The sequence below is a fragment of the Protomyctophum parallelum genome (genome assembly GCF_964188405.1).
Source record: "Protomyctophum parallelum genome assembly, chromosome: 20".
NCBI lineage: Eukaryota > Metazoa > Chordata > Actinopteri > Myctophiformes > Myctophidae > Protomyctophum > Protomyctophum parallelum.
The window spans coordinates 21,089,456-21,150,403 of NC_139718.1; the positions used below are offsets into that span (position 1 = coordinate 21,089,456).

General features: G+C 40.2%; 1 protein-coding gene across 2 annotated transcripts; it reads right to left on the minus strand.

Annotated features, from left to right (window-relative positions):
• Positions 1-31,601: 31,601 nt before the first annotated feature.
• kdm1a (lysine (K)-specific demethylase 1a) lies at positions 31,602-60,387 on the minus strand. Of its 2 annotated transcripts, none has more exons than XM_083791359.1 (22): positions 60,310-60,387; positions 58,792-58,828; positions 57,894-58,190; positions 56,515-56,680; positions 56,266-56,399; positions 47,754-47,832; positions 47,376-47,468; positions 47,158-47,264; positions 45,266-45,347; positions 45,004-45,098; positions 43,030-43,047; positions 42,350-42,492; positions 41,561-41,651; positions 41,261-41,395; positions 39,374-39,447; positions 38,774-38,885; positions 38,535-38,667; positions 37,745-37,932; positions 35,950-36,064; positions 35,475-35,602; positions 33,215-33,361; positions 31,602-32,605 (listed from the first exon to the last, which is right to left on the minus strand). In XM_083791359.1, exons 2-22 carry the CDS (start codon positions 58,819-58,821, stop codon positions 32,399-32,401), a joined length of 2,574 nt encoding a protein of 857 aa, XP_083647485.1. In that variant the 5' UTR covers positions 58,822-58,828; positions 60,310-60,387; the 3' UTR covers positions 31,602-32,398. The 2 variants fall into 2 exon arrangements, with proteins under 2 accessions (XP_083647485.1, XP_083647484.1); XM_083791358.1 differs by having other exon boundaries at positions 56,515-56,683.
• Between the last annotated feature and the right edge of the window lie 561 nt (positions 60,388-60,948).

The window sequence follows — 60,948 nt, forward strand, 5'->3', positions numbered from 1 at the left end:
AAACTATGAAACATTTCAAAGATTCCTTTTCAGGCAAACATGTCCACCGTAAGATGAACCTAAGTAGGCTAGAATGGGGTTGGTAGGTTTAAGTATGTAGGACTAGTAGCATGCCAAAGTTTGTGCTATTGCCATAGAGAATGCATTGGGCGTTTAAGTTAAATAACTCATAAACTACAAAACATAAAAATAAAAAAAAGTTCCAGCATGTGTCTCCACAGTAAGCTGAATAATAAAAAGTGTGAAGGGAGTTCCTAGGTGAAAGTGACTTTTGACGTGCCTATAGAGCTGCCATTGAGCCCTATGTTAAATGTCTCAAATTTGAAAGCACTATATTTCTAAAACTATGAAACATTTCAAAGATTCCTTTTCAGGCAAACATGTCCACCGTAAGATTAACCTAAGTAGGCTAGAATGGGGTTGCTAGGTGTAAGTATGTAGGACTAGTAGCATGCCATATTTTGTGCTATTGCCATAGAGAATGCATTGGGCGTTTAAGTTAAATAACTCATAAACTACAAAACATAAAAATAAAAAAAAGTTCCAGCATGTGTCTCCACAGTAAGCTGAATAATAAAAAGTGTGAATGGAGTTTCTAGGTGAAAGTGACTTTTGACGTGCCTATAGAGCTGCCATTGAGCCCCATGTTAAATGTCTCAAATTTGAAAGCACTATATTTCTAAAACTATGAAACATTTCAAAGATTCCTTTTCAGGCAAACATGTCCACCGTAAGATGAACCTAAGTAGGCTAGAATGGGGTTGCTAGGTGTAAGTATGTAGGACTAGTAGCATGCCAAATTCTGTGCTATTGCCATAGAGAATGCATTGGGCGTTTAAGTTAAATAACTCATAAACTACAAAACATAAAAATAAAAAAAAGTTCCAGCATGTGTCTCCACAGTAAGCTGAATAATAAAAAGTGTGAATGGAGTTCCTAGGTGAAAGTGACTTTTGACGTGCCTATAGAGCTGCCATTGAGCCCTATGTTAAATGTCTCAAATTTGAAAGCACTATATTTCTAAAACTATGAAACATTTCAAAGATTCCTTTTCAGGCAAACATGTCCACCGTAAGATGAACCTAAGTAGGCTAGAATGGGGTTGCTAGGTGTAAGTATGTAGGACTAGTAGCATGCCATATTTTGTGCTATTGCCATAGAGAATGCATTGGGCGTTTAAGTTAAATAACTCATAAACTACAAAACATAAAAATAAAAAAAAGTTCCAGCATGTGTCTCCACAGTAAGCTGAATAATAAAAAGTGTGAATGGAGTTTCTAGGTGAAAGTGACTTTTGACGTGCCTATAGAGCTGCCATTGAGCCCCATGTTAAATGTCTCAAATTTGAAAGCACTATATTTCTAAAACTATGAAACATTTCAAAGATTCCTTTTCAGGCAAACATGTCCACCGTAAGATGAACCTAAGTAGGCTAGAATGGGGTTGCTAGGTGTAAGTATGTAGGACTAGTAGCATGCCAAATTTTGTGCTATTGCCATAGAGAATGCATTGTGTTGCGGAGGATGAGAGGAATGCTCTCATCCTCCGCAACACCCATTCTCATACACAGCTATACACCGCGAGGATATGGGCTATAGCCCATATCGTACGGCATACTATACTGTAGCACGCCGTTTTTCATCATTTTTGAGGATTTGGAAAAAATTAAAAAATTAAAAAAACGATGGGTTATATAGCCCATTGTTTTTTTCAATTTTTGAAAAAAATAATATCCTCGTTTTTCATCATTTTGGACCATGGGCTATAGCCCATATCGTACGGCATACTATAGCACGCCGTTTTTCATCATTTTTGAGGATTTCAAAAAATGAAAAAATGAACAAAAATGATGGGTTATAGCCCATCGTTTTTTGAATTTTGATTATTATTTTTTACCTCGTTTTTCATCATTTTGGACCATATCGTACGGCATACTATAGCACGCCGTTTTTCATCATTTTTGAGGATTTGAAAAAAACATTGGGCGTTTAAGTTAAATAACTCATAAACTACAAAACATAAAAATAAAAAAAAGTTCCAGCATGTGTCTCCACAGTAAGCTGAATAATAAAAAGTGTGAATGGAGTTTCTAGGTGAAAGTGACTTTTGACGTGCCTATAGAGCTGCCATTGAGCCCCATGTTAAATGTATCAAATTTGAAAGCACTATATTTCTAAAACTATGAAACATTTCAAAGATTCCTTTTCAGGCAAACATGTCCACCGTAAGATGAACCTAAGTAGGCTAGAATGGGGTTGCTAGGTGTAAGTATGTAGGACTAGTAGCATGCCAAATTTTGTGCTATTGCCATAGAGAATGCATTGGGCGTTTAAGTTAAATAACTCATAAACTACAAAACATAAAAATAAAAAAAAGTTCCAGCATGTGTCTCCACAGTAAGCTGAATAATAAAAAGTGTGAATGGAGTTTCTAGGTGAAAGTGACTTTTGACGTGCCTATAGAGCTGCCATTGAGCCCCATGTTAAATGTCTCAAATTTGAAAGCACTATATTTCTAAAACTATGAAACATTTCAAAGATTCCTTTTCAGGCAAACATGTCCACCGTAAGATGAACCTAAGTAGGCTAGAATGGGGTTGCTAGGTGTAAGTATGTAGGACTAGTAGCATGCCATATTTTGTGCTATTGCCATAGAGAATGCATTGGGCGTTTAAGTTAAATAACTCATAAACTACAAAACATAAAAATAAAAAAAAGTTCCAGCATGTGTCTCCACAGTAAGCTGAATAATAAAAAGTGTGAATGGAGTTTCTAGGTGAAAGTGACTTTTGACATGCCTATAGAGCTGCCATTGAGCCCCATGTTAAATGTCTCAAATTTGAAAGCACTATATTTCTAAAACTATGAAACATTTCAAAGATTCCTTTTCAGGCAAACATGTCCACCGTAAGATGAACCTAAGTAGGCTAGAATGGGGTTGCTAGGTGTAAGTATGTAGGACTAGTAGCATGCCATATTTTGTGCTATTGCCATAGAGAATGCATTGGGCGTTTAAGTTAAATAACTCATAAACTACAAAACATAAAAATAAAAAAAAGTTCCAGCATGTGTCTCCACAGTAAGCTGAATAATAAAAAGTGTGAATGGAGTTTCTAGGTGAAAGTGACTTTTGACGTGCCTATAGAGCTGCCATTGAGCCCCATGTTAAATGTCTCAAATTTGAAAGCACTATATTTCTAAAACTATGAAACATTTCAAAGATTCCTTTTCAGGCAAACATGTCCACCGTAAGATGAACCTAAGTAGGCTAGAATGGGGTTGCTAGGTGTAAGTATGTAGGACTAGTAGCATGCCAAATTCTGTGCTATTGCCATAGAGAATGCATTGGGCGTTTAAGTTAAATAACTCATAAACTACAAAACATAAAAATAAAAAAAAGTTCCAGCATGTGTCTCCACAGTAAGCTGAATAATAAAAAGTGTGAATGGAGTTCCTAGGTGAAAGTGACTTTTGACGTGCCTATAGAGCTGCAATTGAGCCCTATGTTAAATGTCTCAAATTTGAAAGCACTATATTTCTAAAACTATGAAACATTTCAAAGATTCCTTTTCAGGCAAACATGTCCACCGTAAGATGAACCTAAGTAGGCTAGAATGGGGTTGCTAGGTGTAAGTATGTAGGACTAGTAGCATGCCATATTTTGTGCTATTGCCATAGAGAATGCATTGGGCGTTTAAGTTAAATAACTCATAAACTACAAAACATAAAAATAAAAAAAAGTTCCAGCATGTGTCTCCACAGTAAGCTGAATAATAAAAAGTGTGAAGGGAGTTCCTAGGTGAAAGTGACTTTTGACGTGCCTATAGAGCTGCCATTGAGCCCTATGTTAAATGTCTCAAATTTGAAAGCACTATATTTCTAAAACTATGAAACATTTCAAAGATTCCTTTTCAGGCAAACATGTCCACCGTAAGATGAACCTAAGTAGGCTAGAATGGGGTTGCTAGGTGTAAGTATGTAGGACTAGTAGCATGCCATATTTTGTGCTATTGCCATAGAGAATGCATTGGGCGTTTAAGTTAAATAACTCATAAACTACAAAACATAAAAAAAAGTTCCAGCATGTGTCTCCACAGTAAGCTGAATAATAAAAAGTGTGAATGGAGTTTCTAGGTGAAAGTGACTTTTGACGTGCCTATAGAGCTGCCATTGAGCCCCATGTTAAATGTCTCAAATTTGAAAGCACTATATTTCTAAAACTATGAAACATTTCAAAGATTCCTTTTCAGGCAAACATGTCCACCGTAAGATGAACCTAAGTAGGCTAGAATGGGGTTGCTAGGTGTAAGTATGTAGGACTAGTAGCATGCCAAATTTTGTGCTATTGCCATAGAGAATGCATTGGGCGTTTAAGTTAAATAACTCATAAACTACAAAACATAAAAATAAAAAAAAGTTCCAGCATGTGTCTCCACAGTAAGCTGGATAATAAAAAGTGTGAATGGAGTTTCTAGGTGAAAGTGACTTTTGACGTGCCTATAGAGCTGCCATTGAGCCCAATGTTAAATGTCTCAAATTTGAAAGCACTATATTTCTAAAACTATGAAACATTTCAAAGATTCCTTTTCAGGCAAACATGTCCACCGTAAGATGAACCTAAGTAGGCTAGAATGGGGTTGCTAGGTGTAAGTATGTAGGACTAGTAGCATGCCATATTTTGTGCTATTGCCATAGAGAATGCATTGGGCGTTTAAGTTAAATAACTCATAAACTACAAAACATAAAAATAAAAAAAAGTTCCAGCATGTGCCTCCACAGTAAGCTGAATAATAAAAAGTGTGAATGGAGTTTCTAGGTGAAAGTGACTTTTGACGTACCTATAGAGCTGCCATTGAGCCCCATGTTAAATGTCTCAAATTTGAAAGCACTATATTTCTAAAACTATGAAACATTTCAAAGATTCCTTTTCAGGCAAACATGTCCACCGTAAGATGAACCTAAGTAGGCTAGAATGGGGTTGCTAGGTGTAAGTATGTAGGACTAGTAGCATGCCATATTTTGTGCTATTGCCATAGAGAATGCATTGGGCGTTTAAGTTAAATAACTCATAAACTACAAAACATAAAAATAAAAAAAAGTTCCAGCATGTGCCTCCACAGTAAGCTGAATAATAAAAAGTGTGAATGGAGTTTCTAGGTGAAAGTGACTTTTGACGTGCCTATAGAGCTGCCATTGAGCCCCATGTTAAATGTCTCAAATTTGAAAGCACTATATTTCTAAAACTATGAAACATTTCAAAGATTCCTTTTCAGGCAAACATGTCCACCGTAAGATGAACCTAAGTAGGCTAGAATGGGGTTGCTAGGTGTAAGTATGTAGGACTAGTAGCATGCCATATTTTGTGCTATTGCCATAGAGAATGCATTGGGCGTTTAAGTTAAATAACTCATAAACTACAAAACATAAAAATAAAAAAAAGTTCCAGCATGTGTCTCCACAGTAAGCTGAATAATAAAAAGTGTGAATGGAGTTTCTAGGTGAAAGTGACTTTTGACGTGCCTATAGAGCTGCCATTGAGCCCCATGTTAAATGTCTCAAATTTGAAAGCACTATATTTCTAAAACTATGAAACATTTCAAAGATTCCTTTTCAGGCAAACATGTCCACCGTAAGATGAACCTAAGTAGGCTAGAATGGGGTTGCTAGGTGTAAGTATGTAGGACTAGTAGCATGCCAAATTTTGTGCTATTGCCATAGAGAATGCATTGGGCGTTTAAGTTAAATAACTCATAAACTACAAAACATAAAAATAAAAAAAAGTTCCAGCATGTGTCTCCACAGTAAGCTGAATAATAAAAAGTGTGAATGGAGTTTCTAGGTGAAAGTGACTTTTGACGTGCCTATAGAGCTGCCATTGAGCCCCATGTTAAATGTCTCAAATTTGAAAGCACTATATTTCTAAAACTATGAAACATTTCAAAGATTCCTTTTCAGGCAAACATGTCCACCGTAAGATGAACCTAAGTAGGCTAGAATGGGGTTGCTAGGTGTAAGTATGTAGGACTAGTAGCATGCCAAATTCTGTGCTATTGCCATAGAGAATGCATTGGGCGTTTAAGTTAAATAACTCATAAACTACAAAACATAAAAATAAAAAAAAGTTCCAGCATGTGTCTCCACAGTAAGCTGAATAATAAAAAGTGTGAATGGAGTTCCTAGGTGAAAGTGACTTTTGACGTGCCTATAGAGCTGCAATTGAGCCCTATGTTAAATGTCTCAAATTTGAAAGCACTATATTTCTAAAACTATGAAACATTTCAAAGATTCCTTTTCAGGCAAACATGTCCACCGTAAGATGAACCTAAGTAGGCTAGAATGGGGTTGCTAGGTGTAAGTATGTAGGACTAGTAGCATGCCATATTTTGTGCTATTGCCATAGAGAATGCATTGGGCGTTTAAGTTAAATAACTCATAAACTACAAAACATAAAAATAAAAAAAAGTTCCAGCATGTGTCTCCACAGTAAGCTGAATAATAAAAAGTGTGAAGGGAGTTCCTAGGTGAAAGTGACTTTTGACGTGCCTATAGAGCTGCCATTGAGCCCTATGTTAAATGTCTCAAATTTGAAAGCACTATATTTCTAAAACTATGAAACATTTCAAAGATTCCTTTTCAGGCAAACATGTCCACCGTAAGATGAACCTAAGTAGGCTAGAATGGGGTTGCTAGGTGTAAGTATGTAGGACTAGTAGCATGCCATATTTTGTGCTATTGCCATAGAGAATGCATTGGGCGTTTAAGTTAAATAACTCATAAACTACAAAACATAAAAATAAAAAAAAGTTCCAGCATGTGTCTCCACAGTAAGCTGAATAATAAAAAGTGTGAATGGAGTTTCTAGGTGAAAGTGACTTTTGACGTGCCTATTGAGCTGCCATTGAGCCCCATGTTAAATGTCTCAAATTTGAAAGCACTATATTTCTAAAACTATGAAACATTTCAAAGATTCCTTTTCAGGCAAACATGTCCACCGTAAGATGAACCTAAGTAGGCTAGAATGGGGTTGCTAGGTGTAAGTATGTAGGACTAGTAGCATGCCAAATTTTGTGCTATTGCCATAGAGAATGCATTGTGTTGCGGAGGATGAGAGGAATGCTCTCATCCTCCGCCACACCCATTCTCATACACAGCTATACACCGCAAGGATATGGGCTATAGCCCATATCGTACGGCATACTATACTGTAGCACGCCGTTTTTCATCATTTTTGAGGATTTGGAAAAAATTAAAAAATTAAAAAAACGATGGGTTATAGCCCATTGTTTTTTTCAATTTTTGAAAAAAATAATATCCTCGTTTTTCATCATTTTGGACCATGGGCTATAGCCCATATCGTACGGCATACTATAGCACGCCGTTTTTCATCATTTTTGAGGATTTCAAAAAATGAAAAAATGAACAAAAATGATGGGTTATAGCCCATCGTTTTTTGAATTTTGATTATTATTTTTTACCTCGTTTTTCATCATTTTGGACCATATCGTACGGCATACTATAGCACGCCGTTTTTCATCATTTTTGAGGATTTGAAAAAAATAATTAAATTTAAAAAACGATGGGTTATAGCCCATCGTTTTTTGAATTTTTGATTTTTTTTTTTATCCTCGTTTTTCATCATATTGGACCATGGGCTATAGCCCATATCGTACGGCATACTATAGCACGCCGTTTTTCATCATTTTTGCCATTGAGCCCCATTGTAAATTTGAAAGCACTATATTTCTAAAACTATGAAACATTTCAAAGATTCCTTTTCAGGCAAACATGTCCACCGTAAGATGAACCTAAGTAGGCTAGAATGGGGTTGCTAGGTGTAAGTATGTAGGACTAGTAGCATGCCAAATTTTGTGCTATTGCCATAGAGAATGCATTGGGCGTTTAAGTTAAATAACTCATAAACTACAAAACATGAAAATAAAAAAAAGTTCCAGCATGTGTCTCCACAGTAAGCTGAATAATAAAAAGTGTGAATGGAGTTTCTTGGTGAAAGTGACTTTTGACGTGCCTATAGAGCTGCCATTGAGCCCCATGTTAAATGTCTCAAATTTGAAAGCACTATATTTCTAAAACTATGAAACATTTCAAAGATTCCTTTTCAGGCAAACATGTCCACCGTAAGATGAACCTAAGTAGGCTAGAATGGGGTTGCTAGGTGTAAGTATGTAGGACTAGTAGCATGCCAAATTTTGTGCTATTGCCATAGAGAATGCATTGGGCGTTTAAGTTAAATAACTCATAAACTACAAAACATAAAAATAAAAAAAAGTTCCAGCATGTGTCTCCACAGTAAGCTGGATAATAAAAAGTGTGAATGGAGTTTCTAGGTGAAAGTGACTTTTGACGTGCCTATAGAGCTGCCATTGAGCCCAATGTTAAATGTCTCAAATTTGAAAGCACTATATTTCTAAAACTATGAAACATTTCAAAGATTCCTTTTCAGGCAAACATGTCCACCGTAAGATGAACCTAAGTAGGCTAGAATGGGGTTGCTAGGTGTAAGTATGTAGGACTAGTAGCATGCCATATTTTGTGCTATTGCCATAGAGAATGCATTGGGCGTTTAAGTTAAATAACTCATAAACTACAAAACATAAAAATAAAAAAAAGTTCCAGCATGTGCCTCCACAGTAAGCTGAATAATAAAAAGTGTGAATGGAGTTTCTAGGTGAAAGTGACTTTTGACGTACCTATAGAGCTGCCATTGAGCCCCATGTTAAATGTCTCAAATTTGAAAGCACTATATTTCTAAAACTATGAAACATTTCAAAGATTCCTTTTCAGGCAAACATGTCCACCGTAAGATGAACCTAAGTAGGCTAGAATGGGGTTGCTAGGTGTAAGTATGTAGGACTAGTAGCATGCCATATTTTGTGCTATTGCCATAGAGAATGCATTGGGCGTTTAAGTTAAATAACTCATAAACTACAAAACATAAAAATAAAAAAAAGTTCCAGCATGTGCCTCCACAGTAAGCTGAATAATAAAAAGTGTGAATGGAGTTTCTAGGTGAAAGTGACTTTTGACGTGCCTATAGAGCTGCCATTGAGCCCCATGTTAAATGTCTCAAATTTGAAAGCACTATATTTCTAAAACTATGAAACATTTCAAAGATTCCTTTTCAGGCAAACATGTCCACCGTAAGATGAACCTAAGTAGGCTAGAATGGGGTTGCTAGGTGTAAGTATGTAGGACTAGTAGCATGCCATATTTTGTGCTATTGCCATAGAGAATGCATTGGGCGTTTAAGTTAAATAACTCATAAACTACAAAACATAAAAATAAAAAAAAGTTCCAGCATGTGTCTCCACAGTAAGCTGAATAATAAAAAGTGTGAATGGAGTTTCTAGGTGAAAGTGACTTTTGACGTGCCTATAGAGCTGCCATTGAGCCCCATGTTAAATGTCTCAAATTTGAAAGCACTATATTTCTAAAACTATGAAACATTTCAAAGATTCCTTTTCAGGCAAACATGTCCACCGTAAGATGAACCTAAGTAGGCTAGAATGGGGTTGCTAGGTGTAAGTATGTAGGACTAATAGCATGCCAAATTTTGTGCTATTGCCATAGAGAATGCATTGGGCGTTTAAGTTAAATAACTCATAAACTACAAAACATAAAAATAAAAAAAAGTTCCAGCATGTGTCTCCACAGTAAGCTGAATAATAAAAAGTGTGAATGGAGTTTCTAGGTGAAAGTGACTTTTGACGTGCCTATAGAGCTGCCATTGAGCCCCATGTTAAATGTCTCAAATTTGAAAGCACTATATTTCTAAAACTATGAAACATTTCAAAGATTCCTTTTCAGGCAAACATGTCCACCGTAAGATGAACCTAAGTAGGCTAGAATGGGGTTGCTAGGTGTAAGTATGTAGGACTAGTAGCATGCCATATTTTGTGCTATTGCCATAGAGAATGCATTGGGCGTTTAAGTTAAATAACTCATAAACTACAAAACATAAAAATAAAAAAAAGTTCCAGCATGTGCCTCCACAGTAAGCTGAATAATAAAAAGTGTGAATGGAGTTTCTAGGTGAAAGTGACTTTTGACGTGCCTATAGAGCTGCCATTGAGCCCCATGTTAAATGTCTCAAATTTGAAAGCACTATATTTCTAAAACTATGAAACATTTCAAAGATTCCTTTTCAGGCAAACATGTCCACCGTAAGATGAACCTAAGTAGGCTAGAATGGGGTTGCTAGGTGTAAGTATGTAGGACTAGTAGCATGCCATATTTTGTGCTATTGCCATAGAGAATGCATTGGGCGTTTAAGTTAAATAACTCATAAACTACAAAACATAAAAATAAAAAAAAGTTCCAGCATGTGTCTCCACAGTAAGCTGAATAATAAAAAGTGTGAATGGAGTTTCTAGGTGAAAGTGACTTTTGACGTGCCTATAGAGCTGCCATTGAGCCCCATGTTAAATGTCTCAAATTTGAAAGCACTATATTTCTAAAACTATGAAACATTTCAAAGATTCCTTTTCAGGCAAACATGTCCACCGTAAGATGAACCTAAGTAGGCTAGAATGGGGTTGCTAGGTGTAAGTATGTAGGACTAGTAGCATGCCAAATTTTGTGCTATTGCCATAGAGAATGCATTGGGCGTTTAAGTTAAATAACTCATAAACTACAAAACATAAAAATAAAAAAAAGTTCCAGCATGTGTCTCCACAGTAAGCTGAATAATAAAAAGTGTGAATGGAGTTTCTAGGTGAAAGTGACTTTTGACGTGCCTATAGAGCTGCCATTGAGCCCCATGTTAAATGTCTCAAATTTGAAAGCACTATATTTCTAAAACTATGAAACATTTCAAAGATTCCTTTTCAGGCAAACATGTCCACCGTAAGATGAACCTAAGTAGGCTAGAATGGGGTTGCTAGGTATAAGTGTGTAGGACTAGTAGCATGCCAAAGTTTGTGCTATTGCCATAGAGAATGCATTGGGCGTTTAAGTTAAATAACTCATAAACTACAAAACATAAAAATAAAAAAAAGTTCCAGCATGTGTCTCCACAGTAAGCTGAATAATAAAAAGTGTGAATGGAGTTTCTAGGTGAAAGTGACTTTTGACGTGCCTATAGAGCTGCCATTGAGCCCCATGTTAAATGTCTCAAATTTGAAAGCACTATATTTCTAAAACTATGAAACATTTCAAAGATTCCTTTTCAGGCAAACATGTCCACCGTAAGATGAACCTAAGTAGGCTAGAATGGGGTTGCTAGGTATAAGTGTGTAGGACTAGTAGCATGCCAAAGTTTGTGCTATTGCCATAGAGAATGCATTGGGCGTTTAAGTTAAATAACTCATAAACTACAAAACATAAAAATAAAAAAAAGTTCCAGCATGTGTCTCCACAGTAAGCTGAATAATAAAAAGTGTGAATGGAGTTTCTAGGTGAAAGTGACTTTTGACGTGCCTATAGAGCTGCCATTGAGCCCCATGTTAAATGTCTCAAATTTGAAAGCACTATATTTCTAAAACTATGAAACATTTCAAAGATTCCTTTTCAGGCAAACATGTCCACCGTAAGATGAACCTAAGTAGGCTAGAATGGGGTTGCTAGGTGTAAGTATGTAGGACTAGTAGCATGCCAAATTTTGTGCTATTGCCATAGAGAATGCATTGGGCGTTTAAGTTAAATAACTCATAAACTACAAAACATAAAAATAAAAAAAAGTTCCAGCATGTGTCTCCACAGTAAGCTGAATAATAAAAAGTGTGAATGGAGTTTCTAGGTGAAAGTGACTTTTGACGTGCCTATAGAGCTGCCATTGAGCCCCATGTTAAATGTCTCAAATTTGAAAGCACTATATTTCTAAAACTATGAAACATTTCAAAGATTCCTTTTCAGGCAAACATGTCCACCGTAAGATGAACCTAAGTAGGCTAGAATGGGGTTGCTAGGTATAAGTATGTAGGACTAGTAGCATGCCAAAGTTTGTGCTATTGCCATAGAGAATGCATTGGGCGTTTAAGTTAAATAACTCATAAACTACAAAACATAAAAATAAAAAAAAGTTCCAGCATGTGTCTCCACAGTAAGCTGAATAATAAAAAGTGTGAATGGAGTTTCTAGGTGAAAGTGACTTTTGACGTGCCTATAGAGCTGCCATTGAGCCCCATGTTAAATGTCTCAAATTTGAAAGCACTATATTTCTAAAACTATGAAACATTTCAAAGATTCCTTTTCAGGCAAACATGTCCACCGTAAGATGAACCTAAGTAGGCTAGAATGGGGTTGCTAGGTATAAGTATGTAGGACTAGTAGCATGCCAAAGTTTGTGCTATTGCCATAGAGAATGCATTGGGCGTTTAAGTTAAATAACTCATAAACTACAAAACATAAAAATAAAAAAAAGTTCCAGCATGTGTCTCCACAGTAAGCTGGATAATAAAAAGTGTGAATGGAGTTTCTAGGTGAAAGTGACTTTTGACGTGCCTATAGAGCTGCCATTGAGCCCCATGTTAAATGTCTCAAATTTGAAAGCACTATATTTCTAAAACTATGAAACATTTCAAAGATTCCTTTTCAGGCAAACATGTCCACCGTAAGATGAACCTAAGTAGGCTAGAATGGGGTTGCTAGGTGTAAGTATGTAGGACTAGTAGCATGCCAAATTTTGTGCTATTGCCATAGAGAATGCATTGGGCGTTTAAGTTAAATAACTCATAAACTACAAAACATAAAAATAAAAAAAAGTTCCAGCATGTGTCTCCACAGTAAGCTGAATAATAAAAAGTGTGAATGGAGTTTCTAGGTGAAAGTGACTTTTGACGTGCCTATAGAGCTGCCATTGAGCCCCATGTTAAATGTCTCAAATTTGAAAGCACTATATTTCTAAAACTATGAAACATTTCAAAGATTCCTTTTCAGGCAAACATGTCCACCGTAAGATGAACCTAAGTAGGCTAGAATGGGGTTGCTAGGTGTAAGTATGTAGGACTAGTAGCATGCCAAAGTTTGTGCTATTGCCATAGAGAATGCATTGTGTTGCGGAGGATGAGAGAATGCTCTCATCCTCCGCAACACCCATTCTCATACACCGCTATACACCGCGAGGATATGGGCTATAGCCCATATCGTACGGCATACTATACTGTAGCACACCGTTTTTCATCATTTTTGAGGTTTTGGAAAAAATTAAAAAATGAAAAAAACGATGGGTTATAGCCCATTGTTTTTTTTTTTTTTTGAAAAAAATAATATCCTCGTTTTTCATCATTTTGGACCATGGGCTATAGCCCATATCGTACGGCATACTATAGCACGCCGTTTTTCCTCATTTTTGAGGATTTGAGAAAAATGAAAAAATGAAAAAAAAAACGATGGGTTATAGCCCATCGTTTTTTGAATTTAGATTTTTTTTTTAATCCTCGTTTTTCATCATTTTGGACCATGGGCTATAGCCCATATCGTACGGCATACTATAGCACGCCGTTTATCATCATTTTTGAGGATTTAAAAAAAATAAAAAAACGATGGGTTATAGCCCATCGTTTTTTGAAAAAAAAAAGAAATCCTAGTTTTTCATCATTTTGGACCATGGGTTATAGCCCATATCGTACGGCATACTATAGCACGCCGTTTTTCATCATTTTTGAGGATTTGAAAAAAATAATTAAATTTAAAAAACGATGGGTTATAGCCCATCGTTTTTTGAATTTTTGATTATTTTTTTAATCCTCGTTTTTCATCATATTGGCCACCGTAAGATGAACCTAAGTAGGCTAGAATGGGGTTGCTAGGTGTAAGTATGTAGGACTAGTAGCATGCCATATTTTGTGCTATTGCCATAGAGAATGCATTGGGCGTTTAAGTTAAATAACTCATAAACTACAAAACATAAAAATAAAAAAAAGTTCCAGCATGTGTCTCCACAGTAAGCTGAATAATAAAAAGTGTGAATGGAGTTTCTAGGTGAAAGTGACTTTTGACGTGCCTATAGAGCTGCCATTGAGCCCCATGTTAAATGTCTCAAATTTGAAAGCACTATATTTCTAAAACTATGAAACATTTCAAAGATTCCTTTTCAGGCAAACATGTCCACCGTAAGATGAACCTAAGTAGGCTAGAATGGGGTTGCTAGGTGTAAGTATGTAGGACTAGTAGCATGCCAAATTTTGTGCTATTGCCATAGAGAATGCATTGGGCGTTTAAGTTAAATAACTCATAAACTACAAAACATAAAAATAAAAAAAAGTTCCAGCATGTGTCTCCACAGTAAGCTGAATAATAAAAAGTGTGAATGGAGTTTCTAGGTGAAAGTGACTTTTGACGTGCCTATAGAGCTGCCATTGAGCCCCATGTTAAATGTCTCAAATTTGAAAGCACTATATTTCTAAAACTATGAAACATTTCAAAGATTCCTTTTCAGGCAAACATGTCCACCGTAAGATGAACCTAAGTAGGCTAGAATGGGGTTGCTAGGTATAAGTATGTAGGACTAGTAGCATGCCAAAGTTTGTGCTATTGCCATAGAGAATGCATTGGGCGTTTAAGTTAAATAACTCATAAACTACAAAACATAAAAATAAAAAAAAGTTCCAGCATGTGTCTCCACAGTAAGCTGAATAATAAAAAGTGTGAATGGAGTTTCTAGGTGAAAGTGACTTTTGACGTGCCTATAGAGCTGCCATTGAGCCCCATGTTAAATGTCTCAAATTTGAAAGCACTATATTTCTAAAACTATGAAACATTTCAAAGATTCCTTTTCAGGCAAACATGTCCACCGTAAGATGAACCTAAGTAGGCTAGAATGGGGTTGCTAGGTATAAGTATGTAGGACTAGTAGCATGCCAAAGTTTGTGCTATTGCCATAGAGAATGCATTGGGCGTTTAAGTTAAATAACTCATAAACTACAAAACATAAAAATAAAAAAAAGTTCCAGCATGTGTCTCCACAGTAAGCTGGATAATAAAAAGTGTGAATGGAGTTTCTAGGTGAAAGTGACTTTTGACGTGCCTATAGAGCTGCCATTGAGCCCCATGTTAAATGTCTCAAATTTGAAAGCACTATATTTCTAAAACTATGAAACATTTCAAAGATTCCTTTTCAGGCAAACATGTCCACCGTAAGATGAACCTAAGTAGGCTAGAATGGGGTTGCTAGGTGTAAGTATGTAGGACTAGTAGCATGCCAAATTTTGTGCTATTGCCATAGAGAATGCATTGGGCGTTTAAGTTAAATAACTCATAAACTACAAAACATAAAAATAAAAAAAAGTTCCAGCATGTGTCTCCACAGTAAGCTGAATAATAAAAAGTGTGAATGGAGTTTCTAGGTGAAAGTGACTTTTGACGTGCCTATAGAGCTGCCATTGAGCCCCATGTTAAATGTCTCAAATTTGAAAGCACTATATTTCTAAAACTATGAAACATTTCAAAGATTCCTTTTCAGGCAAACATGTCCACCGTAAGATGAACCTAAGTAGGCTAGAATGGGGTTGCTAGGTGTAAGTATGTAGGACTAGTAGCATGCCAAAGTTTGTGCTATTGCCATAGAGAATGCATTGTGTTGCGGAGGATGAGAGAATGCTCTCATCCTCCGCAACACCCATTCTCATACACCGCTATACACCGCGAGGATATGGGCTATAGCCCATATCGTACGGCATACTATACTGTAGCACACCGTTTTTCATCATTTTTGAGGTTTTGGAAAAAATTAAAAAATGAAAAAAACGATGGGTTATAGCCCATTGTTTTTTTTTTTTTTTGAAAAAAATAATATCCTCGTTTTTCATCATTTTGGACCATGGGCTATAGCCCATATCGTACGGCATACTATAGCACGCCGTTTTTCCTCATTTTTGAGGATTTGAGAAAAATGAAAAAATGAAAAAAAAAACGATGGGTTATAGCCCATCGTTTTTTGAATTTAGATTTTTTTTTTAATCCTCGTTTTTCATCATTTTGGACCATGGGCTATAGCCCATATCGTACGGCATACTATAGCACGCCGTTTATCATCATTTTTGAGGATTTAAAAAAAATAAAAAAACGATGGGTTATAGCCCATCGTTTTTTGAAAAAAAAAAGAAATCCTAGTTTTTCATCATTTTGGACCATGGGTTATAGCCCATATCGTACGGCATACTATAGCACGCCGTTTTTCATCATTTTTGAGGATTTGAAAAAAATAATTAAATTTAAAAAACGATGGGTTATAGCCCATCGTTTTTTGAATTTTTGATTATTTTTTTAATCCTCGTTTTTCATCATATTGGCCACCGTAAGATGAACCTAAGTAGGCTAGAATGGGGTTGCTAGGTGTAAGTATGTAGGACTAGTAGCATGCCATATTTTGTGCTATTGCCATAGAGAATGCATTGGGCGTTTAAGTTAAATAACTCATAAACTACAAAACATAAAAATAAAAAAAAGTTCCAGCATGTGTCTCCACAGTAAGCTGAATAATAAAAAGTGTGAATGGAGTTTCTAGGTGAAAGTGACTTTTGACGTGCCTATAGAGCTGCCATTGAGCCCCATGTTAAATGTCTCAAATTTGAAAGCACTATATTTCTAAAACTATGAAACATTTCAAAGATTCCTTTTCAGGCAAACATGTCCACCGTAAGATGAACCTAAGTAGGCTAGAATGGGGTTGCTAGGTGTAAGTATGTAGGACTAGTAGCATGCCAAATTTTGTGCTATTGCCATAGAGAATGCATTGGGCGTTTAAGTTAAATAACTCATAAACTACAAAACATAAAAATAAAAAAAAGTTCCAGCATGTGTCTCCACAGTAAGCTGAATAATAAAAAGTGTGAATGGAGTTTCTAGGTGAAAGTGACTTTTGACGTGCCTATAGAGCTGCCATTGAGCCCCATGTTAAATGTCTCAAATTTGAAAGCACTATATTTCTAAAACTATGAAACATTTCAAAGATTCCTTTTCAGGCAAACATGTCCACCGTAAGATGAACCTAAGTAGGCTAGAATGGGGTTGCTAGGTATAAGTATGTAGGACTAGTAGCATGCCAAAGTTTGTGCTATTGCCATAGAGAATGCATTGGGCGTTTAAGTTAAATAACTCATAAACTACAAAACATAAAAATAAAAAAAAGTTCCAGCATGTGTCTCCACAGTAAGCTGAATAATAAAAAGTGTGAATGGAGTTTCTAGGTGAAAGTGACTTTTGACGTGCCTATAGAGCTGCCATTGAGCCCCATGTTAAATGTCTCAAATTTGAAAGCACTATATTTCTAAAACTATGAAACATTTCAAAGATTCCTTTTCAGGCAAACATGTCCACCGTAAGATGAACCTAAGTAGGCTAGAATGGGGTTGCTAGGTATAAGTATGTAGGACTAGTAGCATGCCAAAGTTTGTGCTATTGCCATAGAGAATGCATTGGGCGTTTAAGTTAAATAACTCATAAACTACAAAACATAAAAATAAAAAAAAGTTCCAGCATGTGTCTCCACAGTAAGCTGGATAATAAAAAGTGTGAATGGAGTTTCTAGGTGAAAGTGACTTTTGACGTGCCTATAGAGCTGCCATTGAGCCCCATGTTAAATGTCTCAAATTTGAAAGCACTATATTTCTAAAACTATGAAACATTTCAAAGATTCCTTTTCAGGCAAACATGTCCACCGTAAGATGAACCTAAGTAGGCTAGAATGGGGTTGCTAGGTGTAAGTATGTAGGACTAGTAGCATGCCAAATTTTGTGCTATTGCCATAGAGAATGCATTGGGCGTTTAAGTTAAATAACTCATAAACTACAAAACATAAAAATAAAAAAAAGTTCCAGCATGTGTCTCCACAGTAAGCTGAATAATAAAAAGTGTGAATGGAGTTTCTAGGTGAAAGTGACTTTTGACGTGCCTATAGAGCTGCCATTGAGCCCCATGTTAAATGTCTCAAATTTGAAAGCACTATATTTCTAAAACTATGAAACATTTCAAAGATTCCTTTTCAGGCAAACATGTCCACCGTAAGATGAACCTAAGTAGGCTAGAATGGGGTTGCTAGGTGTAAGTATGTAGGACTAGTAGCATGCCAAAGTTTGTGCTATTGCCATAGAGAATGCATTGTGTTGCGGAGGATGAGAGAATGCTCTCATCCTCCGCAACACCCATTCTCATACACCGCTATACACCGCGAGGATATGGGCTATAGCCCATATCGTACGGCATACTATACTGTAGCACACCGTTTTTCATCATTTTTGAGGTTTTGGAAAAAATTAAAAAATTAAAAAAACGATGGGTTATAGCCCATTGTTTTTTTTTATTTTTGAAAAAAATAATATCCTCGTTTTTCATCATTTTGGACCATGGGCTATAGCCCATATCGTACGGCATACTATAGCACGCCGTTTTTCCTCATTTTTGAGGATTTGAGAAAAATGAAAAAATGAAAAAAAAAACGATGGGTTATAGCCCATCGTTTTTTGAATTTAGATTATTTTTTTAATCCTCGTTTTTCATCATTTTGGACCATGGGCTATAGCCCATATCGTACGGCATACTATAGCACGCCGTTTATCATCATTTTTGAGGATTAAAAAAAAAAAAAAAAAAAAAAAAAACGATGGGTTATAGCCCATCGTTTAAAAAAAAAAAAAAAAATCCTAGTTTTTCATCATTTTGGACCATGGGTTATAGCCCATATCGTACGGCATACTATAGCACGCCGTTTTTCATCATTTTTGAGGATTTGAAAAAAAGAATTAAATTTAAAAAACGATGGGTTATAGCCCATCGTTTTTTGAATTTTTGATTATTTTTTTAATCCTCGTTTTTCATCATATTGGACCATGGGCTATAGCCCATATCGTACGGCATACTATAGCACGCCGTTTTTCATCATTTTTGAGGATTTGAAAAAAATGAAAAAGACGATGGGTTATAGCCCATCGTTTTTTGAATTTTGATTTTTTTTTTTTATCCTCGTTTTTATCCTCGTTTTTCTATATTTCTAAAACTATGAAACATTTCAAAGATTCCTTTTCAGGCAAACATGTCCACCGTAAGATGAACCTAAGTAGGCTAGAATGGGGTTGCTAGGTGTAAGTATGTAGGACTAGTAGCATGCCAAATTCTGTGCTATTGCCATAGAGAATGCATTGGGCGTTTAAGTTAAATAACTCATAAACTACAAAACATAAAAATAAAAAAAAGTTCCAGCATGTGTCTCCACAGTAAGCTGAATAATAAAAAGTGTGAATGGAGTTTCTAGGTGAAAGTGACTTTTGACGTGCCTATAGAGCTGCCATTGAGCCCCATGTTAAATGTCTCAAATTTGAAAGCACTATATTTCTAAAACTATGAAACATTTCAAAGATTCCTTTTCAGGCAAACATGTCCACCGTAAGATGAACCTAAGTAGGCTAGAATGGGGTTGCTAGGTATAAGTATGTAGGACTAGTAGCATGCCAAAGTTTGTGCTATTGCCATAGAGAATGCATTGGGCGTTTAAGTTAAATAACTCATAAACTACAAAACATAAAAATAAAAAAAAGTTCCAGCATGTGTCTCCACAGTAAGCTGAATAATAAAAAGTGTGAATGGAGTTTCTAGGTGAAAGTGACTTTTGACGTGCCTATAGAGCTGCCATTGAGCCCCATGTTAAATGTCTCAAATTTGAAAGCACTATATTTCTAAAACTATGAAACATTTCAAAGATTCCTTTTCAGGCAAACATGTCCACCGTAAGATGAACCTAAGTAGGCTAGAATGGGGTTGCTAGGTATAAGTATGTAGGACTAGTAGCATGCCAAAGTTTGTGCTATTGCCATAGAGAATGCATTGGGCGTTTAAGTTAAATAACTCATAAACTACAAAACATAAAAATAAAAAAAAGTTCCAGCATGTGTCTCCACAGTAAGCTGGATAATAAAAAGTGTGAATGGAGTTTCTAGGTGAAAGTGACTTTTGACGTGCCTATAGAGCTGCCATTGAGCCCCATGTTAAATGTCTCAAATTTGAAAGCACTATATTTCTAAAACTATGAAACATTTCAAAGATTCCTTTTCAGGCAAACATGTCCACCGTAAGATGAACCTAAGTAGGCTAGAATGGGGTTGCTAGGTGTAAGTATGTAGGACTAGTAGCATGCCAAATTTTGTGCTATTGCCATAGAGAATGCATTGGGCGTTTAAGTTAAATAACTCATAAACTACAAAACATAAAAATAAAAAAAAGTTCCAGCATGTGTCTCCACAGTAAGCTGAATAATAAAAAGTGTGAATGGAGTTTCTAGGTGAAAGTGACTTTTGACGTGCCTATAGAGCTGCCATTGAGCCCCATGTTAAATGTCTCAAATTTGAAAGCACTATATTTCTAAAACTATGAAACATTTCAAAGATTCCTTTTCAGGCAAACATGTCCACCGTAAGATGAACCTAAGTAGGCTAGAATGGGGTTGCTAGGTGTAAGTATGTAGGACTAGTAGCATGCCAAAGTTTGTGCTATTGCCATAGAGCAGGGTTCCCCAATTAATTTTCCTCAAGGGCCATATTTTGACTAGCGTACCAGGCTGGGGGCCGAGTCTGCACGCGCGAGGTCGAGGTCTTGCCCTGAAAATTCATTTTCAGGGCGAGACCCCATTTGAAAAGGATGCCCAGTTTGACATGCATAGGCTACTGACCCCCATTTAATGCCATTTATATCTGGGACCCTTAAAAACAATATATATATATATATTTTTTTTTATTCTTTCATGGGCCTCAAGGGGGCGCTCTGTGGGCCGCAAATGGCCCGCGGGCCGCCTATTGGGGAACCCTGCCATAGAGAATGCATTGTGTTGCGGAGGATGAGAGAATGCTCTCATCCTCCGCAACACCCATTCTCATACACCGCTATACACCGCGAGGATATGGGCTATAGCCCATATCGTACGGCATACTATACTGTAGCACACCGTTTTTCATCATTTTTGAGGTTTTGGAAAAAATTAAAAAATGAAAAAAACGATGGGTTATAGCCCATTGTTTTTTTTTATTTTTGAAAAAAATAATATCCTCGTTTTTCATCATTTTGGACCATGGGCTATAGCCCATATCGTACGGCATACTATAGCACGCCGTTTTTCCTCATTTTTGAGGATTTGAGAAAAATGAAAAAATGAAAAAAAAAACGATGGGTTATAGCCCATCGTTTTTTGAATTTAGATTTTTTTTTTAATCCTCGTTTTTCATCATTTTGGACCATGGGCTATAGCCCATATCGTACGGCATACTATAGCACGCCGTTTATCATCATTTTTGAGGATTTAAAAAAAATAAAAAAATAAAAAAACGATGGGTTATAGCCCATCGTTTTTTGAAAAAAAAAAGAAATCCTAGTTTTTCATCATTTTGGACCATGGGTTATAGCCCATATCGTACGGCATACTATAGCACGCCGTTTTTCATCATTTTTGAGGATTTGAAAAAAATAATTAAATTTAAAAAACGATGGGTTATAGCCCATCGTTTTTTGAATTTTTGATTATTTTTTTAATCCTCGTTTTTCATCATATTGGACCATGGGCTATAGCCCATATCGTACGGCATACTATAGCACGCCGTTTTTCATCATTTTTGAGGATTTGAAAAAAATGAAAAAGACGATGGGTTATAGCCCATCGTTTTTTGAATTTTGATTATTTTTTTTTATCCTCGTTTTTATCCTCGTTTTTCTATATTTCTAAAACTATGAAACATTTCAAAGATTCCTTTTCAGGCAAACATGTCCACCGTAAGATGAACCTAAGTAGGCTAGAATGGGGTTGCTAGGTGTAAGTATGTAGGACTAGTAGCATGCCAAATTCTGTGCTATTGCCATAGAGAATGCATTGGGCGTTTAAGTTAAATAACTCATAAACTACAAAACATAAAAATAAAAAAAAGTTCCAGCATGTGTCTCCACAGTAAGCTGAATAATAAAAAGTGTGAATGGAGTTCCTAGGTGAAAGTGACTTTTGACGTGCCTATAGAGCTGCCATTGAGCCCTATGTTAAATGTCTCAAATTTGAAAGCACTATATTTCTAAAACTATGAAACATTTCAAAGATTCCTTTTCAGGCAAACATGTCCACCGTAAGATGAACCTAAGTAGGCTAGAATGGGGTTGCTAGGTGTAAGTATGTAGGACTAGTAGCATGCCATATTTTGTGCTATTGCCATAGAGAATGCATTGGGCGTTTAAGTTAAATAACTCATAAACTACAAAACATAAAAATAAAAAAAAGTTCCAGCATGTGTCTCCACAGTAAGCTGAATAATAAAAAGTGTGAATGGAGTTTCTAGGTGAAAGTGACTTTTGACGTGCCTATAGAGCTGCCATTGAGCCCCATGTTAAATGTCTCAAATTTGAAAGCACTATATTTCTAAAACTATGAAACATTTCAAAGATTCCTTTTCAGGCAAACATGTCCACCGTAAGATGAACCTAAGTAGGCTAGAATGGGGTTGCTAGGTGTAAGTATGTAGGACTAGTAGCATGCCAAAGTTTGTGCTATTGCCATAGAGAATGCATTGTGTTGCGGAGGATGAGAGAATGCTCTCATCCTCCGCAACACCCATTCTCATACACCGCTATACACCACGAGGATATGGGCTATAGCCCATATCGTACGGCATACTATACTGTAGCACACCGTTTTTCATTATTTTTGAGGTTTTGGAAAAAATTAAAAAATGAAAAAAACGATGGGTTATAGCCCATTGTTTTTTTTTTTTTTTTGAAAAAAATAATATCCTCGTTTTTCATCATTTTGGACCATGGGCTATAGCCCATATCGTACGGCATACTATAGCACGCCGTTTTTCCTCATTTTTGAGGATTTGAGAAAAAAAAAAAAAAAAAAAAAAAAACGATGGGTTATAGCCCATCGTTTTTTGAATTTAGATTTTTTTTTTAATCCTTGTTTTTCATCATTTTGGACCATGGGCTATAGCCCATATCGTACGGCATACTATAGCACGCCGTTTATCATCATTTTTGAGGATTTAAAAAAAATTAAAAAATTAAAAAACGATGGGTTATAGCCCATCGTTTTTTGAAAAAAAAAAGAAATCCTCGTTTTTCATCATTTTGGACCATGGGCTATAGCCCATATCGTACGGCATACTATAGCACGCCGTTTTTCATCATTTTTGAGGATTTGAAAAAAATAATTAAATTTAAAAAACGATGGGTTATAGCCCATCGTTTTTTGAATTTTTGATTATTTTTTTAATCCTCGTTTTTCATCATATTGGACCATGGGCTATAGCCCATATCGTACGGCATACTATAGCACGCCGTTTTTCATCATTTTTGAGGATTTGAAAAAAATGAAAAAGACGATGGGTTATAGCCCATCGTTTTTTGATTTTTGATTTTTTTTTTTTATCCTCGTTTTTATCCTCGTTTTTCTATATTTCTAAAACTATGAAACATTTCAAAGATTCCTTTTCAGGCAAACATGTCCACCGTAAGATGAACCTAAGTAGGCTAGAATGGGGTTGCTAGGTGTAAGTATGTAGGACTAGTAGCATGCCAAATTCTGTGCTATTGCCATAGAGAATGCATTGGGCGTTTAAGTTAAATAACTCATAAACTACAAAACATGAAAATAAAAAAAAGTTCCAGCATGTGTCTCCACAGTAAGCTGGATAATAAAAAGTGTGAATGGAGTTTCTAGGTGAAAGTGACTTTTGACGTGCCTATAGAGCTGCCATTGAGCCCAATGTTAAATGTCTCAAATTTGAAAGCACTATATTTCTAAAACTATGAAACATTTCAAAGATTCCTTTTCAGGCAAACATGTCCACCGTAAGATGAACCTAAGTAGGCTAGAATGGGGTTGCTAGGTGTAAGTATGTAGGACTAGTAGCATGCCATATTTTGTGCTATTGCCATAGAGAATGCATTGGGCGTTTAAGTTAAATAACTCATAAACTACAAAACATAAAAATAAAAAAAAGTTCCAGCATGTGCCTCCACAGTAAGCTGAATAATAAAAAGTGTGAATGGAGTTTCTAGGTGAAAGTGACTTTTGACGTACCTATAGAGCTGCCATTGAGCCCCATGTTAAATGTCTCAAATTTGAAAGCACTATATTTCTAAAACTATGAAACATTTCAAAGATTCCTTTTCAGGCAAACATGTCCACCGTAAGATGAACCTAAGTAGGCTAGAATGGGGTTGCTAGGTGTAAGTATGTAGGACTAGTAGCATGCCATATTTTGTGCTATTGCCATAGAGAATGCATTGGGCGTTTAAGTTAAATAACTCATAAACTACAAAACATAAAAATAAAAAAAAGTTCCAGCATGTGCCTCCACAGTAAGCTGAATAATAAAAAGTGTGAATGGAGTTTCTAGGTGAAAGTGACTTTTGACGTGCCTATAGAGCTGCCATTGAGCCCCATGTTAAATGTCTCAAATTTGAAAGCACTATATTTCTAAAACTATGAAACATTTCAAAGATTCCTTTTCAGGCAAACATGTCCACCGTAAGATGAACCTAAGTAGGCTAGAATGGGGTTGCTAGGTGTAAGTATGTAGGACTAGTAGCATGCCATATTTTGTGCTATTGCCATAGAGAATGCATTGGGCGTTTAAGTTAAATAACTCATAAACTACAAAACATAAAAATAAAAAAAAGTTCCAGCATGTGTCTCCACAGTAAGCTGAATAATAAAAAGTGTGAATGGAGTTTCTAGGTGAAAGTGACTTTTGACGTGCCTATAGAGCTGCCATTGAGCCCCATGTTAAATGTCTCAAATTTGAAAGCACTATATTTCTAAAACTATGAAACATTTCAAAGATTCCTTTTCAGGCAAACATGTCCACCGTAAGATGAACCTAAGTAGGCTAGAATGGGGTTGCTAGGTGTAAGTATGTAGGACTAGTAGCATGCCAAATTTTGTGCTATTGCCATAGAGAATGCATTGGGCGTTTAAGTTAAATAACTCATAAACTACAAAACATAAAAATAAAAAAAAGTTCCAGCATGTGTCTCCACAGTAAGCTGAATAATAAAAAGTGTGAATGGAGTTTCTAGGTGAAAGTGACTTTTGACGTGCCTATAGAGCTGCCATTGAGCCCCATGTTAAATGTCTAAAATTTGAAAGCACTATATTTCTAAAACTATGAAACATTTCAAAGATTCCTTTTCAGGCAAACATGTCCACCGTAAGATGAACCTAAGTAGGCTAGAATGGGGTTGCTAGGTATAAGTATGTAGGACTAGTAGCATGCCAAAGTTTGTGCTATTGCCATAGAGAATGCATTGGGCGTTTAAGTTAAATAACTCATAAACTACAAAACATAAAAATAAAAAAAAGTTCCAGCATGTGTCTCCACAGTAAGCTGAATAATAAAAAGTGTGAATGGAGTTTCTAGGTGAAAGTGACTTTTGACGTGCCTATAGAGCTGCCATTGAGCCCCATGTTAAATGTCTCAAATTTGAAAGCACTATATTTCTAAAACTATGAAACATTTCAAAGATTCCTTTTCAGGCAAACATGTCCACCGTAAGATGAACCTAAGTAGGCTAGAATGGGGTTGCTAGGTATAAGTATGTAGGACTAGTAGCATGCCAAAGTTTGTGCTATTGCCATAGAGAATGCATTGGGCGTTTAAGTTAAATAACTCATAAACTACAAAACATAAAAATAAAAAAAAGTTCCAGCATGTGTCTCCACAGTAAGCTGGATAATAAAAAGTGTGAATGGAGTTTCTAGGTGAAAGTGACTTTTGACGTGCCTATAGAGCTGCCATTGAGCCCCATGTTAAATGTCTCACATTTGAAAGCACTATATTTCTAAAACTATGAAACATTTCAAAGATTCCTTTTCAGGCAAACATGTCCACCGTAAGATGAACCTAAGTAGGCTAGAATGGGGTTGCTAGGTGTAAGTATGTAGGACTAGTAGCATGCCAAATTTTGTGCTATTGCCATAGAGAATGCATTGGGCGTTTAAGTTAAATAACTCATAAACTACAAAACATAAAAATAAAAAAAAGTTCCAGCATGTGTCTCCACAGTAAGCTGAATAATAAAAAGTGTGAATGGAGTTTCTAGGTGAAAGTGACTTTTGACGTGCCTATAGAGCTGCCATTGAGCCCCATGTTAAATGTCTCAAATTTGAAAGCACTATATTTCTAAAACTATGAAACATTTCAAAGATTCCTTTTCAGGCAAACATGTCCACCGTAAGATGAACCTAAGTAGGCTAGAATGGGGTTGCTAGGTGTAAGTATGTAGGACTAGTAGCATGCCAAAGTTTGTGCTATTGCCATAGAGAATGCATTGTGTTGCGGAGGATGAGAGAATGCTCTCATCCTCCGCAACACCCATTCTCATACACCGCTATACACCGCGAGGATATGGGCTATAGCCCATATCGTACGGCATACTATACTGTAGCACACCGTTTTTCATCATTTTTGAGGTTTTGGAAAAAAATAAAAAATGAAAAAAACGATGGGTTATAGCCCATTGTTTTTTTTTATTTTTGAAAAAAATAATATCCTCGTTTTTCATCATTTTGGACCATGGGCTATAGCCCATATCGTACGGCATACTATAGCACGCCGTTTTTCCTCATTTTTGAGGATTTGAGAAAAATGAAAAAAAAAACAAAAAACGATGGGTTATAGCCCATCGTTTTTTGAATTTAGATTTTTTTTTTAATCCTCGTTTTTCATCATTTTGGACCATGGGCTATAGCCCATATCGTACGGCATACTATAGCACGCCGTTTATCATCATTTTTGAGGATTTAAAAAAAATTAAAAAATTAAAAAACGATGGGTTATAGCCCATCGTTTTTTGAAAAAAAAAAAAGAAATCCTCGTTTTTCATCATTTTGGACCATGGGCTATAGCCCATATCGTACGGCATACTATAGCACGCCGTTTTTCATCATTTTTGAGGATTTGAAAAAAATAATTAAATTTAAAAAACGATGGGTTATAGCCCATCGTTTTTTGAATTTTTGATTATTTTTTTAATCCTCGTTTTTCATCATATTGGACCATGGGCTATAGCCCATATCGTACGGCATACTATAGCACGCCGTTTTTCATCATTTTTGAGGATTTGAAAAAAATGAAAAAGACGATGGGTTATAGCCCATCGTTTTTTGATTTTTGATTTTTTTTTTTATCCTCGTTTTTATCCTCGTTTTTCTATATTTCTAAAACTATGAAACATTTCAAAGATTCCTTTTCAGGCAAACATGTCCACCGTAAGATGAACCTAAGTAGGCTAGAATGGGGTTGCTAGGTGTAAGTATGTAGGACTAGTAGCATGCCAAATTCTGTGCTATTGCCATAGAGAATGCATTGGGCGTTTAAGTTAAATAACTCATAAACTACAAAACATAAAAATAAAAAAAAGTTCCAGCATGTGTCTCCACAGTAAGCTGAATAATAAAAAGTGTGAATGGAGTTCCTAGGTGAAAGTGACTTTTGACGTGCCTATAGAGCTGCCATTGAGCCCTATGTTAAATGTCTCAAATTTGAAAGCACTATATTTCTAAAACTATGAAACATTTCAAAGATTCCTTTTCAGGCAAACATGTCCACCGTAAGATGAACCTAAGTAGGCTAGAATGGGGTTGCTAGGTGTAAGTATGTAGGACTAGTAGCATGCCATATTTTGTGCTATTGCCATAGAGAATGCATTGGGCGTTTAAGTTAAATAACTCATAAACTACAAAACATAAAAATAAAAAAAAGTTCCAGCATGTGTCTCCACAGTAAGCTGAATAATAAAAAGTGTGAATGGAGTTTCTAGGTGAAAGTGACTTTTGACGTGCCTATAGAGCTGCCATTGAGCCCCATGTTAAATGTCTCAAATTTGAAAGCACTATATTTCTAAAACTATGAAACATTTCAAAGATTCCTTTTCAGGCAAACATGTCCACCGTAAGATGAACCTAAGTAGGCTAGAATGGGGTTGCTAGGTGTAAGTATGTAGGACTAGTAGCATGCCAAAGTTTGTGCTATTGCCATAGAGAATGCATTGTGTTGCGGAGGATGAGAGAATGCTCTCATCCTCCGCAACACCCATTCTCATACACCGCTATACACCGCGAGGATATGGGCTATAGCCCATATCGTACGGCATACTATACTGTAGCACGCCGTTTTTCATCATTTTTGAGGTTTTGGAAAAAATAAAAAAATGAAAAAAACGATGGGTTATAGCCCATTGTTTTTTGTTTTTTTTGAAAAAAATAATATCCTCGTTTTTCATCATTTTGGACCATGGGCTATAGCCCATATCGTACGGCATACTATAGCACGCCGTTTTTCATCATTTTTGAGGATTTGAGAAAAATGAAAAAAAAACGATGGGTTATAGCCCATCGTTTTTTGAATTTAGATTTTTTTTTTTTATCCTCGTTTTTCATCATTTTGGACCATGGGCTATAGCCCATATCGTACGGCATACTATAGCACGCCGTTTATCATCATTTTTGAGGATTTGGAAAAAATAAAAAAATAAAAAAAACGATGGGTTATAGCTCATTGTTTTTTTAAATTTTTGAAAAAAATAATATCCTCGCTTTTCATCATTTTGGACCATGGGCTATAGCCCATATCGTACGGCATACTATAGCACGCCGTTTTTCATCATTTTTGAGGATTTGAAAAAAATAATTAAATTTAAAAAACGATGGGTTATAGCCCATCGTTTTTTGAATTTTTGAAAAAAAAAATTATCCTCGTTTTTCATCATTTTGGACCATGAGCTATAGCCCATATCGTACGGCATACTATAGCACGCCGTTTTTCATCATTTTTGAGGATTTAAAAAAAATGAAAAAATAAAAAAACGATGGGTTATAGCCCATCGTTGTTCGATTTTTTTTTAACCTCGTTTTTCATCATTTTGGACCATATCATACAGCATACTATAGCACGCCGTTTTTCATCATTTTTGCCATTGAGCCCCATTGTAAATTTGAAAGCACTATATTTCTAAAACTATGAAACATTTCAAAGATTCCTTTTCAGGCAAACATGTCCACCGTAAGATGAACCTAAGTAGGCTAGAATGGGGTTGCTAGGTGTAAGTATGTAGGACTAGTAGCATGCCAAATTTTGTGCTATTGCCATAGAGAATGCATTGGGCGTTTAAGTTAAATAACTCATAAACTACAAAACATAAAAATAAAAAAATGTTCCAGCATGTGTCTCCACAGTAAGCTGAATAATAAAAAGTGTGAATGGAGTTTCTAGGTGAAAGTGATTTTTTGACGTGCCGAATACTGCCATTGAGCCCCATGTTAGAAGTCTCAAATTTGAAAGCACTATATTTCTAAAACTATGACACCTTTCAAAGATTCCTTTTCAGGCAAACATGTCCACCGTAAGATGAACCTAAGTAGGCTAGAATGGAGTTGGTAGGTTTAAGTATGTAGGACTAGTAGCATGCCAAAGTTTGTGCTATTGCCATAGAGAATGCATTGGGCGTTTAAGTTAAATAACTCATAAACTACAAAACATTTCAAAGTAAAACGTTCCAGCATGTGTCTCCACAGTAAGCTGAATAATAAAAAGTGTGAATGGAGTTTCTAGGTGAAAGTGATTTTTTGACGTGCCAAAGTCTGCCATTGAGCCCCATGTTAAAAGTCTCAAATTTGAAAGCACTATATTTCTAAAACTAGGACACCTTTCAAAGATTCCTTTTCAGGCAAACATGTCCACCGTAAGATGAACCTAAGTAGGCTAGAATGGGGTTGGTAGGTTTAAGTATGTAGGACTAGTAGCATGCCAAAGTTTGTGCTATTGCCATAGAGAATGCATTGGGCGTTTAAGTTAAATAACTCAGAAACTACAAAACATTTTAAAGTAAAAAGTTCTAGTATGTGTCTCCACGGTAAGCTGAATGAAGTGTGAATGGAGTTTCTAGGTGAAAGTGTTATTTTGATGTGCCACTATAAATGTCTCAAATTTGAAAGCACTATATTTCTAAAACTATTCAAAGATTCCTTTAGACAAACATGTCCACCGTAAGATGAACCTAAATAGGTTTGAATGGGGTTTCTAGGTGAAAGTGCTTTTTTGACGTGCCAATGTCTGCCATTGAGCCCCATTGTAAATTTCTCAAATTTGAAAGCACTATATTTCTAAAACTATGAAACATGTCCACCGTGAAATGAACCTAAGTAGGCTAGAATGGGGTTGCTAGGTGTAAGTATGTAGGACTAGTAGCATGCCAAAGTTTATGCTATTGCCAGGCATTGAGAATGCATTGGGCATTTAATATCCCTGACTACTAACACTATGGTGCCTGTCTGGACCCTAGAACTTCTGAGCCACATTGACATTGATGATGCTTGATGCATGACCATGAGCGATGTCAAGTATGGAATTAATTCCAAGCAAAACATGGTAATCTATGCAAGTAGAGGAAAGTACCATTGCCAACATCTAATTGTAATATTTCAGAAACCCTCAAGGGTAATAATTTTGATTGTTAACAACTATACCCAGAGGGAAGGGAGACAGGGGATTTATTGGTCTTTTGTCTGTCCATTTTCTAAAAGCAAGCACAGAACGAGCACACATGATTCTTTTTTATCTCATTTGGACATCTATCTTAATCTATATATCCCATCAGCAGACTATTAAATCTCTGAGTGATCTATTGAAAAGCCACTTCAAGACAATGACAGACTGATCTGTCATGTCATATTAATGGATCATGTCCAGATTATGCATAACGGCATGTGGGAGGAGTACATATGTGTGCAAGTGCATGAACGTGTGAATACATTCCACCCCACACCTGTGGCGTCTGTACTTTTCTCTGTGAATCATATGGCCGTTGGAGATGTGCTCAGACATGCTTTAGCTTCCCAACCCAAAGGCCTTTTTTGTCTTTAATTCTCTTGCTGTCTCGCTTATGCTTAATTTATACTCCATTGTGTGATGTGTCTCTCGTCGCTAGCATATCTTCAAACTCACAGCACATTGCACAAGTATAACTTAGGTTTTACTGAAGAGTAACATTTATATACAAAAGTTTATTTTGTATATACACTATAGCATACACACACGTTCCCTACATACTAAATCCTAGCTGAAACTGGCTGTTGTTAGAACCCCCCCGATTTGGGCACGATAATAACCACAGGTCTGGAAAGAAAACAAAGGTTTAGGGCCTGAGAATTCATGGAAAATTGTGGGGCAAAGAGCCCTGAAATACAATTCAGCAGAAAGCTCATGGCTCATAGCTGACCGGTCTGATCCCTCTCCTCATTCATCAGATCCCCCACTTTGCAGGGCTGCTGCCAGGGTCCCTCACCACACACACAGCAGGAACACAGGCTCTGTGATGAGGAGGGTCAGAGAGAGGTCAGAAGAGGAGCTACTTTGGTGCATGCAAGCACTACACAGAAGTAACCCCATATCACAAGGGGGGTGATAGGGCAGGAAGTAACTCTTCTGTTCAAGTCCAGTAAGACAGCCTATTTACATGCCGGCTGTGCAAAGCTTGAACAGATATAAGGGTCAATGCCATATCTAACTATTGGAACTTTACCATACCTTTAGTAGATTATGAAATAATCTCTCATTAGCTTGGTGGATACAGAAGTCTAATTGCCAAAATCACATGAGAAGGGATCATCACCCTGATGACAAAGGCAGTTCTTCCATTCTTTTAATAACCAAAAATCGACAATATAAAAAAAGTATTCATAATGAAAACAGGAATAAAATAGACTTCAAACGAGCTGCTATAGTAACAAAAACATTCACATATCTTTTCCAAGTGTTTTTTTTTTTCTTTTAACATTTAACACAAAGTATCACTATTTTCACTATGCATTGCAACCAAAATGAACAAAAAATGATATTTATGGAGGGAGCATATAACACAACTACCATACATAATATTCAGACTTAAGACAGCCAAGACAATGCCATTTATAACAACATTGCAGAGGCAAGCATCTATATATAAAAATAAAATTAGAATTTCAGTGGAGTGGAGACAGTGCTACTGAGTTCTATCATTTGTCTTATGTGGGGTTGATTGTGTGTTCCATAGTCTATATAGCACTAATGCTCAGATGAGGGCACACACTTTATTATTATTACTTATGCTCTGCAATCCAACACTAAATATACTCATTTGTACTGTACTGGTCATATTTATAAATAATGCTACTGAAGTTGAAATTAATGTCTCGTGGTATATTCTGTCATCTGAACAGAAATTATGACCATACTGCAAGTCAAACATTTGATCCTCCAACACATCTTTTCATTGGGACAGGGCGAACGGGATGGTGACAAATGCTCTCGAGGGCTTCCGAGAATGTCCCCAAACAGACATGTAAACAGCATTCAGGCAAAATGTCTATGCTTCCTCACAGACTGACACGGTAAGATCTAATGGTTTGAGGAGAAGGACAGGGTGGCAGAGGTAGCTTAAACCTAAACAGCAGCAGTGGGCGCTGCCTGCTGCTGAGGGTTGTTGTTGGCGGTAGTGGGTGTGGCCTGTCTCGGGAGTGTGTACATGGCACCCAGGAACTGGTCGGCGATGCGACCCGCTTCTCGGAGCCCGCTGAGCAAGGCACCGTGTACTGTGGCTGGATAATTCCTGATGGTGTGCTCGCCAGCGAAGAACAGACGAGGGACGGGCTGTGGATGGGAGAAAGACTGCGTTAACCAATCAAGACCTGAGGCCGATTCTTCAAATGCATTCTAAACCAGTAGTTGTGTGCGTGTTGCGCCGCGGAACACCATCTGAAAATGTTTTGAGCCAGTGACCAGACCAGAAGTATTCAAGATTTTTCAAAATTGTTCAAAAATAGCAGATTTAAAATCTAAATTGACACGGATGCTTTTCCGGTTGTAATGGGTTTATAAAGTCACTATCTGTTCTGATGATAACGGAAAGAAACGGCGACTTCTCATAGGCAAAGGAGGCGGAAATAATAAAACAAAATGAAGAGGAATGAAGAAAATTGTGTGGCAGAAAAATCATCGCCAAACATATAAATATAGACTTGTTCACATCACATCAATCAACATGCCAGCTTCAAAAGAGCCAAAAAACATCCGTGTTGGGAACAAGCTGGTCTTGCCTTGGTCTGATTGAATATTGTGGGCTGGCTTGGATGCCTTCTCCCTCTTTCTCACACCACACATTCACATTTTGACCCACACACAAAGCGGCACATAGATCCCCCCACCCCCACGGGACATCTTCTAGGCATAACACAGACTGTGGTTATTTACACATGTTACCTGGGAGGCTCCTGGTATGGTTGGGCCAGGGGTGATGGGCTGAGCCATGAGGTCATAGTCATTGCCTGAAGAACCTGCTGCCACATATGAGTAGGAGCCCCTTGCCCAGGGGTCGGCACGCCAACGCGTCACCACCGTCTCCTTGGGCTGCCATGACGACAAACAAAAAGCATAACAACGAGAGTTGTTATGAGTTTCCATGCTGGTATTAGAAAGACCAGTAAACAGTCGAACGGTAAACAGTTCCAATGCTGGCCACCATACATATGATTTTCTCCCATATGAGACCATACTGAATGATTTATAATGACTGGTGGTTTGGGATACCACTCCAAATATGAGCGCCTTTCACATAAACTTGTTGTGTGAAGCTGTGTTGGTTAGGTCAATTCAGGAAGTAATTTCACATTCCCGTCAAAGAATTGGAAGGACCATAGAAAAATCCCAATGATGGAGCTTAAAACTGAAAGCCACCGTGCAACCCTTCATGCTCAACTTCACATCATTGACCCAGTGTGTAGGGAGCACTTATAGGGGAAGGTCATTTAAACCCACACACATCACTAGCTGTCCTCTCTGAGACACATGCACTCTTACTATGACATGGCCTGTTTGTTTTTGAGAATTCCAATGCTTTAGGGTGTGCAGTGGTATTTTAACTGAACTTTTAACATCGCTCATTCCATGGTCTGGATGAATACTTGTTTTTGATTGGCTTGATGGTTTGTAACAAAACCATATAATGCACACATATTTTTGGCTCAAGTTTAATAATCATTCTAAATTTAGATATCAGGAGAAAACGGAACCTACTGTATGACTCTAGGCCTGTACTGTAACTGCCATAGCCCCAGCAGGCCCACAGCAATTTATGCAGCAGTGAGCAAAAACAGTAAATGATCAACGCTTTTGGCACAAGTAAAACATTAGTTTTACCATCCAACATTTTAGTTACATTACGTTGAGTAAGTAGTTTGGTGTTTGAGTGTATAATACTGAATGAGTTTAGCAAATGTCCATTTGCTGGCTCCAATCCATGACATTAGCACTTCTCTGCAACTTCTGAACTTCTCAGTTCAGTTGACTGGGCAAAGTATAGCTTTGCTATGACAGTCATTTTGACATTGCTGAGATAATTGAATACTTGGCTAGCAACTGCCAACTAAACTACTCATAATAGCAAACATACAGTGTGAGACTAATATGACCTCAAATCAAACCGAATTTGTAATACTTCATAATGTGAGTGAGGACCTTGAATTATGGGTTAGGCTATTTAATGAAATAATGGTTTGCATTTTCTTTTAACACCCCGAATGCCCAGGGTTATTTAATCCATTAAATCAGAGCTGAAGTATCTTGATGTAGCCAAAACACTCGACAACAAAGGGAGGTATGATTAATTGTAACGCGACTAGCGACGGGACCGCGATGGGCCGTCTAACACATAATCTTTGCTTAGAATTGGACGGAATGATTTAGCTATTCACGTTTAAAGATTTTTTATCTCATCCGCAAAAATGGGGGGGGGGGGGGGGGGAGACATTTTTGATGACGTCCCACCGGAAAATAACATTGAATGTTGCGCAACAGACGCTCCCAGCCTTCTTTAAAAAGAAATATACAGTAATTATTTTTTTTATCCCATGATTTTGTAACCCATTTTTTCACCCAGTGTCAATTATCTAATGTAATCCTGGGCTACACCTCCTCTGACAACCTGGGGGGGCAGCGGACTGACCTCATGCCTTGCGATGGGTTTTGATATCAATAATCTCCGTCCTGAGTGCTGGGCGTTACTAATTGATAGAACGGAGAACTCCGTCCTTGCCGCTCAGGGTGTTAATAGCACTTTTCTAAGCACTCAAAGCGCTTTACAGCAGTCATTCCTACATTGGGAGATGATCAAAACTGTCTCCAAAGCATTGGCAAGCAAGGCCATGTTTATTATAGGATAGTTGTTTGTTGTCCAGAAAGTAGTCAGAACTACAGGCGTCAGCCGCGTTATCATGTGAATGGCAAGCAGTGCTTGATGATAATCTTATTATTATTTTGTTGTTGTGAAAGACATTTTGACAGCAGTTATTTAGGTATTTTCTTAGGTAGTTTTTCTTTATTTAGATTTAGGGCCACGGGCAGAGAGGACATGCAACACAGATCTCCAGTTGGAACCAAACCAGGAATAGTGGATTTATGTGGTCAATGCATGCATTACCCAGTCAACTACTGGTACTCAAGCCTTTAATCTTCATACACACACCTGAGGTACGGCACTGCTTCCAAAGATTCCTTTGAGGATGGCCAGGCAGCGTCCAACTATGACATCATCACTGATGTTTTCCATGATGCCAGCGGCCTCGCCAGCCATCAGTGCCAGCAAGATGGGTGCTGCATGACCAGGCACAAACAATGATTTAATGAGTACAGTTGACAGCTAGAACAACTAGTTCCGATGGTTCAGTTACCCAAGAGGGAGGTATCACAACGCAACATCAAGAGGATTATTGGATTGATTTAAAGTCCCTAACGTTGCATCTTACATTAAAATGTTAAGTCAAATGACAATATGCCACATCAAAATGTTACAAAATAAATATTCAACTCTTGTAAGATTAAACAAATTGGGCTTTGATTTGTCATAACTGGTCCCCATTTAAATTGAAAAGATCCCCTTTTAAAAGTGCATGGAAAAATAATGCAATAATAATATATAATAACAAACGAATGTATTCTACCTTTGTAGAGGTTCCAGAAGAGGAACAGCTCCCCCCGGCTGGCTGTAGTGGAGCCCACATGACCAAACAGGTTAACACTGGGGTCCCAGAACACACGGTCAAAACACAGCACCACCTAGAGGCAGCCAGGGAGGAAGGAACGCATTAGAACGGAATCCAGAGGAAAGTACGCACATCTACAAAAAGCTTTCAGGTGCTGAACAAAAAGATACGTACAGGAGAAGGAGAAGTCCACACACCGTTTGTAGCTCCCACAGGAATGTTATTAGAGGTATAAGAATTACAACGTTTCGACCCCTTATATACATATATATATATATATACACCTGACGAAACGAAATTCTTATACCGCTAATTCCTGTGGGAGCTACAAACTTCTCCTTCTCCTGGAAGGAACGTGTTACCTAGTGTTGATGTCATCGTCTAAAACTATGACGAGGTACCTTTTTTCACTGAGGAAAACGGAATAAAACGAAATAAGAACTAAGCTATGATAACTAAAACTATGACTTAAATATATTGACAAGTTCGTTAACCAAAGAAAACTAGACTACAATGTTAAGGAGGGACTAGTGGAGAAGAGAGAACTTGTGCAGAGCGACTCGTTGTGAGCTTGTAGAGCTATTGTCAGCATGCAACCAAGGATAAAATCAGTCGTTACGACGCCATCAAGGCCTGGCAAAATACATTTTAGTTGACTAAATCAACTGTAGATTTAGTTGACTAAAATCTTGTGATATTTAGAAGACTAACACTAGACTAACACTAAAACATTTCAGTTGAGTAAAATGTGACTAAAACTAAATTAAAATGTATTCAAAAGACTATGACTAAATCAAAATTTGCTGTCAAAATCAACACTACTGTTATATGACCGGCTGCAGTCAAAGTTCAACAGCATACTGGTTCATATATTTCCTTTATCAGCTTTCCATATACACCACTGTATAGCTGGTAGCGATAGAGAATGGACATGAGAGCAACAATGATACTTTAACAGTTATTCTGTATACTACTATAACTCTACAAAGAACTCTTATGTCAAATTCTCACTCACTGAATTAAAGTGAGTGAGAGTCTGAGGAAGAGCCCCCTCTGGTGGCGACAGAATGGTGCATTCTGGTCCCATTGCATAATAGTGCCGCATTCTCCTCAGTGCTGCAGCAGAATTAGGAACTATACTGCAGCACAATGATGTTGAGCAGAGAGAGAGATAGAGAGAGACGTGGTGGGTTGCTGAGAGAGTGCCAGGGCCCTGTTCCAATAACTAACACAGTGGAGAAAAAAAACAGACCTTCCATCCACACGCCAACAGCCTCTCAGTAGCAATCACTCTCACCATCCAACCTCTTCCACCCCTCTGTCCATCCCTCCATCCTAATCTCAGTCGACAAGTAAAGCAGGGTGAAAAACATCTTTACTAAAGGCAATTTGTAGGAAGGAGGGGGGCACCTAGTTCACTGAGCGGGACACTAAAAACACCTGTTCAGATTTTTAGCTGTGTGTGTCTATTGAATCCAGCAGGGATGCTGAGTTAACAAATGCAAACATCATAGCCTGATGGGGAAACGGGCTATAAAACTGCAGGGGACAGCAGTTCAGCATATGTATGCTGACTGCCTTTCTTTTACCGCAGTCTTAACCATATCTATTTCAAAAGCCCACTCGCAGTTTGAAGGTCAGGTTGCAAGCACAAGGACACTGCAGCACTGACTCCCCAAAGAACCAACACGTAAGTCACACCAATATTTTGTAATGAAAAATAAACTGTCCGGGTCACGGTATTATGTCAAACCTTGTTAAGGTTGCCAAAGCCCATCCTCTGTATTGCAGCTGTCTTCCATTCAGGCAGAGGAGGGACAAACTGCACTGCTGGTGGTTGTTGTTTCATCACACCCAGGGGTAGGGTGCACAGCACAGCATCACACTTGTAAATGAAGGTCTGGGTGGTGGAGCGAGTATTGACCGCTATCACCTCACAGCCTGGCGAAATGGACAGGTAGACAGCTTGATTATACACATGCATACATCTCTGCCACACACACACAGTGACAGTATCAAATGTAGTAATGATTTGTGTGTGCGGGGGCATGCCATTATCTCCTTTGCTTTTGCTCCAAATGTATTCATTATGCTATTCCAGAATAACCCCACAAACTTGTGTACTCTTGTCACCGCTGACCCCTACTGGCCCTCCCTGCCCGGCTTTCCTCATGTCCAATGGACTCCATACATACACGCCATTTTGGAAAGAACTTGAGCCACTTCCCTACTTCCTTCACAGGTGTTACCGCTGAGTGTGTCCTAGAGTGGGTTCCAAATGGCCCTGTACAGGTCTATAGCCTTAATTAGTATCGTCGGTAACACCTGTGAAGGAAGTAGGAGTGGGCCCATAAGTAGGAAGAGTTATTCTGTAGGCATAGAGCCCATTGTGCTCATATAGACGCTTGGCCAAGCCAGAGCCACCGTCGCAGATTCTAACCCCTACCCCTCTGGGGAGGCGGGGAGTTCCCAGTAATGTGTTTTTGTGTGAGGTTACTGTATCAAAAAGACAAATTGAATTTGAAGTATTGTGCTGTACATACCAGATGCTGTGTACCGGACCTGTCGAACTGCCGTGTTTAGTTTAATGTCTAAGCCATCCGCCAGGGCCACAGGCACACAGGAGTAACCGTTTCTTACTGTCAGGTGGCTGCCAGTGAACTCGAAGTCGTCATCCTACATAACAGGACAATTCTTATTTTAACAACAGGAAATTACAGGCGGTCGCCGACTATAACATGAATGGTTACTAGCAGAAATAATCTGCAGGGAAATTCTTCACCTGATCCCAGTGCTTGAGAGACAGGGTGGAGAGGGGCGTAGCATTGGCAAACTCAAGGTTGGCAAAGTGCCAGTCTAGGATCTGTCTGTCTCTGGATGACAGGTACACGTCACTGTGTGGAGAGGGAGAGAGGGAGGGAGGGGGAGAGTTGGTTTAATTCATACCGACGGCTACGATTACACAACATAGGGACAGGTCTTGGGGAAGGCTAGGGGCAGACGAGCAAGATATGTCTCATTTTAAAGCTGCAATCCGGAACTTATGTTAATGTTGAAATTGTTGATGAATAAAAAGTTTAAACCACTCTGTATGATGGAGTATATTACTACAATATCAATAACACATCTTCAGTAGTTGGTGGTGGTCTGCCTACAATTCCATTGAGAAATTTAGACCATGTCAGGTAGGACACCTATTGGTTGACAAGTGCTGCCTAAGTGCCATATCAATAACAAAAAAAGACAATGGCAGTGAAAATACATATTAACAACCACAATGTACAATTTATCCATTTGTAACGGAGAGAGAAAACACAATTGTACACTTCCAGAGTTAAATTAATACTCTGGATTTGGGTGGGTGGACAGTAGTAGGTGTTACCTGGGCGGGTTGGCCTCTAGCTCCTGCAGTTTCTCCTCCAGTTTGACCTGCAACTCCGCCAGCTCATCGTACTCCTACACATGGATAGAGAGACAGCAAGCATCAACACATGGCAGTGATGATGGCACAGCACAAGCTTCAAGTGTCTCTCTTAATTATTTTAAACATGAACCAACACAAATCTCACACTACGACAGATAGACCTCTCAATTTACCAGCAAGGGTTCCGGTCTTTAGCGAGGTAGTGAGAATAAAATACATAAACGTACAAGTCGGCACATGTATATGTGTGTGTGTGAATTTGTACCCGCTATGATCTGGTTGAAATCGGAAAAGGGCCGACTCACCCTGTTCATGGGTCCACCACCTACCAGCTGCTCTTAATAACACCATCTACAAAGCAGCTGAGACGCACTGACTGACCTCACCAAGCTCCAGGGCTGGGCAAGCTGACTTGGCTAAACAATTAAAGATGGCTGAATGACAACAATGGAAAATATCCCACCAAAGCAGCTCCTAGCTGGACCCGGATATAATAAGCCAACCTTTTATGCACAGTGCACACACATAAACACTCTCTCTCACACACACGAGACGACAGACGCTAACAAAAGCATGAATGAAAGGGAAATGTACTGCATGTGTTGCTATAGGAGTGCGTGAGTGGCTTGTAGAGCTCCAGACAGAAAGACAGTCAGACAGTGATTCAAGCCTTGAAGTGGTTTCTCAGATGGCAGATGGGTAACAGGACAACTTCAGGCCAGACACCAGCTGTGTTTAAACCGACTAAAACCACCTTCTAAAATATACACGTCCAACTAGAAGGGGCGACTAATCTTCTACACCAAGAATAGAACAGCCGCCTCATTCCATCTAATAATACATCCAGTTTAAACTGCTTAAACACAGCCTGTCTGGTTTAGAGAGAATAAAAATGGCATGGCATTAATTGCATGAGATTTCCTCCCAGAACTCCTGGGCATTGCATTTACCAGCTAATAGTTCTTCGACATTCTTGCACCTTTGCTAAGAATTTCCTGTCCCCCCCCCCCCATTTTTTAACCAGTGAATGACATTGAATATTTTATAAAATAGTGTGGTAGGCATTTTCAAATACAGCCATATAGATAGCTGTGCTGTGAAAGATTGCCGGTAAGTACTGTTTGCATTAGTGAAATTGGAAAGAATTAGTCCAATTTGAACAAACATTAATAAAAGGCAAAATAAAAAAGAGGGACATGGAGGAAATAGCTTTATCACCCAGTTGTGCAGGAATTAAGTTTTGGAAAAACAAATAACCACCACCTGAAAGCTATCAACCTAATGTGTCCAGGTAACTGCTTGCAGCTTGAGGATAGCTTAAGGATATTCTGGTTTTCCTACATCTCAGACTCAATGTATCTCTTAACAACCAAATATAACTTCCTATGATGTTCCTTCTCTTCATTTCTTCAGTTTTCTTAACCGTCCTCTTTTATTATTAGACATGATTCACTCTATCCCTCCAGATCTCCTACCCCTGGGAACCCGTCTAGCCCACTAGTTAATTAGAGCCTAAGGTGACAGTCAGTGCAGGCGACACTTTAGCGTCACGAAGATGCCAAAATCCGCTCTTCCTGGTTTTTAAACAGCTGGTGGATGGAAAATTAAGCTCACGCGTGGCTTCCATTTGCCGCGGGGGCAAGCGTTTCCGGGAATCTGGCGCGGCATTCTGCCTCATGGGTGGAGCTTCATTTCCATCCACCAGCTGTCTAAAAACTAAGAAGAGACGCCTGCCACGAGCTGCTTTTTGCCGCGCCTTGACACCCAAGTGTGCTTACACCCAGTGTCTACACCTCAAGGAAAAGCAAGACTTGATAGATGCAGTGGTCGTGAGAGTGAGCTCACTTTGCAGAGGGCAGTGAGGTCACGGTGCTTGCTCTTAACCAGGAACTCGGCTGTGATATCTCTGGGTGGTTTGACCTCGCTGGCCTCTTTATACTGCTGGTGGAGCTCCTTAACCCTTTCCTTAGTGGACACCATCTGTTAAAACAGTACAGTGGGAGACAAAAGAGGTGATGGTGATGATGGTGGTGTTGCAAACAGCAAATGCATTATAAAGAAGTAGAAAAAAGTAGGCAACAGTGCTATTCCACTGAGCATATAATGCATTATGACGCAAACTAATATTACAGCACCGAATGATACCTTGTTGAGGAGTTCTCTAAGGTCCTCCTGAGTCTTCACAATCTTCTTCCAGTGTTCTATCTGCTCATCCTTGACGTGTTTCTCTTGCAGCCTGAAAACAAAAACAAAGCGAAAATATTTTCTGGTGCTTTTGTGTTTATTTTGGTACACATCTGGTTTATCACCTTCTGTCCCAGACAGGGTTGTTGTTGCTGTCTAAGGCCTCACTCACACATTCACATCTAGCATACAACATTGTTGGATGCTAGATGTGGGTTTGACACAACATTGTTGTACGGCTTGCGGCTGTGTTTCGACTGTGCAGGTGCAGGTGTGCAGGTGTGAGTGAAACCTAAGGCCTGACTCACACGGTCACAACAGATTGATGTATAGCTGATGCATGAGACTTGTTTACTGATGCAAGCTCGCAATGCATTTCCAATGGGAGTCACATGGTTTGACAACATTTTTGTTGTTTGAGGGGGAGGGGGGCAGTCGAAACACAGCCGAAAGCCGTACAACAAAAATGTTGTCAAACCATGAGACTTCCATTGGAAATGCATTGGGGCAGCCATGACACTTACCCTTTGTTTACATCTAGCATCCAACAATGTTGTATGCTAGATGCGAAGGTGTGAGTGAGGCCTATGGCAGGGGCTCCCAAACTGTGGTGTGTGCACCCCTTGTTAGTGCGTGAACGCCCTCTAGGGGGTGCATGGCGTGAAAAGGGTAATGGCAGTTTTATGGTGTTAAATGTTTGGGGACCCGCTGGTCTAAGGGAATGTGAGTGCAAGTGTGTGTGCCACTCACTGTATGACCACCTCCAGAGCCTGTCCCAGAGAAACAGGTTTGTTATTGAGGAAGTTAAAATCCAGCTGGTGGCTGAGGTAGGAGGTGGCCTCCAACAGCCTGTTGAACTCCTGCTCCACCATCTCATCCTTCTCCTTGGGCACCTGGACATAGGCAATTCAAAGCACAATCACTCAACATGGAGTCTGTATCTTGATGACAAGTTACATTTATTATCATGCTTAAGATACAAAGGCCATGCAGGGATAGCAGCTCTGGAAGACAGTATTATTTTCTTACAATTAAAGAAAAAATCCAACCCCAAGACTGAATTCACATTTGGTATTCCAATGACGTTGAAAGTATGTCTACCCACAAGCTTCTAATTGTATGCAACTTTAAAAGACCTACAAATCGACACCAAGATTGTCGGAATAAAATATGTGAATTTAGCCTCTGGTTGTTTTTCCCTTTAAGAGATTGTGAGCAGTTAGTGGTTGCTTTGGTATGAGAGAGATATACTGTAGTCTAAACTAACAGGAATACAGTATGTTTCCTCTTTAGTCTTCTACATAATTGATAGCCAATTTATGCAATGAAAATAAGAGAACGTTTGTGAAGTTTTGGGAAATTAATGACCCAAAAACAGTTAAAGAATATAGTACATAAGAAATAGAGTACATAAGTAAACCAATACATACACTTGTGCATCTTTCACCCTTTAGCAGTTCAAAAGACACGGGAGTGGTTGAGAAGACAAGAGGGAAGGGGAGAGAGAGAGAACATATTAAGCAAGCAAGACCTTAACGTCAAACAGGTTTACATAAAAGTAAAAACATGTACATTTAATTCACCTTTTCCTGTGGAGGAGGAAACCAGTTACACATGATGTGGCTGCTTAAAGAGCCCTGTTGGCCAACCAACTTCAATGGGAATGGCCTGAATATGAACCTAAACATCTACTGCTGCTGCCGTCTGACGGACGGAACAGAAACCGAGGAAGAAAAACACTGTTAATGTCCAATCCAATGGCATTAGCCTACATCCGCTTTCTGTTCTGTACAAGAGCTGTTGTTGATGACACGCTAGACCAAGCAGTTAACTGAACCCACCCTCCATTTTGTTTTTGTAACATGTGGAAAGAACAAGCACCAGGTCTCTGCCTGGGGACAGACAACGGGTCTGAAGGAGAGCTCTAGACTCATGTGAGGCAAGTCTCTTCTATACTGCATGAAACATTTAACATTGTACTTATATGCTGTGAGTGTGAGGTCATTCTCGTCTACGTATTCGTAAACACCATGTTTAACATTGCACTGAGGTGCTGTGACTGTGAGGTACATCTCCCTATACTATGCGTAAACGCTGTCTGATTAAGGATGTAAACAACAAATGGATCCGGCTAAAATACTCTTAGATAAATATGTTGCATGAAGCCACTGCTATGCTGGCAGCATGACATTTCATTAACTTGTGGTTAGTTGATTGCAGAGCCATTTGTCCCCAATGGTGGACCAATATAACTAGCATAACAAATGCAGTCATTCAACAGATAGTTTCCGCTCCCACACACATTTGAAAGTAGCTAAGGAGTACACACATCACATGCAGGCTTGCAGTTACTGTTAGCCTCTTGTCACCTACCAAGCAATGAAGAAACAGGACTTTGTTTTTAGATGAGCATCAGCCAAAACTGGTTCAATCAGTATTTTAAAAATAACTTGGTTAATGACTCTAGGGGTGCAACAGTTCAAACTCATCGATTTAATCAATAAACATTAAGTAATAGATCACAATTTCAGCCCGTTTAAAGGTGAAACATTTAAAAAAACTTTCAAAAGCTTGCAGAAAAAAATGGGACTTGATTTGTAAAAAAAATAATAATAATAATAAATGTAAAAATTGGATAGAATAATCACAAAGAAAATGAACAATAGCTGGAGCGTGAAATACTAAAGGAGAATTCCATACTAAAAGGCTTTCTTACCTTTCTTTGTAGTTGTTACGTCCCCACCAAAGAGGTCCAGGTGTTATTTTGTGCAAAAGCTCCTTATTGGCTATTTCCCCTACCATAAGCCCTAAATGAATTGCATTGAATGGGGCTATGGGGTGTTGTGCTAATTCGCTTATTTCCATCGCTCAAAATTATTTTAGTTTTTTGTATATATCCTCTCTTCATAATGTAAATAATATCCCAAGCGGCACACTTTACTACTTATTTCGATGGAAATAAGCGAATTAGCACAACACCCCATAGCCCCATTCAATTACCATTCAATTCAATGCAATTCATTGAGGGCTTATGGTAGTGGAAATAGCCAATAAGGAGTTTTTGCACAAAAAAACACCTGGACCTCTTTGGTGGGGACGTAACGACTACAAAGAAAGGTAAGAAAGGTAAGAAAGCCTTCTAGCATGGAATTTTCCTTTAAGTCTGATGAAAATATGCACCGAGGAGCCTGACCTTACTGGGATAGCGGTTAAGAGGCAAAAGACCATACAATTTAATGCACAGGTTCTCAAAATGGGGTCTGGGACCCCAGAGGTTGTGGAGATGGTTCCAGGGCGTCCCCAGCTACATGATTATCGTAACAAAATGGACCTAATGCATTTCATACAAGGTGGTCTGTGACATTAAAAAGGGTGAAATCACTGATAATGAACAAGATACTTACAGCCTGGCCATTGGCTTCATAAAGTGGACACTTCTGTTTTATCTTGGCCAACTCCATGTTCACCTGCTTACTGATCACTGCCATGGGGTTCCCTCCTGAGCACAGACAGACACATCAAGTTGAACACATCATTTAGTGGATAATTCTGCCCTCTATGGAGGGGTGTCATTAACTGCAAGACCTCTGTGACCAAAGAAAGTATTTGTGTTGTCTCTAATGGATGCTTTGATTCATGCTGTGATTGATATCATAAATCGCTTACCCAGTCCTGTCACCACCATCGCCCCCAGATCAGCCACATAGTTGCCCTTTCTAAATGTAGCCACTCTGCCTCCAACACGGTCCTGTATGAAAACAAATATATAGCCAATGTCACAAGATCTCTTTCGCAGAGGTCTATGTAGACACCTGAGACGATACATTAACCTAAGGCAAAGTATTGCAGGGCAATCCATGGTTGGTAATAACTTATAAGATATGCTCTAGACAAAACATTGGGTCAGAAAAAATTATCCAAAGATCAATTATATATCTCTGGTGGGGAGTAAAAAGGTGTGAAAACTGTGAATCTTTTTCATACATTTGGAAACATTTTAATTAGTGCTGTCAGGCGATAACTTTTTTTAATCGCGATTAATCGCATGATTTGTGTAGTTAATCGCGCGATTAATCGCAAAACCTTTTTTGCTCTAAATTCAATGATGAACTGAAAGAAAACGCTGTATTGTAGAGATGCTCCGATCAGGTTTGACAACATTAATGTTACTTTATTTACCTTTTTTCCACATGACGTATGAAAAGACAAGTGCAATGTGCATTATTTTATGGCTTGCCCATTTTCTCTCTTTTGAATAATTCTGTGCTATTAGCACATTCAACACAAACAACATAAAACAAACTAACATAGGCTACTTCTCTATAAGCAGAATCATGAATAGGCCTATTTAATTTATACAAAAGGAGAAGAGAGAGAGCAATGTGTTTGTGGCCCAAACTTTGTCTAATATTGTTTTAGAGCAGTGGTTCTCAGACATTTTCATGCCAAGAGCAAAGGACCCCCAATATTTTTTCAATCTACAAAAATAATCCCAAAATCTCTTATAAATTAAATTAAATTACTTACTAATCGCTTATTTGGCAACACTGGCCAAAAACGACCAGTGTTGCTTCTTTTTGTCTTATTTTGTATAGACCTAGGTGGCTTGTTTCTGCCATAGAGTTATACTGGCAACACATCTGGCTTCTAGTAGCTAGCAGTAGCTGGTGCGTCTGGCTGCTGCTGCTCCGTCTCTGTGTGTGTACTGTCAGTCCCAGCTCCGTGACTGGGAGATGGGACTGTGGATAGCCTGGATAAAACTTTCTGTTACAGTTAAATCCATAAACAAGTACCACACAACTGAAAAGTATCGCGACTGTGACCGCAAGTTAGAAACGTGTGTGGCTATAACGAGGCACAGCTGTTTACAATGCGATGCAAATTTAACAGCGGGGGTTTTGCTTTTGGTCGGGATGGATGAATTGCACAGGTTTCTCAAGCTTTTTTGGACTGGAACGTACGACAAGAGCAAAACCTTTGCGAAATGTAAATGGACATTAAAACATCCTAACAAGGGGTCTGGGAAGGAAGGGAGTGCATTGCAGGAACCATGTATTCCTCAACATCACGCCTGCCAATCGCTGTCTTTTTATTTTGTTGCGTTAATGCGTTTAAAAAATTAGTGCCGTTAATAAGGTGTTGTGTTAATGCATTAATAACGCGTTAACTTTGACAGCATTAATTTTAATTCAAATCAATATGCAGTAGTCTTCAGTTAATTTTGTATTATTTTAAAAGTAGGTTAACTACAGTTGAATTTCAATGGACTTCTATGGGCTGGCCTGCAGTACACCGTTCTAACGGACCAGAAGTGGGGACACTATCCCATTTGGGGGCGTGAAATTTGTAGTAACAGTCTCTATAACACTGACATCACCAAATTTGGTGAATTTATTGGTTAGCGAAATACAAGGAAGTGGGCTTCCTATGCCAGATTTTCCAATGGGTTTCCCCAGGCTTTCATTTTTTTAGACGAATGCGAACAAAAATAAAAGCTTGGGTACCGAGGCTAGTCGTGATCCAACATTTGTGTGTGACTGCCTCTGCAGGTGACCTACCCTGGCCTCCAGAACTGTCACATCCATTCCAAAGCTCTGCAACTGCCTGGCTGCTGCTAGGCCAGAAACACCCCCTCCAATGATGATCACCTTCCCTGTCTTCTTAGCTGCAGGGAACACAGTATTAGGAACAGATAGCATTCCTCGATTCAGATGTCTACTTCTCTATGGTACATCAAAACAAAGTAAAGTGGTGCGGTGTCAATGAGTTCACTCACTAGGTAATGGCTTGACCCTCTTGTAAATGCCAAAGTTAATGAGCCCATGCCTTTCCAGATAGCTGTGTATTCTGTGGACCAGCACAGCATCACCTAGGAAGAATAAACATAGTAGATTAGAGCTGGGTTGAAATGCCTATATGTCTGGAATCCTCTTTTGGAAATGGGAAAAACATACAAAGTGAGAGCGAGCGAGCACGTACGCAGGCACAAGAGAAATTAAATAATAGATTTTATTTAGTCATTTATAATACATAATTCCCAGGGAAGTTCACCGTTTCAGTGCATTGGTGTAAAATTTGAACAATAAAGTTATATCCTTGTTTGATAACCACATTTGAGGGGTAATGGCAAAATAAATCTGGCTCTAGAACTCACTGTTATATGGAGCTTCGAGTTGCTGTGCTGCGGCCTCAAAGGTCAGCTGGATCTTCGGGTTGTCCAGCCACAGTTGGAGCTGGAGAAGATCATAATATGAAGATACAATGCCAGGTGTTACTTGTAAACATGCAATCCTATATCAAACCTTTTAACACAAAAACTGCTTGTGACGGAACGTTCTGCCATATAGAATCCAACAGACAACCGCTTCTGGCGGAATGTTCCGTCATATAAGCTTCATTATTGATATCAAACCGGATCGCTGATTTTCTTTTTTTTTGCTTGGCCTTTCCTTCTTTAGCGATCCTAGGCCGGTTTCGCGCATTCACAGTGCCGTTCACTTCTTGTATACTATTAGCATTAGCTCACGCCGTTTACCTTTCGCCAGAAACGTTCGGGAGCAATGCGGTACAAAATCACAAATTACATCCAAACCTTGGATGGATGGTCAAAACCACGGACAGCGCTCGTAGTTTCAGAGATATGAGCATGATGCATTAAAGTTCCTACTTTGAATGGAGGTCTATGGGGGGTGGGTAAGAAAATGTTCGTACTTGGCAGTAAAATAATTAAACATGAGGGCCAGAGCCCTCCATTGGTCGTCCGTCAGACTGCAGATGGACAGAGACACTTCAGAAGAGTGTTGCTGGGATAGAGATAAAGTAGATTTTCTCCTGATTTGTCTCGCTAAAAAAGCCATTTTAGGAGGTGTGTGTAGGGAGTCAAGCCTCTGAGGCTGCTGAGATGGGGTATTCGGTCTGTATTACAATGTGACAACTCTCAACTCCCATAAAACGAAAGAAGCCCCACCTAGAGTAGGGGAGGGGCCCTACAAGGCGAGGCTTCCCTGTAGATGACTTTGATGGCTGATTCCTCAGTCCTCAGTCACACTTGTGTGACTTTTGCACCTCACCCACTCATGCATACATGCACTACACTACAGAACTCCACACCCTGTCTGTCTGTTTATTCATTATTTGTTCCATTACTTATTTAATAAATACTAGTTTATTACTTGCGCAAGCAGAGCACGCAAGTATTAGTTTCGCCCAGGACGATATTCAATGCGTATGCACTGTCCCAGCAAATGACGTAATAACTACTTGTGCCTGGCAGTGGTGCCAGATTACATACATGTATACATAGGAGCATTACCTTTAATACTCCAGACACTAAAACATATCGTCATTATGCCACCATCGAAAACCAATTACACTCTGGCATTGGGTCCATTAATCCACATCTTTATTACGTCATCATTGAGAGCTAGTTATACCCTGACGTCATACGCATCAAAAGTGGCGCAAAGTAACCACAGTATACCGCTAATCAACTTACAAATTACATATACAGAGTCATTTAGTATTAATATCACTATGGTCCAAATTTAAAGCAATTGACAATTTAAAATAAATAATTATACTGTATACGTGATAACATTTTATTTCAGTTTATATACCTTTTTTTTCATCAGATGATTTATTTTTCTTTGAGAAACTAAAAAGGGATCCAGAATAATTCTAAATCGATAAAACTATAGGTTACGAAGGTAACCCTGGTTAATTAAATAAACAAGCGAGGAAGCTCGCTATGAAGATTGCGTCTTCTGACGTGATCACAGAAGCATTCAATAAACTCACAGGCAATCTATTGGCTGGGTCTGAGACTAATGTGCACCTTAACCACCCCCCCCAGGCGAAGGTGATAAAAGGTGTCATCCAACCAATTAGTCTTCACTTCAACATGTGGAACCTTCTCATGAGGCATTGCCTACAAGAAGGGCGTTTTGGCGAGCTTCCTCGCTTGTTTATTTAATTAACCAGGGTTACCTTCGTAACCTATAGTTAAACTAAACTGCACGAGGAAGCTCGCTATGAAGACTTGATACACCCCAGGCCGTAGCGTAACGGTCTGGGCACCGGACTGGTGATCCAGTCGCGGTGTGCCGCGGGTTCGACTCCCGGACCCGACACAGCCTTTACCGCATGTCATCCCCCCATCTCTCTCCCGTTTCCTGTCAGCCTACTTTCTATCCCTTAAAAAATCAATAAAGGCGTAAGCCGCAAAAAAAAAATCTTAAAAAAAAAAAAAAAAAGACTTGATACACTCCCTTCTTGCCACCACAAAGTCTAGACCCACGGGCCTCGACCCCTGCCTGTAGGGTGACGGAGTGAAAAGGAAGGAACCCCGGATCCAGAGCCACTTCACACAGAGGCCCGATAGATCCGAACCTTACCTTGAAGCCACGCTGAGGACAGCATGCGCCACTGGCGCAGCCGTCACGTCCAATCTGTAAAAATTGGCAAACGTCGAGGAGGATGCCCAGCTCGCAGCCGTACATACCTCTTGGATAGACACCCCTCTGGACAGAGCCCAGGATGTCGCCATACCCCTCGTGGAGTGCGCCTTCACCCTTATGGGAGGCTGCAAACTCCTCGCCGAGTAAGACCATTCAATGGCTTCCACTATCCATTGTGAGATTCTCACCTTGGATACAGCTTTTCCCAAGGTCTTAGGACCCCAGGACACAAACAACTGTGTCGTCTTCCTGTGTGCCGCCGCCCTGTCGATATAAGTCCGCCGAACCCGCACAGGACACAGAGTATGCCTCCTCTCCTCCTCCGCCGAGGAAAAGGGAGGTGGACAGAATTCCACCAGGTCCACCGGTATACAGGTGGTCAACTGGTTCTTAGGCACAAAGGCCGGGTTGGTCGTAATGACTACCCTCGTCCTGTCCACGGAAAAACGCGCGCACTCCTCGCTCACTGAAAAAGCGTGAATGTCACCGACCCGTTTAGCAGTCACCAGTGCCAGCAGTAGCGCCGTTTTCAATGACAAAAGCTGCAGCTCCACCAACTCCAAAGGCTCGAACGGTGGTCGAGACAAGGAGTCCAAAACCAGCGCGAGGTCCCATGAAGGAACCAAAGACTTCGGTACCTGGAGGAGGCGCATTGCACCGGTCATATACCGACGTACTAGAGGGTGCACCCAGACAGTGCCATTCCCGAATCCAACATGGCAGGCTGAAATAGCCGCCAGGTAGACCTTCAGGGTGCTATAGGACAGGCCCTTGTCCATCAGACTCTGAAGGAAAGACAGAATGACTTTCACAGACGCCTGGAAAGGCACCGCCTGTGTCTGTAGACACCATTTCTCAAACGCACGCCACCTCCCGTCGTAGGCATCTCTAGTCGATCGAGCTCTCGCACTCTGTATAGTGTCGATGACACTCTGTGGCAGGCCTTCCGCATCGAGGTTCATCCTCTCACGGGCCAAGCCCATAGATCCAGGTCTTTCGGCCGTGGATGGAAGATTTCCCCTCTCGCTTGCGTCAATAGATCCCTGCGCAGCGGGAGTTGCCACGGATGGTCGTAGAGGAGAGGCGATATCTCCGACCTCCAAGAGCCCCACCCCGGAGCTATCAGTATTACCGATAGGCTCTGGGTTCTCACCCTCTCCAGGACTGGAGATATCAGGGAAATGGGAGGAAACGCGTAAAGCAGACTTCTGGGCCAGGCGTGCGCTAGCGCGTCCAGGCCCAGGGACTCCTGCCCCGTTATGGAGAAGTACTTCGGGCATTTCGCGTTCTCCCCCGAGGCGAACAGGTCTACTTGTGGGCGGCCGAACCTGTCCCAGAGCTGAGCTGCCACCGCGTTGTGTAGGGACCATTCCGCATAGTGGCACCTCCCTCTGGACAGAAGATCCGCCCCCCTGTTCTCTATCCCCGGGACGTGGGAGGCTCTGATCGAGCTCAAATGTGCGTCGCACCACAGAGTCAGGTCTTGTGCTAGTGTGTGCAGCAGGCGGGAGCAGTCCCCCTTGCTTGTTGACGTAGCACATGGTCGTCGTATTGTCCGTCCTGATCAGGACGTGACAGTCCTTGATGAGGGGTTCGAAGTGTCGTACGGCTAACCATACTGCCATCAGTTCCAGATAGTTGATGTGGGCGGTCCTTTGTTCGTCGCCCCACACTCCTCTGGCAGTTCTGCCCTCGTGGGTGGCGCCCCACCCAGTCAGACTGGCATCCGCAGTGATGATCTTCCTCGACACGACCAGACCCATGGACACTCCTTCTGAAAGAAACGACCCGTCTCTCCATGGACGTAGCGCCGATACACACTCCGGTTGGACTGTGACTAGGCGATGACGACGATCGTTGGGCACCCTGAGAGAGAGCATCCACCTCTGAAAAGGTCTCATGTATAGTCTGCCTAACCGTAACACGGTTATAGCAGAAGCCATGAGTCCCGCCATCTGTTGGCACGTACGAAAAGGGACCCTGCGTCCCACCTGGAACGAACTCGCGCACCTCAGAACGGAATTAATTCTGTCCTGTGACAGCCGAGCCGTGAGGGAGGCAGAGTTCAGTGTTATACCTATGAAGTCTGTCGACCTTGCTGGTATAAGCACGCTCTTTTCGTAGTTCAGACTGAAACCCAGTGACTGCAGGTGACTCACTACCCAGCTGGTGTGGAGTCGTGCCTCGCTCTCTGACTGCGCAAGCAGGAGCCAATCGTCGATGTAGCTCGCTATGCGAACACCCCGTTGCCTCAGAGGGGCTATGGCCGCCTGAGTGCATTTTACAAACACTCGGGGGCTCAAGGACATTCCGAAAGGGAGGACGTAGACCCGTCCTCCGAACCCGAATCGCAGGAACTTCCTGTGCGGTGGGTAAATCGGAACATGAAAATAGGCGTCCTTGAGGTCCACTGATGTGAACCAATCCCCCCTGCGTATCATGCGTAACAGCGCCGCATTTGTCAGCATCTTGAAGCGAAAATCCTTCAGATATCGGTTGAGGGCTCGGAGGTCCAGAATAGGACGCATCCCCCCCCCTTTTTTCTTTACCAGAAAATACCGACTGTAGAAACCGTTCAGGCTCTGATCTGGAGGTACTTCCTGAATGGCATTTTTGGCCAGCAGGGAGAGTATTTCATTCTGTAAAATGACGGCTGCCTGTCCGCTATCTTGAGAGAAAATTATCTCCTCGAATGTGGGTGGTTCCGCTGAGAATTGCAGCTTGTAGCCTTTTCTCACTGTGTCCACCACCCAGGTGTGTGCGCCGCACTCTATCCATTTTGAAACGCACCTCGTCAGAGGATTTTTTTGTCAGCCCTACTCTTTTTTGAGTCAGAGTGGGTGCCTCTCGCGGAAGGCATTGTGTCATATGAGTTAACACTGGCACCATGCCCTTTCGTGGTAAAATGGCACCCCCTAGCGGCGGGGCCATCAAACTGACATGGTGCTTGTGCCTTTTGGCAGAGCTCCGAGGAGCTGTCAGTATATCTGCGTTTCGTCCGACTGCCGCGGGCCGTTTTAATGGTCTGCGTGGCAGTGGGCTCATACCCTGTGTGTTCTGGCAAGGATTCAAACATTTTGTACCATACAAACTCTTTATTTGAATCAGGGAGGGGGACAGGGGAGTTACAGTATGCAACGAATTTTTTTCTGCAAATATTGGTGCAACAACAACATCCATCTTGTCCGGTACACTCTGCGCCAGTGGCGTGCAGCCCGAGGCTGCTACGCCTACGCTGCGAGCGTAAGCTCTCCCCAGAACGTGGGGGCGGAGGGGGACGGATTTTATCAACGCCTCCCCGAGGCTCGGCACAGTGTCATTTACGCTGTTGCTTACTGTTGGCGCTCGGGTGGCGATGACGCCTCCGTCCCGCCGCCGCGGAAGGAGGCTGACCGTGGGTCACGGTGTCCTTTTTGCGATCCTGTCGTTGGTGTTGGTACTGGCCACCCGAAGCAGAGGGGGCCCTAGCAGCCGCCGGAGCTTTGAAAGGAGGTCTGGAGCCGCGCTCCCTCTCGTTGTCCCTCCGGTTCATAGAGCGGCCGTACGAGGATCTATTTATTTTATTCACGTGCGGAGGCTTTTTCTCTGTTGGCATGAAAGCTTGCGCTGCTTGCTTCTTCTTCTCTCTGTCTTCGTGTCTGGCCGTGAGATCGGCTACTGTGCCGATAGGTTGGTCCAGGAAAGTGGCTCTTTCTTTGGTTTCGGAGTGGTTTAACCACCTAGCCCGTTCTAGTACTACTAGAGTGGCCATTGCTTTCCCAGTCATCTCCGTATTGTACCTTGTCAGCGCAAGCGCCTCTTTGTGGAGCCTCCGTAGCTCGTAGATCTGCTCCAGATCCAATGCCTCTCCCGATGTTTTAAAGATGTGAGAGACAGAGCCCTGGAGTAGTGTGATGGCGTTGATGGCTTTTACGGAGCCCGCCAGCGTCGCGTATGCCTTCTTTGTCATCGTGGACATGTCGTTTTCATGTGTTAATGTAAACTTCGGCTCTTTCGGTGGGGCGACATCGGGGACATGTAGGAGATGAGAAGCTAGGAATCTGTCCATATCAGGCAGAGATTCCAGACCCACCTTCTTCATGGCGACGCAATCAAGCTCCTTCTTATGTGTGGGTTGGAAAGAGTGGGTGTAGGGGTGTACCCAGGATTCGCCGAGCGCCGCCGTGAAACCTTTAGCCAAGGGTAGGATTTGTTTTGGCCGGGGAGCGTCCGGATCGTCGCCGAAACCTTCCCAGGCCGTGTCTGTCGCCGCCGCCGTTGGGGTAGCTTCAGCTGGCCATGTTAGACCGCTGCGCTCGGTGGCCCTCTTGAATACATCGATCAGCGCTGACTTGTCCATCTCGAGGACGACTTGGGACCGAGCAGGGGCTCGGTTCTGAGCATCGGCCTGGGGCGCTGCGTCGGGCGCCGCGCTTTGTGGCTCGGTTTCATCCGCAGCTGCGGGCTCAGTCTGGGCCGCCGTCCGAGGTTGCATTCCCGCGATGAGAGTGGCTCTGAGGCATCCCTCAGAGTCCGAGTCTGATCCACTTTCAGACGAGCCCTCAGAGTAGGCGCCAGAGGAGGAGCCATCGTTGGAGCTCTGGCTCTGGTCTTCCTCCGAGGACTGTTCTTCATCATCGTCGTGTTGTTCGACGGGGGGAGGGTGATTCGCGCGCCTCGTACGTTGGCGAGGCGGGATGTGCGGTATGTCGGCAGCCGTAGCCGACATACCGCTCTTCCCCGACATCACTGCTTTAGCGTTCTGCAGGCCGATAGCAGGAGTGGTAGCTGGGGAGGGTAGCTTAGTGGGATGCTAACAATAGCTAACACCGGCGTCCTTTTGCAGGAACCAAGCTAAGTTGCTAGTAGCTTAGCTGTAGCAGGCTTATGGCTAGTCAGGGCCGTGTGCTGGCCTACCAACTAGTAGCTGGTGTAGCTGTAGCTAAAAGCTAGCGTAACTGTAGCTAGAAATAGCTTAGTTGTCGCTAGTTGTAATCAGGGCCGTTCTCTGGCCGTCCGACTAACAAGTAGAATTTTATGAAAGGAATATTTTTAACCTCAAAGTCAGGAACTCACCAGTGGTGCAGTTTTTGGAACCAGAATTCGCTCCTGTCCTAGGAAACTCAAACACACTGAAATCGAGACTTTGTGCAATGCAGTGATCTTCATGAGAAGTTACACAAAAGTGAAGACTAATTGGTTGGATGACACCTTTTATCACCTTCGCCTGGGGGGGTGGTTAAGGTGCACATTAGTCTCAGACCCAGCCAATAGATTGCCTGTGAGTTTATTGAATGCTTCTGTGATCACGTCAGAAGACGCAATCTTCATACAATTTACAAAAGCAAAAGCATGGGAATACATCACAAAAGCATTTATCATAAAACATGCGTAAGCTAAGAAAGTAACAGTGGAATATCTATATTATGAGACTATAAATATAAACTATATATATATATACTACTATGCTATACATATGTACTATGGCGTGCTATGACTATATACAATGCAATTATAGTGCAGTCTACATAACATGCTATAAGTCTGTATCAGATGCTATCTAAGTCTACAGAAATGCTATCTAAGGGGGTAGGGTAAGTGCTATGGGCCATGATGGAGTCTAAAAAGGTGGGTTTTCAGACTACGGCGGAAGATTGGGAGTGATGCTGCAGTTCTGACTGCAATGGGAAGTGCATTCCACAGTTTTGGAGCCAGAAGGGAGAAGAGTTTGGGACGTGTGGAGCGTTGTCCCGGCGTTTTTAGTGAGGGTACTTCCAGCTTCCCTGCGTTGGCTGATCTGAGTGCGCGGGAGGGTTTGTAGGGTTCAATAGCGAGTTCATAGCGAGCTTCCTCGTGCAGTTTAGTTTAAATTAACTGTATTTATTTAACTTGTACCATACTTCATAATACTACTTTTTTACATGCATAAAGTAGGTAGGTAGCAAATAGCTAAATCTAATAATTCAACATTTCAAACATTCCTTCACAGAGAAGCTGAGATTTGACAGTTTGTTTGTAGCGGTCGACAGTACTTGCACGCTCTGCTTGCGCACTAGTAGGCCATTTATGAGCTACTAGTGTGCAACAAGCAAGTAGGCATTAGACACAGTGCAGTTCTAGTTTAAACTGTGTCTCCCCTGTATTTTTGCTATGGTCCGTGGAACCCCTAGGCCAGGGTCATAAAAAAAAGGCAAATGAATGAAGGTGTTTCGTATGTGTGTGTGCGCTTACCGTACGGTTGCGGATGTAGAGAAAAACTTTCTGTGTTTGTTGTGGGCCACTGATGATGTCAGGGAAGCAGGCGGCCTCCTGGGATGTCATACGGTCGTGTGGAAGACGACTCTGGAAGGCAGCTCCCTCTACACCTGAAAATACACTTATGATTGTACAAATCCTCTCCTCTACATATGCTGTGCTACTATGGTAAGGCAAGTTATTATTGGTGTATATCTGTCTCAACCGACTAAGATTCAGTCTCACCAGAGGGTTCCTCTGGTTCACTGTCATTCTCCTCCTCCACCGGTGGGGGTGGAGGAGGGACAACCTGCTTCCTCTCTTTCTCAGCCTTTGCATTCCTCTCCTCCTCAGAGTAATATTCGTCCTCAGACAGATTGGCGAGACTTTCGTCCATCTCGCGGTACTCCACCTGCAACAAGAGGCACAATAAAAGCGCCATTAAAACCTAGTCCACGGTCAGCTGGTTGGGAAGGAGGCAGGTGAGGAACTGACTTGCTGACAATGCTGAAATGTTAAAATGATAGTGCATTATAATGTGCAATACATCTACAGTCACCACACATCTAAAAAGGACCATACTGGCATCAATATTTGCTTGCACTGTCAACAATGCACAATAGTAGTAGACCCGAAACCCCGTTGACCTCAGGAAACATCACTGAAGATACGTTCCAGGTGCATCCATGCGATGTATTTTTTAGTTAACTCTATTTATAGTGACTCATAGGAACTCTATTTATAGTGACTCATAGGAATAGACTATGTGACAACCAGGTATAGTCTGGTGACCACTGGAGAAACGGGTGACAGCCGGAATGTAGACTGCACCCAGGTGAGCAGTATGGGTTAGCGCCCCAGCCTGTGTCCTCCGTGAGGAGGAAGCCCAACAAACTTGGTGAGGCCTTTAGGAGGGCCATTATAATCCACCACCCCTGAATGCAGTGCCTGGTACTGGGAGTCTGGTGCAACGCACAGGTCCTGGGCCTGGTGAGAGCAGGAGTGGACCTGGTGAGACTTAGGAGGGAGTCAACCCACAGAGCCTAGTACTTCCACGTGCCAGATTTTGGTTCTCCCAGTACCGGCAGAGTAGTTCCGGAGCAACGGATTGTGTGGCCTTGCTCATTCCCTGATGGACTGATCAAGGGTAGCTACTGGGACTTTCTATCAACCGCGGCTGGGTCGCCTGAGTGAGGGGTATGATGTTGGAAGACGTCCCAGGTGCATCCATGCGATGTATTTTTGTATCACTGCTCACTTTTATTTGTTACATTTACCATACCATACACATAGTCGGGCAGAAACCTTGTATGACCACATTTCATCTTTGTATGTTTTTTCATAAAATAATAAATTGTAGACTTTGTGGTATTACAGTGTCATGCAAAAGTAGTGCAAATAGCCGATCTGCAAGCTTTCAGATCCATGGATCCATGGATAACTGTTGATAGACAGATAACGAATTCATATTCATGTACTGTATATAAGCATTGCAGATAGACTGCACATATATTCATTGCTGACATGCTGCGTTTGTAATAAATGTTTGCAATTAATCATTGTATCATGACATTTCTAGTAAGCCCTTTCTAAGTATAGAGGCAAAGGAGTTATAGGACGCTTACTTTTGACCGCTTGCGGCGGCTGGTCCTGCGGACTTCAGCAGAGTCCTGGTCCATCCCCCCGGGGCCTGCTGGATGGGGCATAGGAGGCCCACCAGGCTCCCCACTGGGAGATGCCCGCTCTTTCTTTTTAACATCCGCAGGGCCAGCAGCCGAGGCTGACGGTCCAGACTGAGCATCAGGGCCTGAGGCTCTCTCCACTGTTGCTGCTCCTGTAGATGATGAAGAGGAGGAGGAAGAGGAGCCAGGGTCTGAATTCTTCTTACTGGAGGACAACATCATGGATGTCGGAGGCCTCTCCTGTAGAAGCAGAGAACAAAAACAGACATGAGATATCCAACGATTGAAAACAAAATGATGACCTAAGGGTCTAATGTATTTGAAGTGAAATGATTACAACTCGAGAGTTGCACAATCAGGCCACAACAAAAGAAGATGACGGAAAGACTAGTTGAAATATAAATACATTTCCTTAAAAAAAATATGGTGAAGTGTGAACGTTGTTAAGAAATATGTACATTTACATAATCACAATTTGTCTTTTCATGCAGTCTGAATTCACAAAAAAACAAATATATATAAAAAAGGCAAGCTACAACAGAATATGGGTGAATTGGAATTTGGAACCCTGCTGATTATTACAAGATGCATTATAAATTGTTGAATTTAAACAGGCAATACTATAAAGCCTGATTCTCTAGTATAAGCCATTCCATTGATAGGGACTGATGCAACTGCTGCAAAGGCTACCATTTAGTAGTTCTGGGGGGATGCAGACTCCAAACAATAGAATGGCAGCTATAACAGATGTGCTATGAAAAAACTGTGCATGAATGTTATGTCAATGTCATGAATTTATGAAATGAGGGCTCTATGGTACAATAACCATGTCTTGTTTTACCCATTTCTCCGTGCACCTGGTAATATCCATTCAAACGCTAAGAAATAGAGACAGAATTACAGACATTGTTATAATCGAAATAACAGATAAAAAGATGTTGGCCATTAATAGGTTCTATAACATTCCGGAGGTCTTGGAATAACTACTCACTCTAATGTCCTAGTCCTAGACCTTGATAGTTGTGTTGCCCTTTTTATTTTATTTTTTAACGTTTTAAACCAGTAAACCTTTAAACCTTGTAGAAGACGTGTTTCCATTTCTATTGTCCTCAATGTTTCAACTAAAAACTGAGCATAGTGTGAAACAACAGAAGATGTGAGCCATGGTTTATTTATTTAAACAGTATAAACCACATTGAGAGACTCAACCATATACAAGCATCCTTAAAGGACCACTTTTCAACCTACCTTCATATAATTGGTGTTCATGATAAGAATGCCTTTTTTTTAAACACTGTCTGTCTATGACATGTCTCATAGGAGGGCTGTGGGCAGTTCAGAAACTCGTCCACAAGTGACATCAAAGCTAATAGAAACTGCTGACTTTCTATTCCTGAAAAGTTGCAATGCGAAAATGGAAGCCATCGTTCTCACAATAATAAAGATCTAAATATATATGTTTATTACAAATTATTTAAAATCTTGTTTAAAACTAATCTGCCTAACTATGATGTCACCTGCGGAAGGGTTTCTCTGAACTGCCCACAGCCATCCTATGAGACACAGACTGAGTGAGTAGAAAGAAATTGTTTTATCATGAACATTAGTGAGGATGAGGACCAAATACCAATTATATGAAGATAAGTAGGAAAGTGGTCCTTTAGCACAACCTCTACACACAGAGAGCTATAGAAGAATGAAAAGAAAATATATGTTTTATCTAAATGTAAAAAAGAACAGATTAGGAGAGAAAAAAACCGTCAATCATATATTTTAAACGTTAAAAATAATTGGCTACACATCAGTTGCAGTTGGTAAAGTACGGACGTACGCACATGTTTACATTGGCTCTGCGATTACAGGTATTTGTAACTCTGATTCTGTTAATGAAATTTGGACTTACTGGCCTGACCAATAGAACCCGTTGGCTAGCGTTAGCTAGCGTTCTAGCTAACACTTTCTATGATCAATATAATGCATTAGCCTCTGCGTTCTCTCTGCTGTTGTTGACACTAATAACGGTATCAGTCAAATCAACATGGCGGTTGGGCATTAAGTCAGAGGACTGAACACGAATGTCAAAATCGGATTTTATTTGCCCTACAGTCTCTACAATCTTAATTGATCTTAATTTTAGCCCGTTAGCTAATGTTAGCTACCGTTACTCAAGGGGCTAACAATGAGAATCGGCTAGCAGCAGCTGTGGCACAGTAGCAGGTGTGACATGATAAAGATATCATTAGGTTGGTTTTCTAGTCGGTTCTCCGTTAATAAATTGAAAAAATAATTTAGGGTAGATATTTCTACAGCCACACGCATTGTTTCTACACGTGGAAAAATAATTACAGTTTAATACTACCTCTCTCAGTCCACGAAAATGTCAACACAAAGGCACTGGGCAGCCACTCCACTCCACCGCAGGTCCTCTCGAATTATCACGTGATTGATTGGACAACAGGCTTTCCACTGTATTCCGGTTTAGAGCCCGGCTACTGTATCCGGTAACTTCCAAATTCACATACGTGCACGTGCACAAACTGTTTCCGTATCCGCTTTACGCCAGATATGTAAACTGCAGTGTGAATCGACCCCAAATGTAGTTGGACACATAGATGTCTATGGTTGGACAGCAACGGAGGGCTTCTGAGTCCAACGATTGGTCTCCGTGGATGTCAGTCAAAACAAAGGCGTGGATTCCGCACTGATTAATTTGCATAATTTGAAGTGGACAGTAACTGAGTAAATGTACTTAAGTACTGGATTCTGCGGATTTGTACTTTACTTGAGTATTTGAGTATTTTTTTATACTTATTACTCTTACTCGAGTACATTTCAAGATTCAAGATGTTTATTGTCACACTCACACAGATGTACAAGTACATGCATTATGAAAAACTTAGGTTGGGGTTGCTCCACAATACACAATAAAAACATAAATAACAGTGCAAACCCCATGTAAAAGGTTATTTAAAAGGTTTAAAACAACTCAGACAAAACC

Coding starts and splice junctions, on each gene's coding strand:
- kdm1a (XM_083791358.1), bottom strand. CDS start 58,821: ATGGATATTACCAGGTGCACGGAGAAATGG. Junction 47,469..47,753: donor ACTCGAAGCTCCATATAACA/GTGAGTTCTAGA, acceptor TATTCTTCCTAG/GTGATGCTGTGCTGGTCCAC. Junction 47,265..47,375: donor GAGGGTCAAGCCATTACCTA/GTGAGTGAACTC, acceptor TGTTCCCTGCAG/CTAAGAAGACAGGGAAGGTG.